The sequence below is a fragment of the Lactuca serriola genome, chromosome 2, assembly GCF_051521515.1.
Source record: "Lactuca serriola cultivar US96UC23 chromosome 2, Lser_US96UC23_V15, whole genome shotgun sequence".
NCBI classification, from domain to species: domain Eukaryota; kingdom Viridiplantae; phylum Streptophyta; class Magnoliopsida; order Asterales; family Asteraceae; genus Lactuca; species Lactuca serriola.
This window is the reverse complement of record NC_136409.1, coordinates 205,928,248-206,000,336: the sequence shown is the minus strand read 5'-3', so window position 1 is coordinate 206,000,336 and position 72,089 is coordinate 205,928,248. Positions and strand designations below refer to the sequence as shown.

The window sequence follows — 72,089 nt, the reverse complement described above, 5'->3', positions numbered from 1 at the left end:
TCCTTGTCTCGACCTTGCTTTTTCAAGAGATCAACAATCGTCTCTTTGTCGTCATCACTATCTTCAGCAATTTGTTTCCCTTTGTCTTTTACACCCGAACCTGAGGCTTGGCCTGTTGGAGGAGGTTCGGTTGTTTTGGTTGCTGTAGAAGTGGGAGGCGGTTGAGATACATTCTCTCCCCCTTGTTTCGGAATGGACACGAAGTCAAGGAGCCCTTCAATCTTGCTTAGGAGAGAAAGGGCAGAAGCAAGCTTTTCTGCAAGATCACGCCTCACAGAGTAGTTTAGTATCGGGTCATGTGCTTCCAGGATGTTTGAAATGGTTGCGTGGACATCCGAAACACACGAAGACACAATCTCTCGTTCAGATCGAAGAGATTCAATCTCCTTTTGAGAACTGGAGAGTTTAAGACTCTTGACCTTAAGAGCAGTGGTCTTTCTAGCAAGAGCGTCCATGAGGGAGTTCTTAGTAGCTAGATCTTCTTGAAGCTTGGTGAGGCGCTCCTCAATGGTCGCCTTAAAAGCGAAGTTGTCGTCGGTGAGAGTTTGACGAAGAGTGGCAAAGGAGTAAATAGTTTTTCGACTTAAAAGAGGCAACTGAGGTAGCCAGCTTGTTGATGATGGGGTCAAGCTTCGTTTTAGTGGCTTCAGCAGTTTCCTGTAAAGACTACAAAAGAGAGGAAGCATCAGTAAATAGTTTTTCGACTTTTTCGGTCGCAGCCGCACAGGCTTTGGTGGATGCATCAATGGCGGCAGTAGCTGAGCTAACGGAGGCTTCATGAGCCTTAGTAAAAGCGTCAACTATCCTCTGAATAGCAGCTTCAGAAATGGTGGACTGTGATGAAGAAGAGGAGGCAATGAGCGAATCGATCTTCTCATGAAGCTCCTTTAGATGCTTTTTGGTGATGGGAGCATCATCATCGTCGTCACTCTGCACCTGATACGGACTGTAGTAGACCGAATCAAATGTCATGTCCTCCCCACCAAGAAATGGTTCTTCATCCTCTGCTGTCTGAGCAGGAGATGAGGGGGGAGGTGAGGGTGGAGGCTCAGTAGTGGAAGTAGTTTCAGGTTGTGAAGTAGGTTCGGTAGTGGGAGTGGGTTCGGGTGCTTTAGTAGGAGCCCCCATATCAGATACGTTGGTTCTTACTTCAGCTGTTGTTATGGTAGATTCTGTAAAAATGGGAGGGGGTACTGGGATGGAAGTTGGTGGTATGTGAGTGATGGAGGTTATGGGGGGAATGGAAATAGGAATGGTAACCGGTGGAGAAGAGATAGGTGAACTGGAAAAATGAACTTCTGGGGTAAGCGATCGTGGAGGAGTGTTACCACGAGGGGACTCATCGGAGTCTGAATTGTCTTCCTCAGATTCGCTTGAGGAGGAAGCGAGTATCAGCTTTCGCCTGGGTTGGGTTTTTCTCTTCTTCAGCAGAGGAGATTGAACAGCCTTGGTAGTTTTACGTTTCTTGGGAGAAGGGCCTTTCGCTCCCTTGCCAACCTGCTTGTCTTTGCCTTTTTCATTCTTCTTTCCCCTTGGAGCAGGCTTGTCAGCTTCGTGTATGGATTTGATCATCTCAGGAGTTAGCTCTCTAGGACCAGAGCGACGAAACTCCTTGTAGGTTCGGATGATACGACTGTCAGCAAGAACGTCTCCAAACATTGACTCAGGGATGGAGCCAATAAACTGAAATTTTGAGGCATCGAAGACGATGATCTTTGTGGTATGAAAAGTACCTATCGAAGAGAGTGGAGAATCAGCAACAATGGGGACGTGATACTTGTCCATCACCCATTTTGTGATCAATGTCCAGAATCGAGCGTAGGAGATCTCTAAATGTCGAGATGTGGATTCAAGGCTCTGGATCAGTTGCTGCCATAACACCGACCCATAATCGAGGTTGATTCTGTTGTATACCCCATATAGAATTGTGATGAATAGACGACTCGCTCCGTCTGACCCAGCACTGCATTCAGATAACCCCTTGAACAGCACAGTAAATAACCTGTTCCACTGAGGAGGCAGGCACGATTTCTTGAACTTAGTGACCGTTGTCAACACCTCAGTATATCCCATATTGTAGAACATAGAAAACATGTGACCCACTGGAATGGATTCAGGGTTAACCCTAGATGAATCGGGTTCAAACCCTAAAAGTGAGCAGAACCGCTGCTTGGAAATTGACGCCTTGTGATCAAGAATGTCGAAGAAGATCCTATCGACAGACTTGTTGTAATGAGCAGTGGCAAAGATTTGGGATAAAAATTCCATTGGAACAGCTTCAACTTTGGTGAGAGCGGGGGCAAGCGGCGAGTATTTGAGGCATTCGATGACCGGGAACATGAAGGCATCATAAACCTGGGGAGTAAGATCGATGATTAAACTCTGTTGGGGACGAATCGGCAGGATGTGGGAAGTGGCATGAACAGATGATGAATCCGCCATTGAAGTGAAGAAGTTGGGAGAGATGATGAACAGTAGAATACTTGAAGCTTTTCTTGCTCTCTGAATTTTGGGTGCAGTAAAGAGGTAAATAATGGTGAAAATTACCTTTTATACTGTGGCTAAAGGAGAGAGAAGAATTTGTTCCCAAATCTTCGAGGGAAATACGAAGGGTTTTTCAGAGGTGATTGATAAGTGACAGTTGGTATCCCCGATGATTACGCAGGAGAGAGAAAACCGTCCCAATTCACACGCCTTCCCATCAGGCGCCATTTTTTAAACGAAACGGTTCCACTTCGCACGCCTGTCTTTCAAGCGCCGTTTGAAAATCATATCGATTGGACTCCCACCTGAGTCAGCATCTTATCCTTTTAGAATGAACGTCATCTTAAAGCAAAATTACCACTTGGATCAATATGAGCCACAACTCTTTTATAACTTCAAATCCCAAAAAAAAACTTGTAACTAATGAAACCAGAATTTTGGAAAATCAAAAAGATTTTCGTGCTTAGTGTGTAAAAGAAAAGGAAATAAAGCAACACATATGAGGGAATTTGTGATGTCAGTAAAGACACGAAACAATGGATCCCGGGCACGAATCTCTTCCTTCGAAGTCAAGAGAGACTTTAAAGTGTTTGTATGGTTTCCCGTTGAATAATGATCAGATACTTATTGAGAAGTGTTGAAAGGCTTCTTTTAATTAGGTTGATTTGGGTGGCTTTCGCTTCAGTTCAGAATTCCTGATCTTGATATAAGACAGAAATCGAACGAAGTACTTGTGAGACCAATGTAGTCTGTTGAACAAGTAGGTTTGAAATAATTTAAGTGGCAATGTAAAATCCAAAAAAAAAAAAAAAAAAAAGAAAAAAAAAAGAAAAAAGAAAAAAAATTGGATTCCAAGGGAAGAAATGCTATGGGATTTAACAATTTCATAGGAATCACACAAAAGGAAATTAGAGATTTTGCTTTCCATCCCTATGGATAAGTCCATCAATTCGTTAGTGAAAGCTAGAGCAAAGTTGATTGTTCACTGTCAATGCATAGTAGGTATTGAATTGTGGGTTTCACATAGTACGTAGTGGCACGAAGCTAAGATCATGAACACAGAAATTGTGTAACCATAAACCTCAGTGGTAATTTTTGAGAGTCTCAAGGGTTACGTTTATGAAGCAAATGAGATGGAGAAAAGTAGTGTAGATGGTGTAAAGAAACCAAAGTACCTCTGCTGTTAAAATAAGGACCAAGCAGAAAAATCTTATCTCATGTGAGAAGAGAGTTAGATAGCTCATGATTAGAATAAATATGAAGCCAAATTGGGAAGACAAGGTTTGTATGTACCAAGTCAGTAAGGCTATTATTCAGAATTAGGTGAGGCTTTGGACACATACAACAGCATGCTTCTAGGGACACTTAACTAATGAAAGAATTTCCCCACAAATATCCACACAAAAATATGAGACACAAAACAAAAAAAAATTATCGAACAAATAAAAAAAAATAAAAAATGTTTTTGGAGTTTTTGATTTCATAAAAAAATAAGAAAAAGATTTTGGAATTTTAGATTCAAAGAAAAATTAAAAAAAAAAGACACAAACAAAATTTGGAACCGAACCCGAGCGTTCGGTCTATTTCGGTTAAAATAATTTGGAACCGAACCCGAGCGGTCGGTCTATTTCGGCTGCAAAAAAATAAGTTTGAAAAAGAAAAGAACTTTGAAAATAAGAGAGATGAATTTGAGAAAATGATACAAAAGGTTTACAACCAAAGAAACTACCTTTGAGTGATAAGCAAAGATTAGATAATAGGACCGAACCCGAGCGTTCGGTTCATTTCGGCACACATGTGAACCGAACCCGAACGTTCGGTCTATTTCGCTTCCGACTTTTAATTTTGAGAAGTAGGTTTTGGTACTGACTCCGATTCCATCATTCCTAGCCCTTGTAGAATTTTATTGAAAGATGCTTCAGGAAGAGCTTTGGTGAAGATGTCAGCCAGTTGATCAGTGGTTCGAACAAAGTGAATTTCGACGTTCCCATCTTCCACATGATCCTTAATAAAGTGATACCTCAGTGCTATATGCTTGGTCTTGGAATGTTGCACTGGGTTTTGATAGATCCTAATTGCACTTTTTGAATCGCAATATAGTGGGATCTTTTTTCATATTGAGTCCATAGTCCCGGAGCTGGCTTTGGATCCAAATCACTTGAGATGTACAGGAGGCAGCTGCGATGTACTCTGCTTCGGCTGTAGACAGAGAAACACATGTCTGTTTCTTTGATTGCCAGCTAACCAACTTCCCGTCTAGGAATTGGCAGCCTCCAGTGGTGCTTTTCCTGTCTAGACCACAACCTCCAAGGTGTGCATCTGAGTAGGCTTGAACGAAGAAACCTGAGTTTGATGGATACCATAAACCGAGGGAGGTTGTTCGTTTCAGATACCGGAGTATGTTTTTCACTGCAAGCATATGTGGTTCACGAGGATTCGCCTGAAACCTAGCACAATAACACACATAAAACATTATATCAGGCCTGCTAGCAGTGAGATACATTAAAGAACCAATCATCTGGCGATATAACGTAATATCGACTGCTGGTTTTTCCAAGGATGGTGTGAGCTTGGTGCCGAACGCCATTGGAACTTTAACCTTTGAGTCTCCCATCATGCCAAATTTAGCAAGAAGAGTCTTGGTGTATGCTTCCTGGTTGATAAAGATGCCTTCGGGTCCCTGTCTAATATTTAAACCAAGGAAAAAGTTAATCGGACATTGAGCTCATTTCAAATTTAGTCTCCATCAACTTTCTGAATTCAACTATTAAGCTAGGATTCATTGAGCCAAAGATGATATCATCGACATAGATTTGAACTATCATAAGGTGGTTACCTTCCTTCTTACGAAAGAAGGTTGGGTCAACCGAACCTTGTTTGAATTTTGACATCTTTAAGAACTTAGTTAGCATTTCATACCATGCCCAATGTGCTTGTTTCAGACCATAAACTGCCTTGTCCAGAATATAACAGTGATTGGGGTACTTTTCATTAACAAAACTCAGAGGTTGCTCCACATAAACCGTTTCTTCAAGTTCTCCCTTCAGAAAGGCGCATTTCACGTCCATTTGGTAGACCTCGAAGTTGTTGTGTGCAGCATAGGCCAGAAATATTCGAACAGATTCTAGCCTCGCTACCGGAGCAAACGTTTCCTCATAATCGATTCCTTCTTCCTGGCAGTATCCTTTCACCACGAGACGAGCTTTGTTTCGAATCACATTGCCTTCCTTGTCCATTTTGTTTCTGAATACCCATTTGAGACCAACAACTGAGGCATCTTTAGGAGTTGGAATGAGGCGCCAAACCTTGTTTCTTTCGAACTCGTTGAGTTCATCTTGCATAACTTGAACCCGGTCAGAATGATCAAGAGCAGTATTTACTGTCTTCGGTTCAACTTTTGATACGAAAGAATTATACATGCAAAACTCTACTTTGGATAATAGAGATGTTTGCTTTGCCTTCAGTTGAGATCGGGTCAGGACCTTTTCATAGACATTACCCACTATCTGAGATACAGGATGATCTCTGGTCCATTTAACAAGAGGAGGGTAATTTGGATCATAGGATGGATCCAATTCCGCATTGACCATTTCTTCCAATTCAGATTGACTATCGTCATCGTAGAACATATCAGAGTTCTCCCCCTCGATTGATGAGCTTTCAGGTGTAGCTGGACTTTCTGGTGCTACAAGACTTTCAGGTGTTGTCGAGCTTTCGGGTGCTATAGGTCTTTCGGGTGCTGTCGAGCTTTCAGGTGGAACTGGAATAGAATTCTCCCCCTCAAATTATGAGCTCAGTTGTTTTGAAGAAGGTGGATTCTCCCCCCTCAACTGAAGCGCCTTGCTGAGGAAGTTCATTTGGAACTTGTTCTCCTTCACTCATTCGTTTGGCAGCTTCTTCGATAATTTGCTTCAGATGATCGACTTTGTTGTCTGGTACCTTGGCTTCCGAGAGAGTGGCTTTCTCAGGTTCATCGAATAATGCCACAAACTGATCGAACAGATTAGCACTCGAGGCCATGACTTGACCTGTTTGAGAGAAAATCTCTCCAATTGCTTCTTCAGTAAGCTTTATCTTCTTGACGTAGCTGTCATCAAAAGTCACATAATATGTTTCTTCAATTTTTCTGGAACGCTTATTTAAAACCCGGTATGCTTTTGAAGTAAGAGAGTATCCCAGAAAAATTCCTTCATCAGCTTTAACGTCAAACTTGTTACGATGTTCTTTGGAGTTGAAGATGAAGCATCGTGAACCGAATACATGGAAGAATTTTACGTTCGGCTTCCTGTTATTGATGATCTCATAAGGAGTAAGAGAGAAGTGTTTGTTGAGATACGACCTATTTTGTGTAAAACGTGTTGCAGCAATAGCATCAGCCCAGAAATATAAAGGAAGAGAAGCGAAACTTAGCATCGTTCGGGCCGCCTCAAACAAGGATCGGTTTCATTTTTCGACAATTCTGTTTTGTTGAGGCGTGTAGGGGGCTGAGAAGTTGTGACTGGTTCCTTTTTCTGCCAAAAATTCTTCAAATTCTTTTTTCTTGAACTCCAGTCCATTATCGCTCCTGATGTTGCGAACGACTTTTCTCAGTTGCACTTCAACTTGCTTAATAAACATCTTTAGCTTAAGATTAGCCTCAGATTTGTGCTTCAGAAAGAACACCCATGTAAAACGTGAGAAATCATCAACAATAACAAGAATATACTTGCTACCGCCAATGCTTTCGATTGATGATGGACCACACAATTCAATGTGAAGCAACTCAAGTGGTTCAACAACTTTTGTGTTTATAATGGATGGGTGACTTTGACGACTTTGCTTCCCCATTTTACACGCAGCACACAAATGTTCTCGATCAAACTTGAGCAATGGGAGACCCCTAACATGACCTCCTGTGACAAGCTTGTTGATGTCTTTGAAGTTGAGATGTGAGAGCCTTCGGTGCCACAACCAGCTTTCGTCAGAATGAGCTTTGGATAAAAGGCATATAGCTGGATTTCCTTTGATTGGTTTGAGATTGAGAGGAAACATTTTGCCTTTTCGGTCTGATTTAAGAATGACCTTGTTTGATTTCTTCTCTATAATCTCTGAACCTTCATCGTCGAATGAAACCTTGAGACCGGTACCGCCCACCAGTTGAGATACACTGATGAGATTGTGTTGTATCCCTTCAACGTACGCCACCTTTCTTATTGTGAAGTCTCCATTGGTTATCATCCCATAACCCTTTATCGTTCCATAGGAGTTGTTGCCGAACTTGACATTCCCACCATTCTGAAGAGATCGAAATTCCCTTAGCTCTTCCTTCCTTCCTGTCATGTGACGCGAGCAGCCACTGTCAATGTACCATTCTTCGTCGAACTGCTCGTCACTAATAACCTACACAAATTAAGCAGATTTAGGAACCCAAAGTTTCTTGGGTCCACGTGAGCCTTTCACAGGAACAGGAATAGTAAGAGAAACATCAACAAGATATGTTCTTTTTATTAATGTTGTTTCATCTTTCCTCTTAATAGTGAAAACTTTGATTTTGTTAGGGTTAGCTACAGTCGTTTTGGTTTCAGGTTTTGGCGTTTGGGCCTTAGTCTACTTTCGGTCATTCTTGACAGAGGAAATCTTCGATTTTCCTTTCAAATTCGTTGAAGATTTTGAGTTTCGTGTAGGAACAGAATAGGATTTAGAAAAGGATCGAGAATGAGAGGAATCAGAATGAGAGAATTTGGACTGGGAGTCTTTCCTGACTTGAGGTTCTAAGTGACCCTTTTGTTTATGGTCATCAAAGGGACCAAACCTGGATCTTCGGTAGCTGTTGCTTTCGGGACCGAACTTGTCCTTTCAGTTGTTGTTGCTCTCTGAACCGAACCTATCCTTTCGGTTGTTGTTGCTCTCTGAGCCGAACCTGTCCTTTCGGTTGTTGTTGCTCTCTGAACCGAACCTGTCCTTTCGGTTGTGTTCCTCATGCGGCCTGAAAGTCTTTTTCTCTGGCTTTGAATTTTTATCATGATAGAAGAAATGGGCGTTTTGAGATCGCCAAAACTGCTTTCGCTCTGAGAGATTCTTTTTGTATCTCAGATTCCTCTGCTGCTTTTGATCTTTCACTTGTTTCGGCTGTCTGTGGATGTTAGCCTTTTGTTTCAGCTTCTTGTCAGCCGGTTCACTTTTCACAGATGATGTTTCGCTTGTGGAAGTGACTTCTTCTACAGGTATTTCTTTTGTGCCACTTGTGCTTGGCACGTCAAAGTTGTCAGGCTTATTTAGTGGCTCTGGTACATATCTTCCTTTAGTTTTCCATGACGTTCACTCTGACAGACCAACTGTTTCGTCGGCATTATCTATAGGAGCAGACTAGAAAAACTCATCACAACCATCTGCGTTGTCTTCGTTCACTATGGCAGTGAGTTCGGCTGTTTGATGCTCAGTTACTCCTGTGACCTTATACACTTGATTTGGTGTTGTTCTCACCTTTTGGTACACAACAGCCTTTTCTTCAAGAATTAGGGACTTATTTTAGGACAAACGAGCAAACTCCACAGAATTTTCAGAAATCAGATTTTTGTGGTTTTCGCGTTCACTCTTGACAAACTCAGAACAGTCGACTACATCCTCTACAGAAATTTCACTCATATCATCGTCCTCATTAAGTTCAGATGCGTTCAACATCAATTTTATTTTTTGAACTTAAATTGGCACTCAGTGAGTCGAATTTTGTATGGTTTCGGTCCTTAGTTTCAGCTTATCGTTTTCATCCAAAAGATTTTTCAGCATGTCCTTATGGTCTTTGGACTTTATGAAAGATTCTATTTTGTCCAGACCGTACATATAAGTAGGATTAATATCATCAGACGATACAACACTTTCACAGTTGTATGCTTCAACATTGATTTCATCCTCCTTAAAATCAAGGAAGGGTAAAATCATGCGATGTATTTTCTGCCCTATTTCACAATTCAGATGCAGTTGACTAATGTTAGCATAAAGTCTTTTAGCAATCAAACAAAAAACATTTCTTTGTTTTAAAAGTTTCAAATTCTCTCTTTTTAAATAAATGTTTTCATCCTTAGACTTAATCAGCTTCGACTCCTTCTGCTCAATCCACATCCTTCGCTCCTCACTCTTGGATGACACCCTGCTTATTTAGTCAGTTAGGTTAGAATTGGTGACCCGTGTTTGAGTTAAACAACTATCCAGATTTGAGATTCTTGAATTTAAGTTATTTAATTCCTTTTCATATGATTTCTATGGAACTTTGAACGAAATAAAAAGAGATTGTACTTTCTTGATCAATTCATCAAGTTCATTGATCTGCACACTGAGAGGTTTTGCTATGAAGCATAAGTCCTCCTCGCTCCTTGGTGTCCTCATTTCCACCATCAGTATTGTATCCTCTCATATGAGATATGTCAGTCACCATCAGACACTTTCCACTGCTTTCACCACCTCTTGCGACATACGCCATTCCATGCAAAGGCTTTCTCACCTCATCATCTTCTGAGTCGGTTGACCACACCTGCACGCCACCGAACTCGTCATCCTCTGCCGAACCCTGTACAATAAGAGCATTCATAGAAGGATTAGTAGCAGCTTTCTTTCTCTTAATCTTCTAGCTTTTTCATCAGGATTGCCTCTTCATCTTTCTCCTCATCTTTCTCTGCCATTTTCTTCATAACACAATCTTTGGCATAATGATTCTTTCCTCCACAGTAGTAGCAGCTGACACCAGAATCTCCTTCAACCTTCGCCTCTTTCTTTGGTTCCTCAGTCTTCGGCTCCTCCCTTACTTTTTCTGAACTGTAGCTTCCCTGCCAATTTCGGTTCTTATTGGTAGGAAACCTCTTCTTGATGAACCTCTTTGGATTGGACACCATCATAACATAATCTTCTGAAGTAAGATCGTAGTCCTCCAGGTTCAGATCTTCATCTTCTACTACATTCTTGCTTTTGGACAGGAGGGCCAAGGACCCCAAGTTTGAGACCACACTCTTCTCTTGCATCACAATCTTTTCTTGGGATTTCAAAATTCCCACCAGTTTTGCCAGTGAATATGACTTGAACTGCTCATGAGCTTTAACTGTAGACACAACAACTCTCCATTCGGATCTTAAGCCATTCAGAAAGGTGACCTTCTGTTCAATAAACTTCCTTTCGATATCATGTTTGATCATCTTGCTGAGAAGATGATTGAAGCGATCAAACGTCTGTGTAACAGACTCATCGGAGTTTTGCTTGAACTCACCAAACTCAGACAAAAGCAAGGTCTGAATAGAGTGCTCCAAATCTTCATCTGTGGAATACAGCTCTCGCAGCCGATCCCAGATTTCTTTAGCAGTACTACAGGAACTCACCAACCTAAACGTGTCAGATTGAAGAGCGAATCGGATCAGTCTTAATGCTTTGATGTTGCACTGAAACTTCTCCTTTTCGTCTTGAGCGACGTCTTTTACATCTTTTAACAGATCATTATACTCTTTCTGAGTTTTAATGATTCTGGATGTTCCTGAGTGAGCAAATGGTCCAGACACAATAGCTTCCCATATAAGATACCCATTATCTTCAGATCCGATGACATAGTCTTCAAAATGATGCGCCCAAAATTCGCAATCCTAGGTGTAAAGAATAGGAATCTTTGTTGGTGATCCAATACTGTTTGAGATGTTGATAGGATTAGATTGAGAATCGTCCATGCTTGATCGTTTAACTTGTTTGAAAGATCAGACTTGTAATATGCAATATTAGGGCAAAACGAATAAATACTGAGATACGTCAATTATGGAGTGACGGCTCAATAAATATCAGTTAATGCGGAATAAACCCTAATCACGTCTTTCACAGAAGATATATGTATGAATTACACAGCCTCCTGCTCTGATACCAATTGATGAGTTTATAAAAATCTTTGATCGATTAGATCTTTATAACAGGCAAATTAAGAAAGTAATAACAGTAAGACAAAAACACAAGAATGGATCTGAATTAGTCGAATGATTCTATTAACTCAATCCTCAACAGAGCTCGATGAAGAACTTCCGCTGTAGAGGATTCTAGGGTTACAAAAGATAAGAACTTGTACGCTATTGAAATCTCTATCAAATCTTACGTTAAATAATGCATGCAAGCATCTATATATAATAAACCCTACAAAGAACTCACGGATGGACAGGCCCATACCAGAGACAAAACTGGACTAGCTAACGAGCCCAAAGACGCAACACTAACTGGACCTAACACACTACAACCAGACCGGCCACCAGAAGGCCGAGTGTCCTTAGCTCACTTAGGGATCAGCCCAGGGTTCTGCTCCTGCTGCTTTATGCGCTACTAATATCCGGCCGGAGAAGGCCGAGACTTTGAGGGCTCGTGGGAGAGATTTCCAGCTGACAGCGGAGGAGGTCCACGCAACACCTGATATAGTTGTTGGTATGTATTTCATTATTCGTTATTTTGAGATTTGTTTATCCTTATGTCGTGTTATATATAGGTACTTTTCTTGTGAGTTATGTATTTGCATTGGTGTTATTTGACTCGGGTGTGAGTCGACCGCTGAGGGTTTCTATAGCCGATAAGCATGTGGTTTTTGCCACTGATGTATTCCGGGGATGTGTTTTGGAGATTTTTGGAGTTGAGTTTCCAATTGATCTAGTGTCGATCGCTATGGGAGATGTATGTGTCATCGTGGGCATGGATTGGTTGAGTCGGTTTGGGGATGTTATTGACTGTAAGCGTCAGATGGTGACTATACGAGATCCTAGTGGGGAGTAATAATAATTTATGGCGAGGGAACTCGATCGGGATCAGCTTTATGTTCTACCGTTAGGGCAAGGTAGAGTCTACAGCACGGATGCATGGGATTTTTAGCGTATGTGATGGATGCGCGGGTTGCCACTGAGAGACCGGTTTCTACTTCCGAGGATCCAGTAGTATGTGAGTTTCCGGATGTTTTACCCGGGGAATTTTCAGGTGTGTCTCCTGAGAGACAGGTGGAGTTCTGGATCGATCTGATTCCAGGTGCGGCACCTATTGCCAAGGCACCTTATCGTATTGCGCCACCTGAGATGTAGGAGTTATCCTCGCAGATCTAGGAGCTGCTAAGGAAGGGATTTATTAGATCAAGTGGAGCACCGATCATTTTTGTCAAGAAAAAGGATGGTTCACATCGTATGTGCATCGATTACCAGGAGTTGAACAACCTGACGGTCAAGAACCATTATCCATTACCGAGGATCGGCAATTTATTCGATAAGTTGTAGGGGGCGTCTTGGTTTACCAATATTGATTTGAGATCTGGGTATCATCAGATGAGATTTTGCGACGAGGATATCCAGAAGACGACTTTTAGAACTCGTTATGGGCACTACGGGTTTGTTGTGATACCTTTCAGAATCACCAACACACCGGCAACGTTCATGGACCTCATGAACCAGGTGTGCAGGCCTATGTTGGATCGGTTGGTGATCGTGTTCATCGATGATATTCTGGTGTACTCAAGGACCAAGGAACAACATGAGGAGCATCTTCGGGAGATTCTTGGAGTGTTGAGGATGGAGAGGCTTTATGCCAAATTCTCTAAGTGTGATTTCTGGTTACGAGAAGTACAGTTCCTAAGACACCTCGTTAACCAGAATGAGATTTTGGTCGCCCCGGCCAAGATTGAGGCAGTCATGCAATGGGAGGTATCGAGATCCCCATTCGAGATCGGGAGTTTTCTTGGTTTGGCAAGGTACTATCAGAGGTTTATCATAGATTTCTCCAAGATTGATGTTCCTCTAACCAAATTGACCAGGAAGGGTGTTACTTTTGTTTGGGGGCCCGACCAGTAGGCTTCATTTGAGACTCTTCGCCAGAGATTGTGCGAAGCTCCAGTGTTAGCCCTTCCTGAGGGAGTGGAGGACTTCATAGTCTACTGTGATGCATCTATATCAGGGATGGGTGATGTGTTGATGCAAAGGGGTCACGTGATAGCATATATGTCGAGGCAGCTGAAGCCTCACGAGACGAGATATCCCACTCATGATTTGGATTTAGGGGAGGTGGTGTTCGCCCTCAAGATTTGGCGCTACTATCTTTATGGTGTTCGGTGTACTATTTACACAGATCATAAAAGTCTGAAATACCTTATGGTTCAACCCAACTTGAATATGAGACAGATGAGGTGGTTGGATGTAGAGGGTGTTTGTTTTAACTTTTAAAATGACTTTTACTTTTATCTTTTAGAAAAATTCAAAAAGATGTTTGTTTAAGTGAAAAAGGACTTTTGGAAATGACTTTTCCAATAGAGTAAATTGAGCCGTTTTGAAAAGTCACGATTATGTGACTTTTCCCAAATTTTCAACAGTAAAATATTGAATTACCAATATACCCCCATCTATCCTAATCAATTCTTCATTCATAGCATATGATTCCCTACTCTCTCCTAAAATTTAACCCAAACACTTTAACTTTTGACTTTTCCCTTCAAAAGCTAATCCAAACACATTTTAAAAAACAACGTTTGTAAAAAGTCCTTTTACAAAAAGGAATTATGCCCTACAAAAGCTAAGCCAAACACCCTCGTAGTGAAAGACTACGACTGTGATATTTTGTATCATCCTGGCAAGGCTAATGTGGTAGCCGATGCCTTGAGTCATAAAGCAGAGAGTGCTTTCCTCCGAGACGTGTGTATGAGGATGACGACGATGAATCCAGTCTTAGACACGATCCGAGAGGCACATGTGGTGGCCATGAGACCAGAGAACCATAAGAGAGAGCGGGTGATTAGGCATATTTCTAAGTTTGTGACAGATGGTCGGGGGCTTATGACTTTCCGTGGATGGATATGGCTGCCATATATAGGTGTAGCTCGACGTATTTTGATAGAGGAGGCCCATTGGTCGAGGTTCTCGATCCATCTGGGCCCACCAATATGTATTTGGACTTGAAAAGGGATTACTGTTGGCCCTGCATGAAGAGAGATGTGGCTTGGGTAGTCGTGAGATGCTTGACCTGTCGTCAGGTCAAGGCAGAGCACCAGCGTCCTCATGGAAAGTTGCAGCCATTATAGGTTCCCCTATGGAAGTTGGAACAGATCTCCATGGATTTCATTACCAAGTTACCAAGGACTGCAAGGGGTGTTGATGCGATATGGGTGATTGTAGATCGGTTGACGAAGAGTGCTCATTTCCTGGCTATCAGTGAGAGTTATTCTGCTGAGAAATTGGTCGAGATCTATGTCCGAGATGTGGTGTCACGGCATGGGGTGCCAACATCGATAGTGTCAGATCAGGATGTTCGTTTTACTTCCAGGTTTTGGAAGAAATTTCACGAGGAGTTGGGTACCCGACTGCATTTCAGTACAACCTATCACCCACAGAAAGACGGGCATACTGAGCGGATGATTCAGACGCTCGAGGACATGTTGCATGCATGTGTTATGGACTTAGGTGGGAGTTGGGACACTTACTTTCCCTTTTCTGAGTTTTCATACAACAACAACCATCATTCCAATATCAGTATGCCTCCCTTTGATCTTTTATACGGGAGGAGGTGTCGGACTCCCATCTGTTGGGGAGAGGTAGGGCAGAGAGTGATGGGGAGCATTGAGATAGTGGTCAAGACGATAGAGCAGATCTAGCAGGTTAGACAAAGGTTACTGACGGCCCATAGTCATCAGAAGAGTTACGATGACCGACGTCGTTCAAAGTTAGAGTTTCAGGTTGGAGATTTCGTTCTCCTTAAGGTATCCCCATGGAAAGGGGTTATCCCATTCAGGAAGCGGGGCAAGTTGGGCCCTAGATACATCAGTCCTTTCAGAGTGACCACTTGAGTGGGTAAGGTAGCTTATCGGTTAGAGATGCCTGCAGAAGTGAGCCAGATTCATAACACCTTCCATGTGTCCCAGTTGAGGAAGTGTGTAGCCGATGAGACGACCATGGTCCCGTTGGAGGACATTCAGGTTGATGATTGCTTGAACTACATTGAGAATCTAATGGTTACTTAATCCTTTAATGAAGGTTTTTATACTTTTATCGACTACCTCGACCATCACCTTCTTCAATCTTCCAATTGAAGTTTCGTCGCTACATAGGACATGGTTCTCTGAACTAATCAACTCACTTCGCAGATTTATATTAATCGGAATCGATTCTTTATGACCACTAAGGTCTGAACGAAAATCATCTTCTTAGTCATCACTGAAACAAAGGTAATAACATACACGAACAAAAACGGAATCGATTACCAGCTTCTTGGTAACCTTGTGACTTTCCCTGATCCAAGTGTAAGTCCTATGCTTCCAGTAGTATAGGCCTCTACTACTATTCATATCTACTCATACTCGTCCCAAGTATTGTCTCGCAGTTCCTAAGTCACCATACATAAGTTTTCACAAGGCAACTTATCACACTTGAGTGTTTTCAAACAAGAACATAAAACAATTTCTCCTAGACTCAACTAGGGATTTCACATTTCTATCAAACGTATCTTGGATGTCTTATACTTGCCTTCTAGAATCCTTTTTACGCATATGTTTGATCTAGCATATCCTAATACTTTTCCTAGGCCAATAGGAATTTTACTTCCAAATTCGTCATATAAATTATTTCTCAGGTGGTGTCTACTTTACAAGACACACTATACCAGAATTTAGTTAGTAGTGTGGAGACAAACGGTCTCCAACTACAATCTTATAACTCATATATGCAAGTCACCATGCACATTTATTCATTTCATTATCATTTCATGACATCGTCATTCCTTTATACGAGAAAAATTTTCTTCTCATGGGTGTATCTTTTAAGTCTACTTCATAGGAATCTATCCCAGGAAGTCTGCATTTTAACTACATCTCAGCATGTTCTACTAGCTTCGACTTGGTTCTCTGTCATTCCTAACAACAACATCTCTTCTCATACAATACTATGAGTGTATATCTTCTTCAACTATATACTCTACCTTACTCTCACTAGTAATTCATTCAGCCTTTCACAATCATCCTAATCATGTATGTTAAAGTCGGCTTAACACATTATGGAACTTTTATAAGGATGTTATAGAAGTCAATTGTCACTCGGTATTATTAAATACTAAGTCTGAGCATCTTGTATAGGGTTACATATTAGCTCTTACCATACTACTCAAATTGCATACTATATCAAAATGTTAGGCAAGGTCTTGGCCTATTAAGTCTGAAAATTTTTGTTAACCTTTCCTTCGATCTTCATTGAATTCTTCTAAATCTTGCACAACATCAATTTCGATATCGTCAAAGTATTTATCACCATCTTCAGCTCTTTTAACTCTGTAAGCAATCACTACTTGAATCTGGTCAGCGGTGGAACAACTTCATGGATTACACGAAAACATTCATCTCGTCTGAATGTACTTTGAACACACAACATTCCTCCAAAGGTGTTACTATTTCATCAAACATAGTTTGAATGTACAACACCATTCTATAGGTATTAATACACTATTTACGGTATCACTTGATAGATTTTATTTTACGATATCCCTTGACTGTTTATTTATGAAGTTATCGATGTCAACTATCGTAAGTCAACTTATCACCTCGAAAAGTTTCATGTCGATGGAATAGAAGAAACATAAATAGTTCTACCAACACGTGGATGCTTCGGAATAGAAAGAGTAACACTACGTATCTCCCAGTCGTGCTTGCGATTTCGGGTATTTTATTTATCTTTTAGCACATATTAGCATATAAGGCATCTCCCTTAAATTATGCTAGTGCACACTATAGCAAGTGAGGTATTCAACCTAAAGTATACTACTCACACATCGTACCATCATTACTTAGCAATTCACGTTTAAGCCTAGAAATCCTTACAATTTCTAGTTGGCTTAAACTAATGCTCTAAAAAATTTGAAGTAGCTTAGTACTTTAAAATATTAAGATTTATAATTATCCAATATTATAGTTAATTCTTTCCTATGGTTTGTATCCATATACTCCTAATGAATTCGTTCAAATTTTGAACTTCCGACGGTTTAAGTCTAAATACCAATCCGTGGTATTTAGTTCACTTAAACTACTGCTCTGATACCATGACTTAAAGACCCCTTTTGAAACTTAACATTATTACTCCAAACATGCTACATGCATATTTATAAAATTATTTTACATATATGGTTTTGTTACAAAAGACTGGATACAAACCGACTAACAAGGTTTTTACAAAGTTTTATACACTAAATACAAAAGCTACAATATTATCTATTCTACATCTTCTAACATTACATAACTATTTTGGATGCTTATCACCTACAAAAAATAAACACTGAAAGGGATAAGCGAGTGATGCTTAGTGAGTTCAATAACAGCTACAATATAACGATATGCCATATATATATATATATATATATATATATATATATATATATATATATATATATATATATATATATATATATATAGGACTAGGTTATTTTGTTTCTTACATTTACTGTGTGCTAGAATGCACCAATAGGAATTTAGTAAATTAAATGATTATTTAATTAAATAAATATAGATATTAAATGATTTCCATTATTGTATGTATATTGAATGATATCCATAATTATAATTCTATTTTTATGGAAATTAATTAAACCCATCACTAATGTCAACAATAACATTCTTTCAGAATAAATTCGCATATAGGTTTTTATATATGAGTTCGTTTTTTATTTTAGGACTCACTCACTTAAAATATAATAAAATTGCATAGAAAATGAAGAACGAGAGTGTATTCAACTAGAATATACACTCTCATTATGTTGGAATACACTCTCATTGTTCTAGATACAAATTCATTCTGAAAGAATATTATTGATGACATTAATAACGAATTTAATTAGTTTCCATCAAAATGAGTTATAATTATGGATAACATTTAATATACATATAATTATTACTAAATTCCTATTAGTGCATTCTAGCACATAATAGATGTGAAAAATATTTGAACCTACCTCTATATATATATATATATATATATATATATATATATATATATATATATATATATATATATATACATATCAATATGACCGAAACAAAGAGGGACAAAGAACAACAAAGGCAAATGAGTATCATATGCCAGACTTTTCATATCAACGAATAATTTGATTCAAAGATTTGCAATCAATGAGATACAACAATTTCAAAATGATATAAGTCAATAAGACTTTAGCCCAAGTGGCATAGAAAATACAATTTCAAATTATCGTTGGCTAGCAATTTATAGGCTTTCAGCCCTGCCTAGCCTTCTGCTAAAGTGATGCTTAATCATTCACTTCATGGTCAAAGGCTACATACCAATACCCAAGTGATGCTTAGTCATTCACTTCGTGCTCAAAGGTATAGCTCATTATCATAATAACACGGGAAAGCACATTGCACATATAACACATAACATACAATTGCCATTCACTTCATGGTCAAAGGCTATATACCAATACCCAAGTGATGCTTAGTCATTCACTTCGTGGTCAAAGGTATACCTCATTATCATAGTAACACGGGAAAGCACATTGCACATATAACACATAACATACAATTGTCCCTGTATTGAACTCACCATGAAATAACCGATTGATAAAATGATAATTTGGGCAGCACTTCACCTCTAAAAATGACTTTCTTTGATGAAACCGGGGATTTTAGTTGAAATTTGGGATTTACGCGGGCAGAGTTTCGACGGATAAAATTCTTTTCTCAGGATCTTTGGGGCTTCGGGACTTGCTTCGGGTGTTAGGGATGTTTCCTAGGCTTCGGGGTGGTTTAGAGTGGCTAGAGAATAAGTAGAAAGTGAAAGAGAGTTCAAAAATGTAAAATAAACTCGGAAATCCCACACACCTTTTATAGGTGGCCAAAGCATCGAAGTACGTTAGGCGTACTTCGGTACGTTAGGCATACGAGGCGTGGCACCTGCTCGGTTCCTAGGTCTCGGACGTGTCATCAATAGTGATAGGTGTCTTCATGTGAAGGAAAGGGCGACGTGGCTGACTCTAGATCGGATAGGTGTGAAGTATGTTGGGCGTAGTAGTCTCGTGTACACTGGGCCTACGACTTCGGTCCAACCTCGAAGTTTGTGCCCAAAACTTCAAAAATTCATATCTTTCACATATGAGCTCCGTTTTTTACGTTCTTTATATGCACGCATAGTTGAAATTATGCTCTACAACTTTCATTTACACTCCGTCGGCTAATTTTAAATTCATTTTTAAAGTTATATTTTTAACAGGCCGGGACAGGAAAAGTCCGTTAAAAATTCATAACTTCTTCATCCAACGTCTATTTTCATCACAATTTATATCAAACTATGATGAGTCTTGTGCAAGTGGGAGATTGAAAGATCTAGTATGTCCAAAAGTCATTATAGAATGATATTGCTAATAATATATGATCTCATAGGGTCACACAATATAGCAAGTAACCATCAATTGATTATTTATTAGTATAATTTGATTATTAATAAATATATCAACATTTGTATTTAATTGGAAAATTATTATTTCATGGAAATAATATTTTACAAATTGAGAATTTATTATTTGTGGAAATAATACTTATTGGAGAAATAACAACTTATGAAATATATCATAAATTATGATTATTCGTAAGTTATATTTATATATCTTAATAAGCTAGTTACAATTTATATAAAAGATAATTTTAGATAAAATAAGATATTTATACATGACTTGTTATATAAGTATATATATGTTGGGTGTTCTTTATAAAAATGATTGATATATATATATATATATATATATATATATATATATATATATATATATATATATATATATATATATCAAATAGCTAAGGGACAAGCTTCTTTTATGTTTTGTTGTCTTGCCTATTTTTGAAAATATGAACAAACTAGCATGGTCTACTTTTCAATTGTTTATTATTTCCTACCATGCTTGTAAGAAACATATCCCATGTTTCTTTTGCTTTATGGTCTTCCATTACTTTTTGGTCATTATATAAGAGAGCGCATGAAAGGGTTTTTGATACACTTCATGCAAGCCTCATTCTCCTTCTTCTTTGGAGTAAAAGCCGTTAGCATGAAAGGCTCCAAAGTGCTGCCATATTTTTGAAGTTTAAGTCCTTACTTCTCCTCCATTCTCTTGCATTTTGATGTCAAATAATGTCCCTTATTTTCTTCACCTTTGAACATATATTTGGTATATATTTCAAAAGCTTATGAACAACAAATTACAAGTGAATACTAGCATGTTTTGATGGTTCTACTTGTAACGCCCGTTTTTCCAGGCTAGGCATTAGTGATGATGTAATAGTCAAGGTTAGACTTTGTAACTCATTTTTAAATAATAAGAATGTATTATTTGAGTATTATGTGTTTTATACTTAATTGTGTTGCTAAATTGAAATAAGAATAAAAATAAGCGATAAAATAAAATATTAGATAAGCCTGATATCTATGAACGATGTGGTAGTGGTCGTGGAAAGGTTCTAGAATATATAAAGAATGCCGAAATCCAAGTTATAACGAAGAAGTTATGAATTGTCGAAGTTTCACGACAGAACAGGCGTGACACTACGTGACGTAAATAGTGAATTTACAATAGAGTGATATTTAGCATTAGTGATCTAAACGGAAGTCGTAGAATAAGTTAAACCAAGAGCGTGCATAAGAAGAACGTCCAAATCTGACTTCGTATGAGGAAGTTATGATTTTTCGAAGTTTCGACTTAGCAGTATGCAGCCCAAATCTCGAAATAGAGATCGAGTAATATTTGGCCGAAACAATCTAAAAGAGAATCGAAGATCTCGTCGATAGTAGTCCAATAGTGAAAAGCCAAATGAAAAAGGACGTCGGATGAAGAAGTTATGAATTTCTAATGGAGTTTCCTGTCCCGGCCTACAAAAAATAATATAATTAAAATAAAGTCAAAATTAGCCGATGGAATCTAAACGAAAGTTGTAGAGCTTAGTCTCACATATGCATGGATATAAAGAACATCGAAAACGGAGCTCGTATGCGGAAGATATGATTATATGAAGTTTTTAAATAATTAAAATACATAACTTTTATTATATATTCGGATAATATCCGAATCCATGACTCACCCGATCTTATCCACCCGGTAAGCCCAGCATACCAGGAGTACACCCGACATACATGTTGACGAGGTGTTACGCCCTGCGTAACCTTTGAGTACGCCCAACGTAATCCGGTGCTCAGCACACTATAAATAAATGTCGTGGGCTGCCGAGTTTTAGTGCTCAAATTCTTCTCTCTCACTTGTTATTGCCTCATTTTGTGTGCAACTTATTCCCCAAAGCCCCGGTATCATTCTCGAGACCTGAAGCAAGTCCCGAAGCCCCTAGGATCCCGAGAAGTAAAGTTTCCGAGCCAAAACTCTGCCCGCGAGAAGCCGGGTTTTTGTGAAGATCTCCCGGTTTCACCAAAAAATACTACTCTTAGAGCTATAGTGTTGTCCGATCATCTTCTGATCAAGTAACTCAACAATAAATTTCCTAAGGCAACCATGAGGGGGATAGAATACAGTAAATGAACACCCAAGTTCACCAACACCTATAGGTTATGAGCCTACCAACATTCCACAGGACAGTCTAGAAAGATTTTGTGGTCGTCATCCATATTCTGCTGAATGACTAGATCATAATCACATCGAGACCTTTCATCAGTTTATCACACATCAACTATCTACCCAAGTTCTACCCAATATTTTGTAGATAACAACATACATATGCATTCATATGAAACTTAAAAACTGATAAGACACTCATTCAAAATAAACAGATAACATAGATATACACGTATATTTATACACACGTAGATCCAAGCATTAGGGTTTGTATGAGCACATAGGATGTTCTTATAGCTATAACCCATCAGTGGTATCAGAGCCTTGATTGGTTTCTATTGTATTGATGCATCATGTGTTTATTCAAGTTGCAAAAATCGTTTTTGGACATCCTGCCTGATGAACTCGGCGGGTACCACAGTGTACTCGGCAAGTAGGCCTCAACTCGGCGAGTCCAGTGTGGTACTCGGCGAGTTCAAGCGTCAGAAAGAGGGGATTTCGGGATTTCTTGTTGTTTTTCTCATGGATACTTGCCTTATCTGTTTTAGTTCATTATAATCTGATTTTATACATATGTATGAGTATATCCTTGATTAAACAAAAGATAATTACCAATTGATTAGATAATAACTTCCTTATATGATTAAAGTTGATTATTTGTATTAATTGGGTAACTTATTTTGCAAGAAATTGAAATTAGGTCAAATATAGATAATGATAAACTTAATTGTTTAATTTATATTATTTGTTATTTGATCCTTGTGTTTTGAAAAGTTTCAATTTTCCACTTTAGGTTTTATAGTTTAAATTTGAACTCAAAAGTTTTGTTTTGAAATTTAAATAGTTGAAACCCTAATGTTTTGAAAAAGGTTTCAAAACTTGCCCTCAAGTTTTGGAATTTAAATTTTGATTAAAATTTTAGTTTTGATGTATATTTAAATTCTAAACCCTAATGTTTTGAAATGGTTCAAAACTTTCCCTCAAGTTTTGGAATTTAAAAGTTGATTAAAAGTTTAATTTAGGAATGTTAAATTCTAAAACCCTAGTGATGTTTTGAAAAGTTCATATCACACCCTTATGGTTGTATTAATTAATTAAGGTGTATAATTAAAAGAGGTTTAATAAATCCATAAAGTTTTGGTTTACACTTTAATTGAATTAAAAGTATAATTGTTAAATTTGACCACCTAGTATTTTAAAAGTGTAAAATACACCCTATACTATATATAACATTAAAAGTCTAACATTATATATATATATATATATATATATATATATATATATATATATATATATATATGAGTAAAAGTCAGTCTTACCGTTAGTAGGCCTCATTCACGAAGCTAGTCTATAAGGGGTGTTTAAGGAAATTGCCTATAAAATGGTGATTGAATGGGTATCCACTCTTACCCACCGCACTCTTGACCAGTGGAGGGTCGTTAGCCGAACGGATAGGATAGGACGAAACCTTCCATTATAAGTATAATAAAGTATAAAAGTAACTTAATGTTTTCATAAAATTCCCAATCTTAGTTACTTAGGCAAAAGTGAATTGATGCAATTCCATGAAATTACACTTTGTGCCCTTGCGAAGACGTTAGTGGAGCGTGTGTGGTTTACCGGCACACTAAATGGTTCTAAGGAAAGGTAGAAAAGGGTGACTCAATGTTGGTCATAGTTCGGTGGAGCGTGTGTGGTTTACCGGCACATCGAATAGGTGACTGTAACATGTGAGGGCACCATGTAAGTTTGCATGGTTATTCACACCCGCTTTGTGATCCTCAGCATCCCAGTCACAAACAATAGGGGCATATCGAGATTTAAACATGCCATTGAAAGTTCAATGAATCTCAAAGGATCTAGGAGTTTTCATAGATTTAAAACTTGAATTCTTTTTCGTTTTTCGTGGTGGAAATTAGTGAATCGTCATTCACTTACCTTGAAATGTTCTGCAATTTGGGTTACGGCCTCCCTCTCCCGAGGTGTGGAATATTGTGTTGGGTCCTAGCCTTAGTATCTCATTTGGGTGATTTATTAAGGACTCGATCAATCAACTAACTTGAATTTGTTTTTTCTCGTTTTGTAGATGTCAATGTACGACAACTATGGTCTTCCCAAATCCCGTGGAACAAGCATTCCACATGAAGATGATATTCCACGATTTGATCGAGGAACAAGAAATCATGCTTCACTTCCTCCACCTCCTCCAATTATTCTCCCTAACCCACAAGATCGAAGAATTGAAAGGTTCAATGTCACTAAAGCCCTATTGGAAATGAAACATGAAGATGGTAAACCCGTGTGTGCCCACGTTTTAGGAATGAAATCACACATCGATAGGTTGATAATGTTGGGTGCGTCATTCCCTGATAAGTTGGTTGTGAACTGGGTTCTGCAGTCACTACCTGAATCATATAATGAGTTCAAAAGAAAGTATTATATGATGGATCATGACGAAAACCTCATTGACCTAACTTACATGCTCATTGCTGCTGAATCAGAAATGATTTGGAAAAGCGATGGAGCATATTTGTTGGGAAATTCGACCAACCATGCTTCCGAGGACGTTCTAGGAGAACCGACCTGCGTTTGTTGCCAAGTGAAAGGGCGTTAGATACAAGTCTGCCCTAAGAGCCTGAAGAGACCAAAGATGGGAGAGTCAAAGAGTATGGCTGCGCTTCAAGTAAAATCCACTATCTAACTCCGTTAAGTTCCTATTCGTTGATTCTTAATACATAATGTGATAAGATTGCATTCAATGTTTTGCAGGATCAGTGAAAAGAGAGGAAGCTTACTGGAAAAGCAAGATGAGTCTAATCACGAAGAAATGGATCTCGATCGCATGGATTTGAAGATTAGATTTTGAGCTTAGAAAGTTATGATAAAATTGTTAGGAATATTTGACTACATAGTTTTTCAGTTGATTTTGCATTGTAAGGACAAATGTTTTCCGCTGCTTTTATGACTAAAATAAAATTTTGATTTGACTCATTTATTTATTTATTTATTTCCTTGCAATGAAATCGTTATGAAAAATTGATGTTTGCATATTTCTACAACGAATGGATGTGATTCTTAATTATGTTAATAGTGGAAATGTCAAGAGTTTACCAAATAGGGAAAGTTCTCATCACCCAAGTTTCAATTGGACAGAAACTTTGAATCATGCAACTTGGTTGCACGATGAATGAGAAATTTCATATTTGGAAATTAGACTAATTCGTTGACAAAGTGTCAAGTGAAGGACTAGGAGATCGAGTACACAAAGTTGTGTGTTGCTCAAGTCCACCACAAGGGTAACAAAGATATTCATCATGATTTACTAAAGGATTAGTAAATATGATTATGCTTATAAGATTAAGTGTAATTATGAATTGATTGAAAAAGATTTAAATCAATAGTAGAACGAATAAAAGAATCAAGTAGGCAGAAAGATAAAAGTTTCTCTATTCTAAGAAGAAGGGAGAGTACCTTTTATACTTTATGATATGTCTTAATGATTAAGAACCATATCTCAATTGATCCTCTAAGTAAATCTTAGTACAATTGTATGTCTAAGAAGGGGAATTAAGAATTAAAGAAATGTTTAAATCAATCATACTTCATTCCAAAACAAGTCTTAAAGTTAAGATTGTGATATTGAGTGACAAGTCTTAAGAAGGTTTATAACATTCATCAAATGTAGAATTTGGAAAAAGGTTTTCTTATTCTTGCACATTTGAAATTGGAAAGTTGTGATGTCTTGGATAAGACAAAGACCAACTAGGACCAATTTTATGAAATGTTTTGTCTTGATAAAGGCTACACTAACTCTTGAATATTTGTTTGTCAAGAAATGTTTATTGACAAAAGAATATTATGTGTCAAGGAGTCAGTGGGAGTCTTAATGATCTCGAAAATTTTCAAGAACTAATCAAGAATAAACCTTATCAATCATCACTAGCACACGAGTTGAGGTTTACAACCTATCGTGTTGACATTAGCTTGTTTCTGTGTCGTTCGATTTGAGTTAATTATGCATGTGAGTCTATGAGTTCTCATTTGAATGCATAAAAGGCAAGGACCTTGATCAATAGAAAGTACACTGATAGGAAAGGGTGAGCTGCTTAACTACTTGGAAGACATGGTGGACAGTTGTGTTACCATAAAGCAAGAAATCAAGATTAAGAAAGTTCGGTCCATATGAGTTTGATTTTGTCGTAAACTTTGGTTTTGACAGATTCACATGGATAGGAACACATACACCATTAAATTTTAAGTGTCATGATATTCCCTCCTTCAAGAAAATGACTGTGAGGAAATGTTTTCACTAAGAGAGATTGTAAGAGGATAGTGATTGTGAAAATTGCATTCTTATATTCGATTATGGTTACAGTATCCCTTTCCATGATTCGAATTGTGAGATTTGGCAATTAGTCTTAATTGTCTAAGACACACATATGAGCTATCTAAGACAAAGGTGTATAAGTTCAGGAAGCATTGATAAAAGATTATCAAAGCATTGGGTATTAGAAATATGAACTTAAAGAAATTCAATAGGCATTGTTTTTCTGGAAGTTAAGCTGGTTTCTGAATACATGTTAAAGCTATTGGGAGCATAAGTGTTATGTTTGTAATAATCAACACGATAGTGGGAGCATAAATGTTATGATTGCATGATTATTAAGGCAAGTATTGCAAGTTAACAATATTAATTATAGAAAACAAGAGTCATACTTTGCAAAGTTGTAAGGGTTGAATAGTTGTTTTGCTATAATTAAGGTAGAGAATATTATGCTTCATTTCAAATCTAAAGGCTTAGGTTGTGGAATGTTAATAAACTTAGTCAAGGATACATACTGTGTTCTTAAATTTCGATTATGATTACGGCATTCCTCTTCATAGTTCGAATTATAAGAACGTAGTACATAAAATATTATGGCAGAAGATTGATAAAGTATGAAATCTTCCTGTAAGACATTATGCATCGTGTCCCATACGCTTCGGGTTTAGGATCGATTGCAAATGCTATGATATTTGACCATTCTAAAATTTTCCAAATGTTTAGCGCATTTAGAGGGAAAAAGAACAAGAATCAGTTTGACTAAGATAATTAAACAACTATCAAAGGACAATCCAAAGTTCGCCGAGGATTGGTCGCTTGTGAGTAGTTGGAAGTATAGTATTGGATGGACCATATCGACATTATTATGAATAGAAAAGATTCTATTAAGAATGATTTGTCATACGGAAAATATGGAAATGATTCCATATTGGGAGTTGGATATTGAGAGTCTATGTCTAGATTAGAAATTTTATGCAAAAGGATGTTCAAAGGAATGTACTTTGAGTGAGAGACATCATATCTATGGAATTGTCTTGTAACAATCTCCGATAGAGGACTTTGTAATTTCATTGGCAATAGTCATTGTGACTTTAGTGCAGTGACATTACGAAAGGATCATTGCATAAAATGTTAGAATCTAACATATTCTAGAAGTGGCAAGAATTTGATATTCTTTCACTTATGAAAAGGATTAGGAGTTGTGAAATGAGTATGATTGGAAATGTGTTCATTTGATCTATTTCACAAGGTAAGAACCGTAGGAAAACATTGTGTGCATGCTAAGAGCATGGGACAAATGTAGTAATAATTCAAGTAAGAAGTTGATTACCCGAAACAACAAATAATGAGTAATCGATATGGTGATAAATAAAAGGTGTTTTATTTATACTCAAAGGTTTGAGGCCATATGGGATTAGTATTATTCTTGTGTTTCACTTTGCATGTTTTGACTTCCTGAATAATTTAATTGGTTGAGAACAGTCAAATTATTCAAACGGGCCACAGTCATTCATATGTTGGAAGTAGATATGAATGAAGACTGTCGTGAATTGGTGTGTGGATTGTCTAAAGAGCATTAGACATAAGCAACTGTTTGATGCAACGTTCATGAGTGCTTATGAATATGATTTGAGCATTGGATTAAACCCACGCTCACTTGGATCACTTCATTGATTGTGTCTTGAGTGTTTGGTGAGACGATAATATCTTATATTCTTGAAACCGAGATATGTGAGTTGTATCTTGCGAATCGGTTACACATTGATAATATGTAAACGCACCAGTAACTTGGTGTTATAAAACATATTGTTGTGTGTGATTCGGTAAGTGAGTGAAAGCGAGCATTGAGTCGAAGTTTATCCGTTCCTTTTATCCAAAGTAGGATAAAAGCGATATATGTGGGCCCCTCGATGATTTAGTGATGGCACCTAAGTGCTTGGCCAAGCCGAGACTAAATTGATGTGTTCAATTGTAGTCTGTTGTCAGTCGTCATAAATCTGAATTCGGGAAACATCACATAGACAGAGAGAATGATTTAGATCCATGTCTCAGTCTATACGATATCTATAATGGAGGAATATATGATCCCTTATCTAAAGGACGCACGTATCTGATAAGTTCAGAGCTGACAGCGGCTTTGGAAAGCTACGATTGAAGATCAGGATCTGAAGTCATACCCAGAATAGTTATTAGACTTATCCAAGTGGGAGACTGTTCGATTAGTGTCTAAGTCCATAACTATTTTGGTATGTACTTGACCCAATGGTGTATGGTCCTTTTGGGTTGCCTTCACCAAAGCAACTTGATAGGATGAATTATGAAGAGAAAGTATTAAATATGATTTATTAATGTATTATGAGAATAATATATTAAAGGAGAAATCATATTGTTTAATTAATATTAGTCAAGAATTAATAAGAATTAAGTTTGTGGCTAAAAGACATTAATTAAACTTAAGGGACTAGAACTGTCAATTATATGATAGTTGAATATTGAGCTAATGGACTCCATATTAAAGGGGTGGACGAATTCTATGGGGAAACCCATTAGAAATCGTCCAAGCCCTTTAAGGAAGGAGCCCATGGGTTGCTTAGGGCTTAAGCATCCAAATTAGGGTTTCCTTGTTAGATAACCCTAATAGCCTCACTATTTAAAGAACCCTTAAGCCCCAAAAACGTGGCCAAGCTTCCTTCTAGGGTTTCCACACATTTTGGGCAGCCTCCTTCTCTTCTCCTCTTCATCCTCTTGCTCTTGGTGTTTGTGAACCATTAGAGGAGTGACATTTGTGACTCTAAGCTTTCTAAAGTCAATACAAGGAGGATTTGAGATTGTTATTGCTACATAACAATCAAGGTATGATCTAAACCCTAATTTATATGTTATATTGATTATCATATGCTAGATCTAGGGTTTATAGTCTTGGATGAACTGCATGTACAATAGAGAAACCTAGATCCAAGCATTAGGGTTTGTATGAGCACATAGGATGTTCTTATAGCTATAACCCATCAATAAGTCCCTTCCACGACGAGACTTTAAGCAAAACCAAATCTCCAACTTCAAAAGTCATCGGTCTTCGCTTGTTGTCAGCATAGATCTTTTGACGATCTTGAGCTGCTAACATTCTTTCCTTAATTATTTTCAACTTTTCAGCGGTTTGATGAACCATCTCGGGTCCCATAAACTGCTTTTCCCCTGCCTCAAGCCAACAAGATGGCGTACGACACTTCTGTCCATACAAAGCTTGATAAGGTGCCATTTTTATGCTTGAGTGAAAACTATTATTGTTGGAAAACTCTACTAATGGTAAATGTTCATCCCAGTTACCTAGGAATTCCAGGGAACACGCTCTCAGCATATCTTCGAGTGTTTGTATTGTTCTTTCACTCTGACCATCAGTCTGTGGATGGTAAGTTGTACTTAAACACAACTTGGTACCCATTTCCTCTTGTAGATGTTTCCAAAACCTTGATGTGAAACGACTGTCACGATCCGATATAATCGTTAACGGAACACCGTGAAGCCTCACAATTTCCTTCACATAAGAATTCGCGAGCTTATCCATAGACCATTTCTCATTGGCTGCTATGAAATGCGCACTCTTAGTGAAGCGATCAACGACCACGCATATCATGTCATGACCGTTTTTTGTTCTGCGCAGTTTAGTGACAAAATCCATGGCAATGTCTTCCCATTTATCCATAGGTACAGGTAAAGGTTCTAAACTCCCATATGGTTTCTGATGTTGTGTCTTGACTCTCGCACAAGTCACACACTTGGCCACATACTTTGCAGTATCAAGCTTCATCGTCAGCCACCAGTAGTAGGGTTTCAGGTCCCTATACATTTTAGTGTTACCGGGATGAATCGAGTACATGGTCTTGTGAGCTACTTCCATCAGAAGATCTATGACTCCTCTTGTCTTAGGTATCCAAATCCGATCTTGGAACACCTTCAGTCCATGACTGTTTATACCGAACACCAACGCTTTTCCCAAACGGTCTCCCTTTCGGTCATTCTTCTCAGAAGCTTCCTCTTGATCTTTATTTATACTTTCCACAATGGTTGAGACAACTTCAATTCTCAATGCTCTTGGCCTCTTCGTTTCAAGATTGACTTTCCGACTGAGAGCGTCAGCAACAACATTTGCTTTACAGGGGTGGTAAAGTATCTCACAGTCCTAGTCCTTGAGTAACTCTAGCCAGCGTCGTTGCCTCATATTCAATTCCTTCTGACCAAACAGGTATTGGAGACTCTTACAATCAGTGAAAAGTTTGCACTTTGTGCCATAGAGGTAATGCATCCATATCTTTAGAGCGAAAACTACCGCCGCCAACTCTAAATCATGAGTCGGGTAGTTCTTTTCATGCTCTTTCAACTGTCGAGACGCATATGCGATCACCTTATCTCTTTAGGTCAAAACACAACCCAATCCAACCCCAGACGCATCGCTATAAACAGCGAAGTCCTCAACTCCATCGGGAAGAGAAAGTATCAGTGCCTCGCATACTTTCTTCTTTAGCTTCTCGAATGCTTCTTTTTGCTTATCACTCCAAGCATAAGTAGCTCCTTTGTGGGTCAAAGTTGTCAATGGAGTAGTGATCGAAGAAAAGCCTTGGATAAACCTTCGGTAATATCCGGCTAATCCCAAAAAGCTTCAGATCTCCGTGGGACCTTTTGGTTGTTCCCACTTCATTACAGCTTTAATCTTTGCTGGATCAACCATTATCCCTTTTTTGGTTTACCATGTGACCCAAGAATTGGACTTCTCGAATCCAAAAATCACATTTCGAGAACTTAGCATTCAACTTCTCCTTTTTCAAGACTTCCAACACTTCTTGCAAGTGTCTGCCATGCTCCTCTTGGCTTTTCGAATAAATCAGAATGTCATCTATGAACACTCTCACAGATTTATCTAGGAACGGATTACAAACCCTGTTCATTAAATCCATGAATGCTATTGGAGTATTGGTTAGTCCAAACGACATAACCAAAAACTCGTAGTGCCCATATCGTGTTCTGAATGCAGTCTTCTCTATATCCTGCTCTCTTACTTTCAGCTGATGATATCTTGACCTATGATCGATCTTCGAGAATTAGCTCGAACCTTGAAGTTGATAGAATAGGTCATCAATCCTCGGTAATGGATATCTATTATTTATTGTTGCTTTATCCAGCTCTCTGTAATCAATGCACATCCTCATGCTCCCGTCTTTCTTCTTTACGAATAACACCGGAGCTCCCCAGGGTGATGAACTAGGTCTTATGAAACCTTTGTCCAATAACTCCTGAAGTTGCATCATCAGCTCCTTCATCTCCATCGGTGCTAATCGATAAGGTGCTTTTGCTATAGGCGTCGTCCCTGGCAACAAGTCTATTCTAAACTCCACTTGTCTATCAGGCGGTAATCCGGGAAGATCTTCGAGAAATACTTCCGGATACTCACATACGACAGGAATGCTCTGCATCGCCTTTTTCTCCTTCTTAGCATCTATCACAAATTCTAGATACGACGTACATCCTTTGGCCAAACACTTTCTTGCTTTCATCAATGAAATGATTCCAGAATTTACTCTGCATTTATCTCCATACACCATAAACAACTCTTTCCCAGGCGGGTTTACTTTGACTATCTTCTTCTTGCACAATATCTCGGCGTCATTGGCGCTAAGCCAATCCATTCCCAACACGATGTCGAAACCATTAAGTTCTATAGGCAATAATTCTTCGCGAAACTTATTCCCATTCAAGCCAATTAAGTTGTTTTTCATATGATGGCTAACAGGTACAAACTTGCCACTAGCAACTTCGACTAATAAATCATTATCTAGTCTATCGACAGGTAAAGCTAATTTTCTACCAAATTCATGCGAAATAAAGGAGTAGCTGGCTCCAGAATCAAATAAAATTTGGGCAGGCAATTTGTTAACGAGAAAGGTATCTAAAGCGACATCAGCTTCATCTTTAGCAGCTTCCAGTGTCACTGGAATGCTCTCGCCTTTGGCTTTGGCGGAATGTTGGGTCTTGCTGCCTCCTTCTTTTTTGGGCAGTCCCTCGACATGTGTCCCTCCTCACCACAACCATAGCAATATTTCTTAGTGAGGGTGCATTCACTGGCATAGTGCCCTCGATTTCCACATTTAAAACATGTGGCCACTACCTCACATTTTCCATGAGGCTTCTTCTTACATTTGTCGCACCATTTCGCTTCGCCTCCTCCTCCTCTCGAACTAGACTTCGAGAACTTGTTTTTCTTGTTGGACCCTGAAGGTCCATCGAACTCCCGTTTCTCACCAACATCTATCCTTTCCAGACCATTTTCCTTATGTTGGGCCTCCACATTCTTAGCCGCTCGAACAGCTGTTTTCAGAGTGGTTTTCATCTTGACTGTCGGCCCAAAGTCGGCAGACAGTCCATTAGCGAACCTCTCAATCTTGGAGAGTTCCGTTGGCACTAGGTATGCAAATAACTTCATTTTCTCAGTGAATGCAGTAGCGTAGTCATCTATGCTCATCCTCCCCTTCTGCAAGTTTTGGAACTCATTGTTCAGATCAATCAGATCTATCTCTGAACAATATTGCACCCTTAGTTGTTCCAAGAAGTCCTCCCATGACATTTTCAGGGCTTCTCCTCGTGGCATAGTATCTGCCAGCAACTTCCACCAACTCAAGACTCTAGTCTTTAGTTGTCTAACTGCAAAGAAAATCTTCTGTTTGTTGCTATAGTTGCAACTTTCAAATACCATCTCCATTTCGGAGATCCAATCCATAATCTCAACAGGCTTTGGGCTTCCAGAAAGACTTGGCGGCTTGGCGCCCAAGAAATTCTTGTACATTCGCCCATCCTTATTGTTTCTCCTTTCCGGATCGTTCCTTCTTTCTCCTTTAGTCCCAACTTGACTCACCATGCGACTATTGTTCCTTTCCTCCGATTGCTCGGGAATCAATTCGGGTTCCTCAATAGTTATGATAGGTTCGTCCCTATTATCATGCAACATCTATCACATTTCATCCCTTTGTTCAGCTAACATAGCCCGAATCATGGCTTATACCCCAGCCATCATTATTGGTTCTGGTGCTGCTGCTACAACAGGTGCTTGCTCAATCACTGGTGGTTGATTCCTGTTCTCATCCGCGTTTCCAACGTCACTTCTAATTCTTACCATTTTTGATCTACACACCGAATAAGGTAAAATTAGATCCTCATTCACGATAGATATTCAGATCATCCTTATTACTCCGAAACGTTTACATGCTATTTCTAATAACATAGACATACGCTTAGAATCCTACACACATAAGGTTTCTAGATCCGGTCGGCAACAGACCATAGATCCGAACAAATAATATCATATATGGAAACATATATCATTTAGCACATAAAAACATTTTAGGTAGCTTCCTAAAATATACTAGTGCTCGTGGCTATATTATAACAGACACACATCTCAGAATCTCCACTTAGCATTCTAAGTTTAAGTCTCGAAATCCTACAAATTCCTAGTTCGCTTAAACTAATGCTCTGATACCAACTATGACATCCCCAAAATCACGACCAGAAAAGACCAATTTCATTTATGCTTTTTTTTAAAATAATTTCAGAGTAAATCCTTTTGATTTAAAAGAGTTGCGGAATTTGTTCCCAAAACAAAATATGATAAAATAATATTTATCAAAGCTTTTCATCAAGAGATGCATTTTCTTTATATAATCAAAACTCGGGATGTCATGTTCCGATACAGACCATAAAGCATAAACGATAACATTACAAGTCATTCAACAAATATATATACATATACAGACTTGTAAACAAAACAACTCAATGATTCATCCATCTTATGCCCTTGCGCCACTTCTTGTAATAAAAATAAAACTGAGTGGGTCAGGCTTGGGAGCCTGGTGAGCATATAGGGTTTTCAACCCACAATAAATAATTATATTTAATTTCACCAACCAATAATAACCCTATTACTCATTCCCGTTATCCTCGGAAGTTCGTCACTGCTTACGTTACCGAAGACCTCGAGTGCGAGGCGCGTCATGCTTCGTTGTACGCTGGGCGTACAGTCTTATGTTGGGCGTTACCCGGATAAGTCCGGTGACTCCCCTTCGGATAATATCGGATTAATAATTAAATTTATATATTAATTATTTAATAAACTTCAAAAATTCATATATTCCTCATACAAACTCCGTTTTCGACGTTCTTTATATTCACGCTCATATCTTCCTCATACGAACTCCGTTTTCGACGTTCTTTATATCCACGCGTAAGTGAGACTATACTCTACAACTTTCGTTTTGACTCCGTCAGCTAATTTTGAATTTTATTTTTATTATTTATTTTTAGTAGACCGGGACAGGAAAACTCCGTTATAAATTAATAACTTCTTCATATGACGTCCGTTTTCGTCTGTCTTTTCACCAATGCACTACGATCAATGAGGTCTTCGATTCTTGTTTATATTGTTTAGAACAACAATCACTCGATCTCGATTCGAGTATTCGGGCTGCATACTGCTAAGCTGAAACTTCGGAAAATCATAACTTCCTCATACGAAGTCAGATTTGGGCATTCTTTTTATGCACGCTCTCGGTTTAACAAACTCTACGACTTTCGTTTAGATCTCTAGGGATAAATATCGATCTAACATAAATTTCACTTTTTACGTCATTCAGTGTTGCCGGTTCCGTCACGAAACTTCGACAGGTCATAACTTCTTCGTTATAACTCGAATTTCGGCATTCTTTATATATTTGGAAACCTCGTTTCAACTACTACAACATTATCTATATATATTGTCTGTATCTAATATTTCATTTTGACGCTTATTTTTATTCTTAATCACATTAAGACACACAATTAAGCGCAAAAAACATAATACTCAAATAATACACTTCTATTATTTCATAACGGGTTACAAAGGTTAACCCAGACTATTACATCAACATTAATGACAAGCCCAGAAACACAGGCGTTACATGTATCATAATAGATACACAATTCAATTTTATTGGAAGTTAAATATAAACAATTTACAATCAAATTTGTCTCAGTTTTCTAATTTAGTTATGCAGAATTGATGTTCTCACTTCTTTTCATAATTATCAATTGACAACCACCAAGAATCACAGCTCCTTCATACTATAATCGAATTGAAGGGTTAAAAGCATCCCCTCTCTCTATGTATGTGTATGTGTGTGTGTGTCTTAGTAACAAAAACAGAAATCACTTCGTTTCTATTCTTGGTTACAGTGCTAGTGCCAGATGCTTGAACATCTCCATTAACAATGACATATGTTACAAAACTAAACGAAATAAAGTTTTGAATGTTAAGCAAATTTCGATCTGAAGAATTGTACCGGTTAGAAAACCAATTTCTAGGTCAAGAAAATAATAAAAACGAACTTGAAGTGCCAATTGAAGAAACACAACAATACAAGCATCAATAACAGAAAAAAATGATTGTTGATTCTGATTAACCTCCAAAATCACAAATAGCAGAAAGAAAATTTGATTGCAATCGATTCTAAACAGATAAAATACTTTATGATTCTTATTTGGATTCCAAAATCGATGAGTAGATAAAATAATGGATCTTAATCGATGAATTTTACTAACCTTAACTAGATTTGTATGATCTGAATACCCTTCTGCTCGAGACCTTTATAATAAGGAAACGATTGAATTAAAATTTGAGGGATGCAACGGTGACGGAGACGAGGAAGACGACCGAAGACGGTGAAGACAACTAGAGACGGTGATTCGGTGAAGACGGACAGGCAATCGAGTATCGACGTACGACGAATGTCACGAAGCTGATGAGTGATGTGTTGATGTCGAGAAATCGGGATTTTGATCTTGGCTGAGAAGTCAATTGGAAAATGGAAACCCTAAAATTATCATCTATAAATATACATGATTAATATCAAATTACCATAATTATAGGATATTATTTGTGGAAACTAATTATCAAATTACGTATTTATCCTTATTTATTTATTTATTTTTATTTTAGATTTTGATTGGCCCACATTTATGCATACAATAATAGAATAATTACTTTAAACACCTGAACCTAGCTCTCTCTCTCTCTCTCTCTCTCTCTCTCTCTCTCTATATATATATATATATATATATATATATATATATATATATTTCATTGGGTAGTCTATTTTGGAGCTAAAATGTATGACTTACGGACATTGAAATTTGGAGTGTAGTATGTTCACGGAAAACTCTCGTTACAAAAAACATAATGAAAAAAAACATTAACTCAAACGAAGTTTATATAAAAGAATTGTGAATGTTTAAAGTTGGTAAAAAAACTTGAGATTTTCAAAGGTCACAACTTGCGAAAATCATGACTATTTTGGTCATTTTATAAACTTTTGGATATTTTGTAGAAAATCTTAGAAATTTTTGCTATTATAATTATTTTCTCTAAATAAAATTATCGTTCTATTATATTATTCTAATATGATATTTCTCATAAAGTTCTATTATATTATTCTAATATGATATTTCTCATTAAAATATAGTATGTATAACCATAATATTATAATATGAATAGTTTAAAAATATTCTATTAATATATTACACATAACGGTGTTTTTTTGTATTCTTTTAAATGTACATTTACGTTGCAATTTCTTCGTCTTATGGATAATCACCCTACTCACTACTACTAACCTAACCACCAGTTTTCACTTACTCACTCACTCTCTCTCTCTCTCTCTCTCTCTCTCTCTCCCAGAAACCACCACCAGATTCCACCACTACCAGTAGTCACCACCACTGCTAGGGATGAAACTGGGTCCAAACCCAACCCGGATGGACCCAGACCCGGAAAACCTAGAACTGGTTAATGGGATTTTGTAGGACCGAAAACCAAACCGGTATATAGGAATCGGTTATAGTACGGTTCCGAGTACAGTATTGGATAAAGTGGGTCTAGAACCAAAAAGGCAGAAAAATCAAAGTAGGTAGGGTGGAACCGGGTAAAGTGAATTTAGAATCGGAAAAACCAGAAATTTTGGTAACTACTTGCAAGTTAGTGGATTGAACTTTGAAAATTTTCATATTTATATCACGACTTTGGGAGAATGTAAGTCATTAAATGTGAACCCAAAATCAACAAAATTATAGTTTGATGTCATGTAGAAACTATAAATACAATCTGGAAAAAATTGCATGTCAATCCGACTTTAGACGAATGAGATACGCATGTTTTAACATTTTCATAGAATACAAAGTATAAAAACAAATAGCTAAAAAATTGAGATTATTTAGCTTTGATATCCCGACTTCGAGGGACTATGATTCACTAAATATTAAACCAAAAATGACAACATTATAGATATGCATGTTTTAAAATTTTCATAGAATACAAAAAAGTTGAAAACCTAAAAACTTCTAGATATGCATGTTTTAAAATTTTCATAGAATACAAAAAAGTTGAAAACCTAAAAACTTCTAGCTTTGATATCTCAACTTTGGGGAGCTGTAAGTCATTGAATATAAACTCAAAACTATAGTCTAAAATCATGTAAAAAACTCTGAACTATACTCTGGAAAAACTGTATGTCTATCCGACATTAAATGATTGAGATATGCATGTTTTAACATTTTCACATAATACAAAGTACAAAAACAAATAGCTGAAAACTTGAAAATTTTCAGCTTTGATATCCCGGCTTCGGGGAACTGTAATTTACTGAATGTTAAACCAAAAATGAAAAGATTATAGTCTAATCTCATATATAAATTGTAGGCTACAAGTTGGAAAAAACCTCATGTCAATCCGACTTCAAACAAATTACATATGCATGTTTTAAAATTTTCACATAATGCAAAAAGCTGAAAAACTAAAAACTTTCAGCTTTGATATCTCGATTTTGGCGGACTGTAAGTCAATGAATATAAACCTAAAAAATGACAAATTTATATTCTAAATTTATGTACAAACTGTAAACTACATATTAGAAAAAACTTCACGTCAATCCGACTTGAAACGAATAAGATATGCATATAAATGTTTTTGACTAACGGTTTTTGTTATCTATCTACCTTTTTTAGAGAATGACCACCATATTGTCTACAACTTGCCAATTTTGGTCCCTTCTCTAACATTAATTAGAGTAAGCGACAATACTTTCTATAACTTGGCATAACCATTATAAATAATTTGTTTTCCCTTTGAAATTTGAATTAACAAAACAAAAAAAAAATCAAAAACATGCATTGTATAGTAATACTTTTTTTTAAATGGTAAATTTTGAAGACACGAAATTTGATTATGAACTTGTCGTCATTGAACTTGCAACCCAAGATATGTGTAGAGGTCTTTTTGAAATTTAAATGTTGATTTTTAATTGTCCGAAAAAGAAAAATATTTTGGTTATATCTTCATTATTTAGCTAAAATATGAAGAAAATAAATCTACTTTTTATTTCTATGTGATCTTAATAACTCAATGTTCATTGATGACTAGGAGTATTATGACTGGAATGTCCAATTCCCTTGAAGAGATCCACAAAAACCATCTCTCAAAGAAAATTGACATAATATAATGGCATCTCCATGGTTTACTTAATCAAAATTTAATTAATTAATTAATTAAGAAAATTTAGAGCATAAAAAAATAGTAAATAATTAAGTTAAGTTTATAGACTTTGAACTAACTTTGCCCAACAAGATTCAATCGTCACTTGAGGGTTTACATCACAAGGAATCTCAATCCTTGCATTTGAACCCAACAATTGTCACAACCTAAAAAACAAATTGTATTTATTTGTGTATTTTGGCAATAAATATGAAAATCGAATCTGTGCAGGATTTAAGTTACCCAATGGTTGTTGCAAAGTAGCAAGCTTCCATAAAATCACACCAAAACTGTAAACATCTAATTTCTCATTTGAAGGTTTATCACGAAGAACTTCAAGTTCCGTCTAGTCACGCTATATATTTTAATACACAAACCATGTTCAATTATTTATAATTATATATGTTTTTTTTTTGCATTTATTTTATATTGCATTTATTTTATAAATAGGATCTGAGTTGAATAAATAAGAAGGAACTCATTGTTCCTGCTACAGTGTTGGGACAAGTCAGGTCTCATTCTTTTTTTATTTATTATATTATATTCTCATTTTGATTTTGGTCATGTACTTCATTAAAACTATTAGTATTTGTTTCATTTTGACTTCATGGACTTAATGAATCCATAAAAATCCTCTTACAGTCTAGAAAACGAACAAGCTTTATCCAGATAGACATCCTTATTTACCTATGCTAAAGGGAAAAAGGAGCAGGGGCTTACTTTGTTATTAGGTTTGACCTTGTTTTTTTAATAAATTACAGGTGGTTGCTAGAAATAGGGCACGACATGCACTTGTTGTACAAGGTCTTAGGTTAGTAATCATGTCATGTGTAAAGCATTAACCTTCTAAGCTCTAAAAAAAATGAAAAAAAAACAAACACAAAAGAAACTTTCCTTTTCTAGATAAAGACATCATTTTGGTTTTTTTGTTAATAGAATGTTCTTTCCATATGTCTTATTGAATTTGCTTCATGTATTTGGATGCAGATTGTCTGATCTTGTTGGGTTTGGTATTTCATACAGGATGATGTGATGGTGCTTCTTGATTTACTGAAAGTTAATTCATGTATCTTAATCCTTTCTAATGTTCCATTAGTTATCGAGTAAACTTTTTAGGTCAAATTTATAGAGATTTTTTCTATACATTATATTGTATAATGAGATAATTGATTGCGATTCAGCTTAAATGTTAATACATTTAGCGTATGAAATGAATTGTTTTCTTATTATTCGTAAATGTGTGTCGTAAATACGTATTGTAAATGGTTATTGAAGTTTATAACACGCAAATGCGTGTCATCTTCATTTATGATAGGGTCTTTAATGATACGCAATGCGAGTCGTAAATAAGCGTCGTAAGGTAACGACATGCAAATGTGTGTCGTCTTTCTTTATGATAGGGCCTTCCTTGACACGCATTGTGGGTCATAAACGTGCGTCGTAAATGCATGTCGTAAATTTACGACGCGCAAAAGTGTGTCATCTTTCTTTATAAAAAGGCCTTCCTTGACACGCATTTGCGTGTCATATGTGCGTTTTGTCATAAACCTTGTCTTATGATTGTAGGTTGGAAATGATAGATTCACATGGATAGGAACATATACACCATAAAAGTCAAGGTTGAAAAAGGTTTCGCTCTAATTCATGATAATGATTATGTGGAAACACTTTCGCTAGTGTATTTTAAAGATCTGGTAAATATCATTATGATTAGTAGATGTGACAATTGCTTCTCAAATTCATAATATGATTACAACATCCCTTTTCATAGTTCGAATTGTGAGAAATGGCAAAGAAATGTTTTAACTTTCAAGACATATGGCTATAAGTTCTGAAAGGGTTTAAACACACATATATGCTATCTAATGAAGGCGTAAAAGCTTGAGACGTCTAGTTAGAGACTTATCAAAGCATCACGTATCAGAAATCTGCACTTAAGTAAGAAAGTTAAGAGTAATGATTTCTAGAATTTTAGTTGATTTTTTGGGTACATTTCAAAACTAATGGGAGCATAAATTTTATGCCAGCAGGAGCATAATTGTTATGCTAAGTGTTGCAAGTTGGCAATATTATTTGTCGGAAATAAAGTCTACAAATTTGCAAGTTTCAAAGTTTGGAAATTGTTTCCCTATAGTAAAGGCTCAAGAGAGAGGGCACTCATACTTTGTTTCAAGTCTAAAAGGTTGAGATTGCATAGTTTAAAAGAACTTAGTCTTAGACATATATGCATATCGTGTGGAAATGGTTCAACATAGGAAATTCGATATATGGAAATATTATAGCAAGAAACTAATCAGATATCATGTCTTTATGTAAGACATTATGAATCAAGTCACATATGTTTCACATATAGGATTGATTAAATATGTTATAATATTCACTTGTTCTAATTTTTCCAAATGCCTTGGACATTGAGAAGGAAAAGGACTAGAACTTTGTGTGACTAAAGTTGAACAAATGTCAAGAAAATTTGAGGTTATATCAAAGGATTGGTTGCTTGTGGACAGTTAGAAGTATAGTATTGGTTGGAAGGACCATTATAACATCCCAAAATTCAAGACCAAAAATTTCATTTTTAATTAAGTAATAATAAAACCAATAGTCTGAAAACATCCTTAGTGTCATCCCATATCAAAACCAATATGTTAATAATCAAAGCATGTCATAATAAAACATCATCAGCGTATAACTCTCAAAGATCTCATGTGCGGAAATCATGGTGTGATGCGTTGCAATCATACCAACTCCTTTCCTTTCGAAGAAGAAGTACCTGAAACCAAAACTGAAAACTGTAAGCACGAAGCTTAGTGAGTTCCCCCATCATACCACATACCATATAATAAACATACTTCCTAGCATATTTGGGTGCTGGCTTACCCCTTTGGCCTCTTTCAATCAGTTGCCGTTTATCATATCAAGGTGCTGGCCTACCCCTTCGTGGGTCAAAGCTGTCAATGGAGTAGCGATCGAAGAAAATCCTTGGATAAACCTTCGGTAATATCCGGCTAATCCCAAAAAGCTTCGGATCTCCGTGGGAATTTTTGGTTGTTCCCACTTCATCACAGCTTCAATCTTTGCTGGATCAACCATTATCCCTTCTTGGTTGACCACGTGACCCAAGAATTGGGCTTCTCGAATCCAAAAATCACATTTGGAGAACTTAGCATACAACTTCTCCTTCTTCAAGACTTCCAACACCTCTTGCAAGTGTCTTCTATGCTCCTCTTGGCTTTTCGAATAAATCAGAATATCATCTACGAACACTATCACATATTTATCTAGGAACGGATTACAAACCCTGTTCATTAAATCCATGAATGATGCTCGGGCATTGGTTAGTCCAAATGACATAACCAAAAACTCGTAGTGCCCATATCGTGTTCTGAATGCAGTCTTCTCTATATCCTGCTCTCTTACTTTCAGCTGATGATATCATGACCTAAGATCGATCTTCAAGAATTAGCTCGAACCTTGAAGTCGATCGAACAGGTCATCAATCATCGGCAATGGATATCTATTATTTATTGTTGCTTTATCCAGCTCTCTGTAATCAATTCACATCCTCACGCTCCCGTCTTTCTTCTTTACGAATAACATTGGAGCTCCCCAGGGTGATGAACTAGGTCTTATGAAACCTTTGTCCAATAACTCCTGAAGTTGCATCATCAGCTCCTTCATCTCCTTCGGTGCTAATCGATAAGGTGCTTTTGCTATAAGCGTCGTCCCTGGCAACAAGTCTATTCTAAACTCCACTTATCTATCAGGCGGTAATCCGGGAAGATCTTCAGGAAATACTTCCGGATACTCACATACGACAGGAATGCTCTGCATCGCCTTTTTCTCCTTCTTAGCATCTATCACAAATGCTAGATACGATGTACATCCTTTGGCCAAACACTTTCTTGCTTTCATCAATGAAATGATTCCAGAATTTACTTTGCATTTATCTCCATACACCATAAACGACTCTTTCCCAGGCGGGTTTACTTTGACTATCTTCTTCTTGCACAATATCTCGGCGTCAATGGTGCTAAGCCAATCCATTCCCAACACGATGTCGAAACCATTAAGTTCTATAGGCAATAATTCCTCGCGGAACTTATTCCCATTCAATTCAATTAAGATGTTTTTCATATGATGGCTAACAGGTACAAACTTGCTACTAGCAACTTCGACTAATAAAGCATTATCTAGTCTATCGACAGGCAAAGCTAATTTTCTACCAAATTCATGTGAAATAAAGGAGTAGTTGGCTCCAGAATCAAATAAAATTTGGGCAGGCAATTTGTTAACGAGAAAGGTACCTAAAGCGACATCAGCTTCATCTTTAGCAGCTTCCAGTTTCATCTGGAATGCTCTCGCCTTCGGCTTTGGCGGAATGTTGGGTCTTGCTGTGTCCTTCTTTTTCGGGCAGTCCCTCGACATGTGTCCCTCCTCACCACAACCATAGCAAACTTTCTTAGTGAGGGTGCATTCATTGGCATAGTACCTTGGCTTTCCACATTTAAAACATGTGGTCGCTACCTCACATTTTCCATGATGCTTCTTCTTACATTTGTTTCACCATTTCGCTTCGCCTCCTCCTCCTCTCGAACTAGAATTCGAGAACTTGTTTTTCTTTTTGGACCCTGAAGGTCCATCGAACTTTCGTTTCTCACCAACATAAATCCTTGCCAGACCCTTTTCCTTATGATGGGCCTCTATATTCTTAGCCGCTCGAACAACTGTTTTTAGAGTGGTTGCCAAATCCTTGCCAGACCCTTTTCCTTATGATGGGCCTCTATATTCTTAGCCGCTCGAACAACTGTTTTTAGAGTGGTTGCCATCTTGACTGTCGGGCTAAAGTTGGCAGGCAGTCCAATAGGGAACCTCTCAATCTTGGAGAGTTCCGTTGGCACTACGTACGGAAATAACTTCATTTTCTCAGTGAATGTAGTAGCATAGTCATCTATGCTCATCCTCCCCTTCTTCAAGTTTTGGAACTCATTGTTCAGATCAATCAGTTCTATCTCTGAACAATATTACACCCTTAGTTGTTCCAAGAACTCCTCCCATGACATTTTCAGGGCTTCTCCTCGTGGCATAGTATCTGCCAGCAACTTCCATCAACTCAAGACTCCAGTCTTCAGTTGTCTAACTGCAAAGACAATCTTCTGTTTGTTGCTACAGTCGCAACTTTCAAATACCATCTCCATTTCAGAGATCCAATCCATAAACTCAATAGGCTTTGGGCTTCCAAAAAGACTTGGCGGCTTGGCGCCCAAGAAATTCTTGTACATTCGCCCATCCTTGTTGTTTATCCTTTCCGGATCATTCCTTTGTTCTCCTTGAGTCCCAACTTGACTCACCATGTGACTATTGTTCCCTTACTCCGATTGCTCGGGAATCATTTCGGGTTCCTCAATAGGTATGATAGGTTCGTCCCTATTATCATGCAACATTTGTCGCATTTCATACCTTTGTTCGGCTAACATAGCCCGAATCATGGCTTGCACCCCAACCATCATTATTCGTTCTCGTGCTGCTACTACAACAGGTGTTTGCTCAATCACTGGTGGTTGATTCCTTTTTTCATCCGCGTTTCCAACACCACTTCTGGTTCTTACAATTTTTGATCTACACAACGAATAAGGTGAAATTAGATCCTCATTCACGATAGATATTCAAATCATCCTTATTACTCTGAAACGTTTACATGCTAGTTCTAATAACGCAGACATACGCTTAGAATCCTACACACATAAGGTTTCTAGATCCGTCGGCAACAGACCATAGATCCGAACAAATAATATCATATATGGCAACACATAACATTTAGCACCTAAAAGCATTTTAGGCAGCTTCCTAAAATATACTAGTGCTCGTGTCTATATTATAACAGACACACATCTCAGAATCTCCACTTAGCATTCTAAGTTTAAGTCTAGAAATCCTACAAATTCCTAGTTCGCTTAAACTAATGCTCTGATACCAACTGTGACATCCCCAAAATCACGGCCAGAAAGACCGATTTCATTTATGCTTTTTTTAAAATAATTTCAGAGTAAATCCTTTTGATTTAAAAGAGTTGCGGAATTTGTTCCCAAAACAAGATATGATAAAATAATATTTATCAAAGCATTTCATCAAGAGATGCATTTTTATGATATAATCAAAACTCGGGATGTCATGTTCCGATACAGACCATAAAGCATAAACGATAACATTACAAGTCATTCAACAAATATAAACATATATAGACTTGTAAACAAAACAACTCGATGATTCATCCATCTTATGCCATTGCGCCACTTCCTGTAATACAAATAAAACTGAGTGGGTCAGGCTTGGGAGCCTGGTGAGCATATAGGGTTTTCAACCCACAATAAATAATTATATTTAATTTCACCATCCAACAATAACCTGATTACCCATTCCCGTTATCCTCACTTTACGTCCCTAAAACAACATCTATCTCAAGGGACCTAATCTAGGATTTTCATCGGGACGGACATTACTGCTAAGGGGTTTCCTCAACAATAGATATCCTAAATGCAACCATGAGGGGGATAGAGTATACCGGTAAACACATCGTTCATAACACCTACAGGTTATGAACCTACTAGCGTTCCATAGGACTGTCTAGAAAGAGTCTGTGGTCGTAATCCATACTCCGCTGAATAACTAGATCAACAACAACAACAACATCGAGGCCTCTCATTTGTTTATTACACACCAACTATCTACCCATGTTCTACCCAACATATTAGTAGATAAAAATATATATTTTCATACATAGTTTAAAACCTGTATAGTATTTTCATTCAATACATATTCCACATAACAGATGAGGCACACCCGCATAACACGTATTTCATAGAAAATAAATCAGATATATGAGATAGAAGAGAATAAATATACATTCACACATATAACAACAAAATTATACACATAACACGTATATCGTATAAAATACTTCATAATTATGCGTTAGAAGAAAGTAACTACACACTCACTTGATCAGAAGATGATCGGACTGCACTACGGCTTGTAGAAGTAGTATTCTTCGGCAGATCTGGAAGATCTTCACAAAAAATTGGCTTCTCGCGAGCAGAGCTTCTGCTCGGGAATTGCACTTCTCGGGATCTTCAGGGCTTCGGAACTTGCTTCGGGGCTCGGGAATGATACCGGGGCTTCGGGATATCTCTGGCACGTAAAATGATGCAAAACGGGAGAAAGAGAAGAGAATTTGGCAAATGGAGTCGGCTGCCTCCGCAAGCCTTTTATAGAAAATTGAGGCCTCGCATTACGCGGGGCGTACGCCTCGAAAGTTTGTCACTGCTTACATAACCGAAGAACTCGAGTGCAAGGCGCATCATGCTTCGCTATACGCTGGGCGTAACACGGATAAGTCCGGTGACTCCCCTTCGGATAATATCGGATTAATAATTAAATTTATATATTAGTTATCTAATAAACTTCAAAAATTCATATCTTCCTCACACGAACTCCGTTTTCGACGTTCTTTATATCCATGTGTAGGTGAGACTATACTCTAGAACTTTTGTTTAGACTCCGTCGGCTAATTTTGAATTTTATTTTTATTATTTATTTTTAGTAGGCCGGGACAAGAAAACTTCGTTATAAATTCATAACTTCTTCATCTGACGTCCGTTTTCGTCTGTCTTTTCACCAATGCACTACTATCAACGAGGTCTTAGATTCTCGTTTAGATTGTTTAGAACAACAATCACTCGATCTCAAATCGAGTATTCGGGCTGCATACTGCTAAGCTGAAACTTTGGAAAATCATAACTTCCTCATACGAAGTCAGATTTGGGCATTCTTTTTATGCACGCTCTCGGTTTAAGAAACTCTATGACTTTCGTTTAAATCACTAGGGCTAAATATCGCTCTAACGTAAATTTCACTTTTTACGTCATTCAGAAGGAGGTAACTTCACTGGAACTGTTGGTCAAGCCAACCCACCGTTAGTTAGACAAAACCACCAGGAGGGAGGAAATGATGGACTTGGATGCAAGTACAAGGAATTTTTGACTTGAAAACCATTGACCTTCACTGGAAAGGAGGATCGGACCGAAGTTATGGATTGGATCTCGGAAATGGAGCTAGCCTTCATGACGTGTGGCTGCAGAGGCAAGTTGCAGACCACTTTCACAGTACGTCAGTTCAGGGGTGGAGCTGTTCGTTGGTGGAACACTTTGGGGAAGACCCTAAGCCTAATGAGCCACTTCAATTTACTTGGGCATAGTTCTTGGTGCAATTCAAGCACAAGTTCTGCTCGGCCCAAAATCTACTGGAGTTGGAGAAGAAGTTTCTGACATTGAAAAAAGGCAGCATGTCAGTCGACGATTACACTAAGGCCTTCACCGACAACGGGATTTTGATTTGTGCATAGTTCTAGATGAGGTAACGAAATTTGATCGATATGCAAAGGGACTCCCATGGGAGTACCATGTGCCAGTACGTCAGGCACCTACTCTGGAGGCAGCTATTTAGGCTGCAAAGTCTGTTGAGGACATGATTAAGGGAAGGACCGCCAGCAAAGTTGAAGTTGGTGAAAAGAGAAACTTTGAAGGAACTTCAGGTTCCAATAAGAAAAGAAAATTTTCGAAGTCTGATTTGGAAAAGTTTGGAGGAGGAAAAGGAGGCGAATCGAAATGGCGTGAGAAGTGCAAGAAAAAGCACTTTAGGAAATGTAGCGAGGATGTGACCTGCTACAAGTGTGGAAATACGGGGCATTATGCCAATGAGTTTCTGTACAACAAAAGAGTGTGCTTTGGGTATAATGAAGAGGGGCACATTTTGAAAGACTGTCCTAAAAAGAAGGAGGCAGCAAAGCCCAATATTCCGCCAAAGCCGAAAGCAAGAGCCTTCCAAATGACACTAGAAGCTATGAAAGATGAATTTTATGTTGCTTCAGGTACCTTTCTCGTAAACGAATTGTCTGCCCAAATTTTATTTGATTATGGAGCCAACTACTCCTTTATTTCGCATGAATTTGGTAGAAAACTAGCTTTGCCTGTTGATAGACTAGATAATTCTTTATTAGTCGAAGTTGCTAGTTGCAAGTTTATATCTGTTAGCCATCTCATGAAAAACATTTTCATTCACTTGAATGGGAATAAGTTCCACGAGTAATTATTTCCTATCGAACTAACAGTTTTGACATCGTGCTGGGACTGGATTGGCTTAGCGCCAATGATGCCGAGATATTACGCAAGAAGAAGATAGTAAAAGTAAACCCGCCATGGAAGGAGTCATTTATGGTGTATGGGGACAAACGCAGAGTAAATTCTAGAATCATTTCTCTAATGAAAGCTAGAAAGTGTTTGACTAAAGGATGTACATCATATTTGGAATTCATGATCGATGCTAAGAAAGAGAAAAAGGAGATACAGAGCATTCCTGTCATCTATGATTATATGGAAATATTTCCCAAAGATCTTCCTGGATTACCGCCTGATCGACAAGTAGAATTCCATATCGACTTGTTACCAGGTATGACGCTAATAGCAAAAGCACCTTACCGACTAGCACTGACGGAGATGAAGGAGCTGATGATGCAACTTCAGGAGTTGTTCGACAACGGTTTCATTAGTCTTAGTTCATCACCCTGGGGAGCTCCGGTGTTATTCGTAAAGAAGAAAGATGGAAGTATGAGAATGTGCATCGATTATACAGAGCTGAACAAGGTAACAATAAAGAATAGATATCCGTTGCCGAGGTTTGATGACCTGTTCGATCAACTACAAGGTTCAAGTTATTTTTCAAAGATAGACCTAAGGTCAGGATATCATCAGCTGAAAGTGGGAGAGCATGATATAGAGAAGACAGCATTCAGAACACGATATGGACACTAAGAGTTTTTGGTTATGTCGTTTGGACTAACCAATGCTCCAGCAACATTCATGGATTTAATGAACAGGGTTTGTAAACCGTTTCTTGATAAATCTGTGATAGTGTTCATAGATGACATTCTGATTTACTCGAAAAGCCAAGAGGAGCATGGCCAACACTTGCGAGAAGTGTTGTAAGTATCGAAGAAGGAGAAGTTGTATGCTAAGTTCTCCAAATGTGATTTTTGGATTCGTGAAGTCCAATTCTTAGGTCACATGGTCAAGCAAGAAGGGATAATGGTTGATCCAGCAAAGATTGAATCTATGATGAAGTGGGAACAACCGAAAAGTCCCACGAAGATCCGAAGCTTTTTAGGATTAGCCGGATATTACCGAAGGTTTATCCAAGGTTTTTCTTCAATCGCTACTCCATTAACAGCTTTGACTCATAAAGGAGCTACCTATGCTTGGAGTGATAAACACAAAGAAGCATTCAAGTTGTTAAAGAAGACGCTATGTGAAGCACCGATTCTTTCTCTACTCGATGGAGTTGAAGACTTTGTTGTTTATAGCGATGTGTTTGGTGTTGGGTTGGATTCTATTTTGAACCAAAGAGAAAAGGTGATAGCTTATGCGTCTCGACAGCTGAAAGAGCAAGAAAAGAACTACCCTACTCATGATTTGGAGCTGGCAGCGGTAGTTTTCGCTCTAATGATATGGAGGCATTACCTTTGTGGCTCAAAGTGCAAACTTTTCACTGATCATAAGAGTCCCCATTATCTCTTTAGTCAGAAATAATTGAATATGAGGCAGCGACGATGGCTAGAACTACTTAAGAACTACGAATGTGAGATACTTTACCATTTCGGTAAAGCAAATGTTGTCGCTGATGCTCTTAGTCGGAAAGTCAATCTTGAGAGAAAAAGGCCAAGAGCGTTGAGAATATAAGTTGTCTCGACCACTGTGGAAAGTATAAAGAAAGCTCAAGAGGAAGCTTCTGAAAAGAATGACCGGAAGGAGGAACGTTTGGGAAAAACGTTGGTGTTTGGTACAAACGGTCATGGACTGAAGGTATTCCAAGATCGTATTTGGGTACCTAAGTTAGGAGGAATAAGAGATATTTTGATGGAAGAAGCTCACAAAACCATGTGCTCAATTCATCCTGGCAACACTAAAATGTATAGGGACTTGAAACCCTATTACTGGTGGCCGACGATGAAGCTTGATATTGCAAAGTACGTGGCGGAGTGTGTGACATGAGCGCGGGTCAAGGCACAACATCAGAAACCATACAGGAGATTAGAACCTTTACCTGTGCCTACGGGTAAATTGGAAGACATTGCTATGGATTTTGTCACTAAACTGCCCAGAACAAAGAATGGTCACGACATGATTTGGGTGGTCGTTGATCGCTTCACTAAGAGTGCACATTTCATAGCAACCAATGAGAAATGGTCTATGGATAAGCTTGCAAATTCTTATGTGAAGGAAATTGTGAGGCTTCACAATGTTCCGTTAACGATTGTGTCAGATCGTGACAACCGTTTCACCTCGTGATTTTGGAGAAGTCTACAAAAGGAATTTGGTACCAAGTTGTGTTTAAGTACAGCTTACCATCCACAGACTGATAGTCAGAGCGAACAAACGATACAAACACTTGAAGATATGCTGAGAGCATGTACCATGAAATTCCAAGGTAACTTGGATGAACATTTACTTTTGGTAGAATTCTCCTACAATAATAGTTTCCACTCGAGCATAACGATGGCACCTTATCAAGCTATGTACAGAAAAAAATGTCGTACGCCGTCTTCTTGGCTTGAGGCTAGGGAAAAGCAGTTTATGGGACCTGAGATAGTCCATCAAACTGCTGAAAAGTTGAAAATAATTAGGGAGAGAATGTTACCAGCCCAGGATCGTCAAAAGAGTGTCGGATTAGTGTCTAAGTCCATAACTATTTTGGTATGTACTTGACCCAATGGTGCATGGTCCTTTTGGGTTGCCTTCACCAAAGCAACTTGATAGGATGAATTCTGGAGAGAAAGTATTAAATATGATTTATTAATATATTATGAGAATAATATATTAAAGGAGAAATCATATTGTTTAATTAATATTAGTCAAGAATTAATAAGAATTAAATTTGTGACTAAAAGAGATTAATGAAACTTAAGGGACTAGAATTGTAATTATAAGATAATTGCATTTGGGCCATGGATTTCCTTATATTATAAGGTTGGACGAATTCTATGGGGAAACCCATTAGAAATCGTCCAAGGCCTTTAAGGAAAGGAGTCCATGGGTTGCTTAGGGCTTAAGCATCCAAATTAGGGTTTCCTTGTTAGATAACCCTAATATCCTCACTATATATAGAACCCTTATGCCCCAAAAACGTGGACAAGCTTCCTTCTAGGGTTTCCACAAGTTTTGGGCAGCCTCCTTCTCTTCTCTTATTCATCCTCTTGCTCTTGGTGTTTGGGAACCGTTAGAGGAGTGACATTTGTGACTCTAAGATTTCTAAAGTCATTACAAGGAGGAATTGTGATTGTTATTGCTACATAACAATCAAGGTAATATCTTAAACCCATTCTTATGTTAATATGATTACTTGTATGCTAGAATTAGGGTTTATAGTCTTGGATAACTTGCATGTACAATAGAGAAACCTAGATCCAAGCATTAATGTTTGTATGAGCACATAGGATGTTCTTATGTATAAAACCCATTAGTGGTATCAGAGACTTGATTGGTTTCTAGTGTATTTATGCCATGTTTGTTTGTTCAAGCTGTAAAATCAATTTTTTGGCCCCCTGTCTGATGAACTCGACGAGTTCCAATGTGGACTCGGCGAGTCCATAGAGGAAGTCGGCGAGTTCGAGCGTCAGAAGGAGGTTGTTTCGGGATTTTTGCCTATTTTGACTTAGGATAATTGCCATAATTGTTTAAAATTAATAAAATTAGAATTTTATTGATTCCTTAAGATTATCCTTGTCAAAATAAAAGATTTTGGTCATCTAATTAGATAATTGTTACCTTATTTGATAAATGTTAAGTTATGGAAATTATTTGATCATTATCTTGCAAGAATTTGAACTAGATCTAATGAGATAACCACCAATTATAGTTAATTGCCTTATTTGAATTATGTGATCTAGAATATTCTTTACAAAGTTTGGAAAACTTTCAAATTAATCCCTTTAGGTTTTATAGTTTAAATTAGAACTTGAAAGTTTAGAATTTAAATAGTTGAAACCCTAATGTTTTGAAAAAGGTTTCAAAACTTTCCCTCAAGTTTTGGAATTTAAATTTTGATTGAAAAGTTTGATTTTGAAATATTTAAATTCTAAACCCTAATGTTTTGAAATGTTTCAAAACTTGCCCTCAAGTTTTGGAATTTAAAAGTTGATTAAAAGTTTAATTTAGGAATGTTAAATTCTAAAACCCTAGTATTGTTTTGAAAAGTTCAAATCACACCCTTATGGTGTTATTAATTAATTAAGGTGTGTAATTAAGAGAGGTTTAATAAATCCATAAAAGTTTAGGTTTACAATTTAATTGAATTAAAAGTATAATTGTTAAATATGACCTCTTAGTATTTTAAAAATGTAAAATACACCCTATACTATATATAACATTAAAAGTCTAACATTATATATATATATATATATATATATATATATATATATATATATATATATATATATATATATATATATATATATATATATATATATATGTATGAGTAAAAGTCAGTCTTACCGTTATTGGGCCTCATTCACGAAGCTGGTCTATAAGGGGTGTTTAAGGAAATTGCCTATAAAATGGCGATTGAATGGGTATCCACTCTTACCCACCGCACTCTTGACTAGTGGAGGGTCGTTAGCCGAACGGGGAGGATAGGACAAAACCTTCCATTATAAGTATAATGAAGTACAAAAGTAACTAAATGTTTTACAAATTCCCAACCTTAGTTATTCAGGCAAAAGTGAATTTATGCAATTCCATGAAATTACACTTTGTGCCCTTGCGAAGACGTTAGTAGAGCGTGTATGGTTAACCGGCACACTAAATCGTTCTAAGCAAAGGTAGCAAAGGGTGACTCAATGTTTGTCATAGTTCGGTGGAGCGTGTATGGTTTACCGGCACATCGAATAGGTGACTGTAACATGTGAGGGTACCATGTAAGTTTGCATGGTTATTTACACCCGCTTTGTGATCCTCGGCATCCCAGTCACAAACAAGAGGGGCATATCGAGATTTAAACATGCCATTGAAATGTTCAATGAATCTCAAAGGATCTAGGAGTTTTCATAGATTTAAAACTTAAATTTCTTTTTCGTTTTTTATGATGGAAATTAGTGAATCGTCATTCACTTACCTTCAAATATTCTGCAACTACATTACGACATCCCTTTTCTAGGTTGTAGCATATTGTGTTGGGTCCTAGCCTTAGTATCTCATTTGGGTGATTTACTAAGGACCCAATCAATCAACTAACTTGAATTCGTTTTCTCCCGTTTTATAGATGTCAAAGTACGACAACTATGGTCTTCCCAAATCCCATGGAACAAGCATTCCGCATGAAGATGATATTCCACGATTCGATCGAGGAACAACAGATCATGCTTCACTTCCTCCACCTCCTCCAATTATTCTCCCTAAACCATAAGTTCGAAGACTTGAAAAGTTCAAGCTCACTCAAGCCCTTTTGGCAAGTAAATATAAAGAAGGAAAGTCGGTGTGTGCACACGTCCTAGGGATTGGGCTTTTCAGTCACTTCCTAACTCATATAGTGAGTTCATAAGAGAGTACTATATGATGAACTGCGACGTGACCCTTATAGATCTCACCTATATGCTTATTGCCGTTGAATCAGCGATGGTTTGGTGCAATAGAAAAGCAAAGTTGATTGGTGAATCTACCTTCAAGACCTCTATGGATATAGACAATGGCAACGAAAGACATGCTATGATCGAAAAGTTTGATCATAAAAGAAAGGCAATATCTAAAGTAGTTCCATGTCCTGTTCCAAAAGAGTCAATTTTCTTTTATTGCCAAGACAAGGGGCATTGGAGACAAAGCTGCCCTATTTACCTAGGAGATCTAAGAGATGGGAGAGTCAAAACGTATGGCTCTACTTTAGGTAAAATCCATTGACTAACTCTTTTAAGATTCTATTCTAGATTCTTAATACATAATGTGATAAGATTACAATTGATGTTTTGTAGGATCGAAGAAAAGAAAGGAAGCTTAAGGGAAGAAGTGAGCAGAATCTAACCGTGAAGGAATGGATTTCGATCGCATTACTTGAAGATTAGATTCTTAAGCTACTACTTAGAGTTAGAATAAGATTGCTAAGAAATATGTATTAGCGTAGTTTTTCAATGAATTGCATTGTAAGGACAAATTTTTCCGCAATAAAATAAATTTTGATTTTATATTATTTATTTATCCTTGCAATGGCGTGTATGAAAAATTGATTTTAGAATGTTTCTATTATTAGCAATAATGGATTAGATTCTTAATTATGTCGTTTGTGAAAATGTCGGAAATTTACCGAATAGGGAAAGTTTCTCATCGCCCAAGTTTCAATTGGACAGAAACTTGGAATCATGCAACTTGGTTGCACGATGGATGAAAAATTTCATATTTGGAAATTAGACTAATTCATTGACAAAGTGTCAAGTGAAGAACTAGGAAATCAAGTACACAAAGTTGTATGTTGATCAAGTCCACCACAAGAATAATAAAGATATTTGTTATGATTTACTAAAGGTTTAGTAAATGTGATTATACTTACAAGATTAAGTGTAATTCTGAATTGACTAAAGGGTTTAGATCAATAGCAGAACGAATAAGAAGAATCAAGTAGGCAGAAAGATAAAAGTTTCTCCATTCTAAGAAGAAGGGAGAGTACCTTTTATTCTTTATGATAGGTCTTAATGATTAAGAACCATATCTCAATTGATCCTCTAAGTGAGTCTTAGTGCAATTGTATGTCTAAGAAGAGGAATCAAGAATTGAAAAAATGGTTAAATCAAGAAGTCAATCATATTTCGTTCCAAAACAAGTTTTAGAGTTAAGATTGTGACATTGAGTGAAAAGTATTAGAAAGGTTTATAACATTCATCAAATGTGGAAAGTTGTTATGTCTTGGATAAGACAAAGATCAACTAGGACCAATTTATGAAGTGTTTTGATAAAAACTACACTAACTCTTGAATATTTGTTTGTCAAGAAATGTTTATTGACAAGAGAATCTTATATGTCAAGGAGTCAGTGAGAGTCTTATTGGTCTTGAAAGGTTTCAAGAACAAATCAAAATAGACCTTATTGATCATCACTAGCACATGAGTTGAGGTTTTAACCTATCGTGTTGACATTATTTTCTTTCTATGCCGTTTCAATTGAGTTAATTATGCATGTGAGTTCTATGAGTTCTCATTTGAACGCATAAAAGGCACGCACCTTGATCAATGGAAAGTACATTGATAGGAAAGGGTGAGCTGCTAAACTACTTGGAAGACATGGTGGGCAACTGTGTTACCATAAGGCAAGAAGTCAAGATTAAGAAATTTCGGTCCATATGAGTTTGAATTTGTCGTAAACTTTGGTTTTGACAAATTCACATGGATAGTAACACATACACCATTAAAATCTAAGTGTCATAAGATTCCCTCCTTCATGAAAATGATTGTGAGGAAATGCTTTCACTAAGAGAGATTTTAAAAGGATAGTGAATGTGAAAATTGGATTCTCGAATTCGATTATGGTTACGGTATCCGTTTCCATGATTTGAATTGTGAGTTTTGGCAATTAGTCTAAATTGTTTAGACACATATATGAGCTATCTAAGGGAAAGGTGTATAAGCTTAGATAAAGGATTATCAAAGCATTAAGTATTAGAAACATGAACTTAAGAAATTCAATAAGTATTGTTTTTTCTGGAAGTTAATCTGGTTTCTGAATACATGTCAAAGCTAGTGGGAGCATGAGTGTTATGTTTATAATAATCATCTTGATAATGGGAGCATAAATGTTATGATTGTATGATTATTAAGGAAAGTATTGCAAGTTAGAAATATTAATTATAGAAAACAAGAGGCATACCTTGCAAAGTTGTAAGGGTTGAATAGTTGTTTTGCTATAATTAAGGGAGAGAATATTATGCTTCATTTCAAATCTAAAGGCTTAGGTTGTGGAATGTTAATAAATTTAGTCAAGGATACATAGTGTGGTCTCAAATTTCGATTCTGATTATGGCATTCCTCTTCATAGTTCGAATTGTGAGAACATAGCACATAAAATATTATGGTAGAAGATTGATAAAGTATCAGATCTTTATGTAAGACATTATGCATCGTGTCCCATACGCTTCGGGTATAGGATTGATTGCAAATGCTATAATATTTGACCATTCTAAAATTTCCCAAATGTCTATCGCATTTAGAGGGAAAAAGGACAAGAATCGCTTTTGACTAAGATAATTAAACAACTATCAAAGGACAATCCAAAGTTCGCCGAGGATTGGTCGCTTGTGAGTAGTTGGAAGTATAGTATTGGATGGACCATATCGACATTATTATGATTAGATAAGATTCTATTGAGAATGAGTTGTCATATGGTAAATATGGAAAGTTTTCCATATTGGGAGTTGGATATTGAGAATCAATGTCTACATTAGAAATTTTATGCAAAAGGATGTTCGAAGGAGTGTACTTTGAGTGAGAGACATCACATCTAAGGAATTGTCTTGTAACAATCTTCAATAGAGGACTTTGTAGTATCATTGGCAATAGTCATTGTGACTTTTGTGCTATGACATTCTGAAAGGATCATTGCATAAAATGTTAGAATCTAGCATATTCCACATGTGGCAAGAATTTGATATTCTTTCACTTGTGAAAAGGATTGGGAGTTGTGAAATGAGTATGATTGGAAATGTGTTCATTTGATCTATTTCACAAAGTAAGAACCATAGGTAAACATTGTGTGCATGCTAAGAGCATGGGACAAGTGTAATAATTCAGGTAAGAAGTTGATTACCCGAAACAACAAATAATGAGTAATCGATATGGTGATAAATAAAAGGTGTTTTATTTATACTCAAAGGTTTGAGGCCATATGGGATTAGTATTATCCTTGTGTTTCACTTCGCATGTTTTGACTTCCTGAATAATTTAATTGGTTTAGAACAGTCAAATTATTCGAACGGGCCACAGTCGTTCATATGTTGGAAGTAGGTATGAATGAAGACTATCATGAATTGGTGTGTGGATTGTCTAAAGAGTATTAGACATATGCAAATGTTTGCTGCAACGTTCAGGAGTGCTTATGAATATGATTTGAGCATTGGATTAAACCCACGCTCACTTGGATCACTCCATGAATTATATCACGAGTGATTGGTGAGACGATAACATCTTATATTCTTGAAACCAAGATGTGTGAGTTGTATCTTGCAAATCGGTTGTACATTGATAATATGTAAACGCACCAGTAACTTGGTGTCATAAAACATATTGTTGTGTGTGATTCGGTGAGTGAGTGCAAGCAAGCATTGGATCAAAGTTTATCCGTTCCTTTTATCCAAAGTAGGATAAAAGCGATATCTGTGGGCCCCTCGATGATTTAGTGATGACAAACGTAAATGCTCGGCCGGGCTAGGGCTAATTTGATTTCTTCAATTATTCAGTCGTCATAAATCAGAAGTCGAGAAATAGTACAGAGAGAATGATTTGAAATCATGTCTCATACGATATCTAGAATGGAGGAATATATGATCCCTTATCTAAAGGACACGCGTATCTGATAGGATCAGAGTTGACAGCGGCTTTAGAAAGCTACGATTGCAGATCAGGATCTGAAGTCATACGCATAATAGTTATTAGACTTATCCAAGTGGGAGACTGTTGGATTAGTGTCTAAGTCCATAACTATTTTGGTATGTACTTGACCCGATGGTGCATGGTCCTTTTGGGTTGCCTTCACCAAAGCAACTTGATAGGATGAATTATGGAGAGAAAGGATTAAATATGATTTATTAATATATTATGAGAATAATATATTAAAGGAGAAATCATATTGTTTAGTTAATATTAGTCAAGAATTAATAAGAATTAAGTTTGTGACTAAAAGAGATTACTTAAACTTAAGGGACTAGAATTGTAATTATAAGATAATTGCATTTGGGCCATGGATTGCCTTGTATTATAAGGTTGGACGAATTATATGGGGAAACCCATTAGAAATCCTCCAAGGCCTTTAAGGAAAGGAGTCCATGGGTTGCTTAGGGCTTAAGCATCCAAATTAGGGTTTCCTTGTTAGATAACCCTAATAGCCTCACTATATATAGAACCCTTATGCCCCAAAAACGTGGACAAGCTTCCTTCTAGGGTTTCCACAAGTTTTGGGCAGCCTCCTTCTCTTCTCTTATTCATCCTCTTGCTCTTGGTGTTTGTGAACCATTAGAGGAGTGACATTTATGACTCTAAGCTTTCTAAAGTCATTACAAGGAGGAATTGTGATTGTTATTGCTACATAACAATCACGGTAATATCTTAAACCCATTCTTATGTTAATATGATTACTTGTATGCTAGAATTAGGGTTTATATTCTTGGATAACTTGCATGTACAATAGAGAAACCTAGATCCAAGCATTAAGGTTTGTATGAGCACATAGGATGTTCTTATGTATAAAACCCATCAAAGAGTTATGCTGACAACAAGCTAAGACCGATGTGTAACGCCCGTAGATCCGGGCTAGTCAATTTAGAGATAATAGGGGTCGAAAATGACTTTTCGAAAAATGATTATTTAGAATAAATAATCTTAACCAAGGGTTCCGTACATATAAAGAACGCCGAAATCCGTGTTATAACGAAGAAGTTATGGCCCGTCGAAGTTTTACGACAAAACCGGCACGGCACCGGGAGACGTAAATAGTGAATTTACAATGGAGGACTTTTTAGCCTTAGTGATCTAAACCAAAGTTGTAGTATATGTTAAACCGAGAACATACAAAAAAAGAAGGCCCAAATCTGACTTCGTATGAGGAAGTTATGATTTTTCTAAGATTTGGCATAGCAATGCACGACCCGAAACTCGAATTTTAGTTCGAGCGGTTTTTGGCTTATGCAACCTTAATGAGAGTTTAAGATCTCATTAATAGGAACTCAATGGTAAAAAGACAGACGAAAACGGAGTCTGTGTGAAGGAGTTACGAATTCTTTGCGGTCATTTAACAGTCTAATCTCCTCCTACTGTTAAATTTAAAATCGGTTGAGAATTCGCCAATGGAGTCAAAAGGAAAGTTGTAGATCTTGTTTTTACCTACATGTGGGTATAAAGAACGTCAAAAACGGAGTTCGTATGTGAAAGTTATGAATTTTTAAAGATTGGCTTTTTACCTGCGTCCGACACCACTTGTCAGCAACAGACTTCGCCTTGGAGCCTACGCAAAACTCATGACGTGAAAACCCTTTTTCACGATGTCAATTGGCCCAGACAGCCTATAAATAGAGGCATAAATCACCCCCAAAACTCACACCTTTCATACTCTTTCTCTCCCATTACCCCCAAACCATCTTCCCCTTTCCCTAGCACCTCCTAGGTGCTAGAGGCGAGTCCCGGAGCGCCAGACAGCTCCAAGAAGAAGAGCCTTTCGGCTCAGGAACGCTGCTCCAACAGAGCCCAATTTTCTTTAAAACCCGCTGTAAGTGAGCTACGCCTACACTATTTTTAATATAGCTTTCAAATAATTATAGTAATGTTATTAGGTCCTTAAAATAATTATTTGTGCTATTATTATGAGTTATATAGAGTGTCGTTTAATGCTTATATAATAATAATAATAATAGCTAGACTATTAATTATTCGCGGTTAACGTTAGACTAAACCCTAGTGGTAATGATACTAGGTTTTGTCGGAGGAAATTGTTTTGATATAACGAAGTGCTGTCCGAGTGCCAAGTCACCACCTTATCGGGTGAGTGCGTAGTCCCTTTCATCTTACATATGGATATGAAGCATTTTAATATAAATTACATGCTATGTGTGCATATTGTCTGAATACTTGTTGTCTATGTTGGGTGAAATATTTTTATACATGTTTTAAATAATTTAAACTGTATATGTATTTTATATCTACAAAATGTGTTGGGTAAAACATGGGTAGATGAAATAGGTGTGATAACAGGATGAAAGACATCAATGTTGATAGTGATCCAGTCATCTAGTGGAGTGTAGATGACGACCACAGACGATACTAGACAGTCCAGTGGAACGCTAGCAGGCTCGTAATCTTTAGGTATCTTTGAACTGAGTGTGTTCACTAGGTATTTTGAACTGAGTGTGTTCACTAGGTATTTTTGAACTGAGTGTGTTCACTAGGTATCTTGAACTGAGTGTGTTCACTAGGTATTTTGAACTGAGTGTGTTCACTAGGTATTTTGAACTAAGTGTGTTCACTAGTTACTTTTGAACTAAGTGTTTACTAGATGTTTTGGACTACGTGTTCACTAGTTATAATCTATAAGTCTTGGTAACGATGGACTTCGTGCCGATTCCTTAGGATGATCCTTAGGAATAAATAAACGAGGAATAGCTGATTCTTAGGGTAGACCCTTAAGAGTAAAGAAGATAATGGGGATGGGTAATTGGGTTGATTGTTTGATTGTTTAAACATAATAATTATATTATTGTGGGTTGAAAACCCTATGTACTCACCAGGTTTCCCAACCTGACCCACTCAGTTTATTTATATCACAAGTGTTGATATGAAGTCACATTACACTGAGAGATTAAAGAGATATAGATCACTAGTGTAAATAAATGTAAGTTCCGTTTATGCTTATGTTTCAGTATTGACGATGACATCCCAAATGTTTTAAAATGCATAAAATATGTTTCTTCGAAAATGTTTTGATATCGTATTTATCGTGTTTTTTTGGGAACAAATTCCGCAACATTTTTATGAAAAAAAAGTACTATGATTTTACAAAGCATAAACAAAAATCGGTGTTTTCTTGCCGTGAAAAATGGGGATGTCACACGATGACTTTTGAAGTTGGAGATTCGGTTTTGCTTAAAGTATCGTCGTGGATGGGACTTATAAGGTTTGGCAAAAGGGGAAAGTTAAGTCCAAGGTTTATTGGACCATTTAAAGTTCTTCAGAGGGTTCGGAACCAAGCTTACAAGCTCAAATTACCTGATGAACTGAATGGAATTCATAACACTTTCCATGTGTGTTATTTGAGGAAATTCACGAGAGAAGTTCCCGACATGATTCCACTTTCGGAGTTGAGAATTGATGAGAACAAGAGGTTAATTGAAGAACCAAAGGCAATCGTTGACCGAAAGACTAAGAAGTTGCGATGCAAGATGGTCGTGTTAATGCTTGTCCGTTGGAAACATACGAATGGGCCAAATCTCACCTGGGAGATGGAGAGTAACATGATGAGTCACTATCCGCATTTGTTTGTTGATGTGTAATTCCGGGGACGGAATCATCCTAAGGTGGAGAGAATTGTAACGTCTGTGTTTCCAGGATAGGCATTAGTGATGATGTAATAGTCTATGTTAGCCTTTGTAACTCATTTTGAAATAATAAGAATGTATTATTTGAGTATTATGTGTTTTATGCTTAATTGTGTTGATAAATTGAATTAAGAATAAAAATAAGCGATAAAATAAAATACTAGATAAGCCCGGTATCTATGAAGGATGTGGTAGTGGTCATGACAAGGTTTCTAAATATATAAAGAATGCCGAAATCCGAGTTATAACGAAGAAGTTATGACCTGTTGAAGTTTCGCAACAGAACCAACGCGACACTACGTGATGTAAATAGTGAATTTACGATAGACTGATATTTAGCCTTAGTGATCTAAACGGAAGTCGTAGAATAAGTTAAAACGAGAGCGTGCATCAGAAGAATGTCTAAATCTGACTTCGTATGAGGAAGTAATGATTTTTCGAAGTTTCGACTTAGTAGTATGCAACCCAAATCTCGAAATAGAGATCGAGTGATATTTGGCCGAAACAATCTAAACAAGAATCGAAGATCTCGTCGAGAGTAGTCCAACAGTGAAAAGACAGACGAAAACGGACGTCAGATGAAGAAGTTATGAATTTCTAACGGAGTTTTCCTATCCCGGCCTACAAAAAATAACATAATAAAAACAAAATCAAAATTAGCCGATGGAGTCTAAACGAAAGTTGTAGAGCTTAGTCTCACCTACGCGTGGATATAAAGAACGTCGAAAACAGATCTTGTATGAGGAAGATATGATTTTCTGAAGTTTTTAAATAATTAAAATATATAAATTTTATTATATATTCGGATAATATCCGAATCCGTTACTCACCCGATCTGATCCACCCAGTACGCCCAGCGTACCAGGAGTGCGCCCAGCGTACATGTCGACGAGGTGTTACGCCCCGCATAACCTTTGAGTACGCCCAACGTAATCCGGTGCTCAACACCCTATAAATAGATGTCGTGGGCTGCCGAGTTTTAGTGCTCAAACTCTTCTCTCTCACTCGTTATTGTCTCGTTTTGCGTGCAACTTATACCCTGAAGCCCCAATATCATTCCCGAGACCCAAAGAAAGTCCCGAAGCCCCGAGGATCCCGAGAAGTAAAGTTTCTGAGCCGAAACTCTGCCCGCGAGAAGCCCGATTTTTGTGAAGATCTCCCGGTTTCACCAAAAAATACTACTCTTAGAGACGTAGTGTTGTCCACTCATCTTCTGATCAAGTGAGTGTATATTCCTTTTCTTCTAACACATAGATATAAAGTATCTACTTTAGAATACGCGTTACGTGTGTATAAATATACATGTATATATATATATATATATATATATATATATATATATATATATATATATATATATATATATATATATATATGTTATCTGTTTATTTGGAATGAGTATCTTATCAATTTTTAAATTGCATATGAATGCATATGTATGTTGTTATCTACAAAATATTGGGTAAAACTTGGGTATATAGTTGATGTGTGATAAACTAATGAGAGACCTCGATGTGATTTTTATATAGTCATTCAGCAGAATATGGGTGACGAAAAAGGACCCTTTCTAGACTGTCCTGTGGAATGTTGGCAGGCTCATAACCTGTAGGTGTTGGTGAACTTGGGTATTCATTTGTTGTATTCTATCCCCCTCATGGTTACCTTAGGACATTTATTGCTGAGGAAACCCCTTTGTAGTATTGTCCGTCCCGATGAAAATTGTAACATCCTGAAACATCAAGAGTAGAGTTGAAGGGCTAAAAGAGTAAGTTGTGAAAGAGTGACTCGGCGAGTCCATGGATGGACTCGGCGAGTACAGTCGCGACTGGGTCGCGTGCTAAGTAGCCGACTCGGCGAGTCAGTGAGGAGGACTCGGCGAGTAGGCGCTAATTGGAGAAAACCCTAATTCTCGGGGTTGAGCCCTATATAAAGAACATTATGTTTTCCTCCCAGCCTCTTTATCACCCCTAAAGCCCCAGAAAACCCTAAATCGCGGTGAAGCACCATTGTTGAGTGGATTGGAGCTTGGAGAAGTAATTGTTGAAGGAATTTTGGGAGATTGAAGGCTTGGAGCTTGGTGAAGCACCACTCGTTCTTGGGCTGTTGTTATGTTGTTTCTTCATTTTGGGGTTTGTGGGAACTTGTCTATGGATGAAATGGGAAGTCTAGAGGTTAGATCTGAGGTTGCTACCTCAGATCTGGAAGGGAGAAGAATCAGAGAGCATGAAAGTCCCTGTGTTGGAGTGTTTAGTGAAGCTTTCATGTCCCAAACCATAGCCCAATGTGCAAATGGCCTAGATCTCTTTGGATTCACGTAAAGTTTGCCACTTTATGTGATGGATGAGTGGTAGGAGGCTAGATCTATGTTTTGGAGCAATTGCATGGCCTGGAATGCTTCTGAATGGATTCAGACCGGTGGTACTCGGCGAGTCACATGGGTGTACTCGACGAGTTGGATGAAGATGGCCTGGAACTCGGCGAGTTGTATGAACAACTCGGCGAGTAGGTTGATGATAGTCTTGGACTCGGCGAGTCTGTTCTTGGACTCGGCGAGTCTTGTCGAAGAGTCCCGATATTCCCTGGTTGAGTCGAGAATCGGTAAGTCAAGGGATGACTCGGTGAGTTGTGTGCGAGTGGACTCAGAGTTGTTGGACTCAGCGAGTCTCGGAGTGACTCGGCGAGTTAGGTCGCGGATTGAGTGAAGTTCTGATTATAGAAACTCGGCGAGTCATAGAGTTGACTCGGCGAGTAGGGTCAGTCAGGGGTTGACTTTGACTGAGGACTTTGATTTTGACCAAGGGTTGACCGTTGACTTTTAGGGTTTGGTCAGCGATGTGGCCTTTGGGCCAAGAGAGGGGTAAATTAGTCTTTTACCCTTAAGAGGGTGCATTAAGAGGATTGATTCTAGTCTCGAGAGTTATAGTCATGAGAGTTTTGCCTTACGTGTTAGGCGGTGGCGAGTTCGAGATCCAAGTATGGAGATATCTGCTTTTTGCTTGCCAGGTGAGTCTTCTCACTATACTTTACCTTGAGTAGGTAACCAGAGTTATGTGACAGAGTATTTGTATGCTATGTATGTTATGTGTTGTACTGCATTATTTCTATGTGATTTATGCTGTGCATGTTTGCAGAGTTGGAACCGAAGGGTTCCTAGAGTTAGAACCGGAAGGTTCACAGAGTTAGAACCTGAGGGTTCATAGAGTTTGGGTGCACGGACCCATAGAGTTATAGCCTCGAGTGGCTTATATGTGTTATGTGTGCGGTATTTTGGGGAACTCACTAAGCTTCGTGCTTACAGTGTTTTGTGTTATGTTGTTTTCAGGTTTCTTTCAGTATCACGGGACGGCACCGGCTTGATTGTACACACCGGAGAAAGAGTCATATTTTGGAGGATCCTGGTTTTTTTTTTCTATGCAAGTGAAAATGGAGCTATGTTTTGTAATTCGATTATGAATGAGGTTTTAAACAAGTGTTCTAAGAATAAAATGATTATTTTAAATGAAAATTTTGTCTTGAAATTTACGGTGTTACAAGTTGGTATCAAAGCCTTGGTTTGAGGGATTCGGATGCGCCTTCGGGTAATTCTGGACTGAAACTGAGGAAGTAAGAAAAGTTTTCAAAGAAAGAATTTTCTAAAGCGAATAAGAGTTCAAAGAGAAAACGAGAAAGAGTAGTGTGTACAATCAGCCAGAGCCCGAACGGTGATTTTCCAAAATACCCTTACTTTTGTGTTATGAGATATTTATGATGCACTTTATGAGATATTATTGCATGCTAGAGACAGGCTAGGTATTCCATATATTAGGACTAGAGTGGCCTGATTTGTGATGGCTTAGCCTAGGAATTTATGTGATATGAGATGTGCTTTTGAGTATGTGATGAGAGAGAATATTTGATTGGAATCCTTTAAGGGATTTGAGTAGAGGAGTAATCTAGGGGAGATACCTAGATGAGTACTGTGGTACTTGGAGAAGGAATAGTTAGAGCCCGCGAGGGGAAGAGTTGCAGAGTTCGGTGGTACTTCCGAGGAGGAGCAGAGCAAGCGGAGTTATCACCCAGAGGGAGTCATATATATTCTTCGATGCTCGAATGCTGCTTGCTTCGTGCTTTGTGGAACTCTCGATGATGGGAGTCAGCTACCAAGCGAATATGACGATATTCAGGAGGTAGATGGCTGGCATCATTAGGAGCTCTTCAGCAGCTGATGGCAGAGAAGTGTGGGAATCTGGGAAGAGCCTAGGGAGTAACCTTAGCCAGATGAGTGCACTGGCAGGGTAGAGAATTTCGTTGGGGAGCGAGCGCGACGGAATTAGTGAACTAGAAGGTCGAGCAGCTACTTAGGAGCTCCGGGATAATCCGTGTGGAAGGTATGGGTAGATGTGGCAGGTAGTATGGGCCCGTACTACTGGAAGCAGAGGACCCATACTTGATACAGGGAGTATTCTGAAGATTCTAATGAGCGTATTGAGGAGTGATGTTATGGTTCGAGTACCATACATCGGAGCAGATTGAGGAGTGATGTTATGGTTCGAGTACCATACATCGGAGCAGATTGAGGAGTGATGTTATGGTTCGAGTACCATACATTGGAGCGGATTGAGGAGTGATGTTATGGTTGAGTACCATACATCAGAGCAGATTGAGGAGTGATGTTATGGTTCGAGTATCATACATCGGAGCAGATGGAGGAGTCATGCTATGGTTCGGGTACCATACACCGGAGCATATTGAGAAGAGATGTCATGGGATGAGTACCATGGTTCGTAGTGAATGATGCTTGTGGTTCTCTGGTTATCCGGTCACGATTGATGAGGTAGAGATTGGAAGCTATAGGTTTTAGGCCTGTAGGCCATGATTGAGTTTGGAGAGGCGTCCCTCGAGAGGGAAGTCGAGAGCCTATCCGAGTATTTTGGTAAGGAGTTAGAGAGAGAGGAGAATTTCGGTCTGAGTTGAGCAATCAGTTGATAGAGGAGAGGTCACCTTCTATGTGAGTGGTGCTATTTATGTTCGTGTGCGAAACATGAGAGGCCTGATGTTTTAGTTTTGGGTTTGGGGGTAAACCCTGCAGGTCGTTATTGGTGATGATTTCTCCCAGAGTATCAGGTAGCATGTGTGCCGCGAGGCAGTGATTTATCATGAGCAGATAGTCAGTTGGGACTGAGATAGTCAAGGACCACGCTATACCTATTTGAGTATAGTAGGATGTATTGTAGTTGTATCAGTGGGGAGTTCAGTCGAGTTTAGCAGTGCAAAGAGTTTTCTATCTATGTTAGGTGTTGAATATGGGAGTGGGTCCCTGTTCTTGGGATGATCCTGGTGTTGGAGCGATGTTTGATGAGTTGAGGTGAGGGGTACGATGATTTTGTGGTTCGGTCTATGAGCTAGGGATGTTATTGAGCAGTTGAGTTGTTTGGTGCTAGATTGGTACGAGATTTGGAACGGCTAGAGACAGTCGTGGCGAGAAGTTCTTGAAGAGTTCATCTGAGGATCAGAGTTATGAGATCGAATAATTTCCTTAAAGGGGAGTATCGGGTGTTGCGTAGCACTTTCCAGGGGTAGGTGCGTTATTGCTGGTGGAAATAGTTCGTGAGGTTGTTGATGTGTCAGATAGTGAAGGTTCGAACCCTAAGTGGGGGAGAATCGGGTGGTTTATTGAGAGAACCAAAGATTTGTGCAAGAGCGGTTAAGGGTTGGATGCAGAACCTGCGGCTTGAATTCATGAGATCAGGGTCATTGGTGATTAAGGAAAGGTGCAGGGCGAGATAATGCATGTGATATATGCCTAAGAGAAGGATGGGTGTCTCCACGGCGGGTGGTCAATGATCAGGAATCTGATGGTGGTCAGAGTCGTCTCGAGTGGAAGGCTCGTAATGATGGTATGGGCAGTTGAGAACTTCTGGGTTGAGATATGGGTAGCCGATTATCGAGTAGCCAATTCCCGGGCTAGGATGTGTATTCTTGCTTGAATTTTGGAGCAGTAGTGGAAAGGGTTTCGGAGGATCATCAGTGTGTTCTGAAAGGTTAGCGCCTTCCCTGTATTCCAATTGAGTGTTTGGATGCACTGAACTTCTTAAGCTTTGTTTCAAGTATTCTGTATCTAGATTGAGTTGAGTTTGTGTTTTTAGATTTTGATTTGGATTTCACTTGTGTATAATTATCAGGTTGGTAAAGCTGGTGGGGCAAAATGGAAGTCAATGTCCGACTCTGTAAGTAGCACTTACATTACATTACTATGTTTGATTTTTGAGGCAAAATCATAATGCTCATCAACTTCTTAAGAATTTATAAAAAAATGATGTAGTATTTAGTTATTTACCTCTGTTTTTTGGATGATGTGAATGTAGGAAAAGGCACCTTTTCAAGCCAAAGCTGACAAAAGAAAGAAGGAATATGAGAAGAACTTGGACACCTACAACAAAAAACTTGTAAAATCTTTGTTTAAACTTAGAATTCATATGCTTATCATTTTAATATTGTTGTTTTGATTCATTGACTTTGAGTTTGCTGCCATGTAAATAGGCTGGAGGTGGTAACGATGATGATGATGAGGATTCTGACAAATCTAAGTCTGAAGTCAATGATGAAGCAGATGAGGATGAAAGTGATGATGTATGTTTTTTTATAAAACATAATAATATTGATACTTATTTTTTTCAGTATATGATTAATCTTTTTTAACAAATGAAACTAAATGTGGTTTTAATTTGTGTTTTGTAGGAGAAAGATGATGACTGAATCAAGAAAGTGGAAGTTGATTCGGTGTTGATGGTTTGATAAGTTACCTGCTTTGTAGTTTCATGTTACTGATTAGAATAGATTTGGCTTTTATGGTGCACAGGAAAAAGGAAATGTAACTTTGGTTTGATAAGATGTTCTAGTTTTTCCAAATTAAATTTTGTAATATCATTTTTTTAGTTTTATTTTATTTATTTTTATTTATTTATTTATTATTTAGGAGTTGTTTGATCATCAGAGTCAAAATTATTTTCAATTTTGTAGAATTGTTACTTGTGACTTTTGTTCTTTTCTGTGTTCATGTTTATGTTTACGGAACTGTTAGCTAGGCTAGACACATATCAAGATCCTACCATTTATACATAAGAGTCTTTTATTTTAATTCTATTTTTCCTTTTTAGTTTTTCTTGCTCGACTTGTGTTGTCTATTTTATGATGATTCCAGACCTCTGATCCGAATTATAGGCGATCGATTCCCATGGCAAGTGAAAAGTGCTATTTTGTCAACTTTGACCATCATAATAGCAAAAGGTGGGATGGCACTTAAACCTTTTCTCCTACAGCCACAAACCACCTTTGTCAAATTCTTGCAGGACAACCCAAGGTAAGACTTGTTTTATACTACTGTCTTTTGTTGATTATTCGACTTACAAGGGCATTCTCGTCAATTTGCAGGAGTGTTCGTTCAAGTGCTGCTCTTGCACTTGGTAAGCTTAGTGCACTAAGCACAAGAGTTGATCCCCTAGTTAGGGGTCTTCTATCTAACATATTTGCATCAGATGGTGGGGTTCGTGAGGCAATATTGGTCGCCCTAAAAGGTGTTGTCAAGCATGCCGGAAAGAGTGTTAGTGGTCCCGTTAAGACACGTATTTTTGATCTCTCAAACGAGTTGATCTAGAACGATGATGACCAAATACAAAGCTCTTCAGCAAGAATTCTAGGCATCATATTAGAGGTTCAGTTCAGTACATTCACTTGCATTTATAGCATCTGTTCCACCTCTGGGATTTACCACCTATGTAATTTCACAACAGCACCTGTCAACATTTGGTTGTGAGTGCAGGTGAAAAAGAAACGAGTTGGTCGGGATGGAAAAATAGATGGGCTGGTCCCTCCCCAAAGTAACCACATATGGTAACTCATGTCGTGTCACTGGACCATCTGGTTGTGTATAAAAGCTCAATTGCACAGCTTCCTGCCACAATAATAAGATATAAAGATGCTGTGAACAAGGGGATCTTGCTCCAACCAGTGCTATTATACCTTTCTCGGTACAACTGGAATCTAAAAGTGTTGATGCTTTTTATTTTTATTTTCAAATCATAAGTATATATTTATTTGCTGATTTTTCAAACATAATGTATCATGAAAAACAGGGCATTAAACTTTATTTCCTCCTTAACAACCAAGTTGCCTGATGTGAAAGCTTCTATGGACATATTCATCAGCAGAATATTGATAGATTATCAGTCACTTTCCGATCCCAAAGCATACAAGAATAATCACCCACAACTTATTCAAATATGCACAAGTACCTTCAGGTAAGAATATTTATGTGTGTTTGGCCTTATATGTTGGATTTGGGGAACAGAGAGTCTTCCAAATATGAAGAAAGCTCCTACTTAAGGATACTTTTGGACAACAGAGATGCTTGGTTAGGTCCTTGGATTCCTGGAAGGTATACACTTGTTACATATCAACTTTAGGGGGCGTTTGGTTTGTAGGATTTATCAAGAATTCGAATTCAATTGGTTGTATATAAGTACGGATTTGAATTCAATTGTATATAAGTAAGGATTTGGATGATTATGTGTTAGTTTTATAGGAATGTATAATCCATGTTAGCAATGTACATTACATTTTATGCAATGGATTGTATTTTTTGTATATGATATTTTATTTTTGTTATGAGACATTAAATGCAAATGTAATTTAAAAATTAATAAATATATAAATATTTTTTTAGAACATTTAAAATTATGATACGCAAAAATGTGTCTCATCTTCATTTATGACATGGCCTTTCTTGACTGGGGCTTCCTTGATACGCATTGCGTGTCATAAACACGCGCGTCGTAAGGTTACGACAGGCGAATGCGTGTCATCTTCTTTTATGACAGAGCCTTCCTTGATACGCATTGCGTGTCATAACCGCGCGTCGTAAATGTGCGTCATAAATGCACGTCGTAAATGCGCGTCGTCTCTCGTTATGACAGGGCCTTCCTTGACGCGCATTTGCGCGTCGTCTGAGCGTTTTACGACACGCAATGAGCGTCGTAAAAGGCCTTTTTTCTAGTAGTGGTGGGTATAATAGTTTTAGTTTTATTCAATAATTTTAAAGCTTCTAGTGTCAATTTTACCGGTTGTGAAACCGGATTTTTGAATAAAAACCCAACAATATATATATATATATATATATATATATATATATATATATATATATATATATATATTCATAAACAAGGATCATATATTGAAAACCTTTACAAAAGAATATTTTCAATAAATGATAAAACATGTGAACTCACCAACATCATGTTGACCGTTTTGAAAGGTACATGTGTTCCTAGGAATCCGTAGAATGAAGATTATCCCAAGGGAGTACAAGACGGAAAGAAGTAGATCTCTTATGATACGTAAAATTATACAATATAATTATCGTTTCAATAAATATTATGTTGGCTTTATTTCTTATGGTTTTGATATATAACAAATGTTGCACAACTCGGTGTTTTCGTCGGCGATCAAGGCTGTGACATAATTCTTTAAGAGAAAGATAATCCCTTGGTGTCTATTCCCTCTTCAAGCTCCATAAGTGATCAAGTCTCAAGCTTTATTGATATTTATTGCTAGATCTAGTATTTTAGATGTTTTAGTTCCTTTTGTGGTGATTCAATGGATTTTGGACAACTCTAGTGTAACACCGTGAATTTCAAAATAATTTTTCGCATAAGATAAAAACATTTTCATTTAAATTTTCATAAAACATCACGTTTAAAACTCCAATCCATATCATACAAAATCCCAAGATCACATATTATAAAAATCCCATGCGTGTGTACAGATCAAGTCGGCGCCTTCCCACGGTCATCACTAGTACCTGAAACAAACAACACTAACACTGTAAGCACAAAGCTTAGTGAGTTCCTCAAAATACCACACATAACACATATTAGCCACTCGAGGCCATAACTCTGTGGGTCCGTAGACCCTGCTCTATGAACCCACTGGTTCTAACTCTGGGAACCTTCCGGTTCCAACTCTATAAACATGCACATCATAAATCACATAGAAATAATGCAGTACAACACATAACAGACATATAGCATACAAATACTCTATCACATAACTCTGATTTCCTACTCAAGGTAAAGTATAGTGAGAAGACTCACCTCGTATATCTCGACAACTCACGAATCCAGGAAATCACTCGTGCTCGATCCTCCGAGCTATAATCCTCCTATAACATCATATATCTCTAATTAACACTTTTACCACTAAGGTTGACTACCCCTATCAAGTCAACACTGGTCAACTCTGGTCAACAGTCAACGGTCAACTTTGACCAGACTCGGCGAGTGCACTATGGCGACTCGGCGAGTCTATACGTGTTCACTGACTCTCTAGGATCCCCTCCTAACACGTCGAGTACACCCCCAACTCGACGAGTCCCACCTGGCATGAATCGCGGGGCCACCACGACTCAACTCGCCGAGTCTCAAGAACAACTCGGCGAGTTCCAGCTCGACTCAGTCCACCTGTCAACCCTCTCTAACTCTCCCTGACTCACTGAGTCAACCCTTAACTCGGCAAGACCACTCACTGAGTGGTTAAGGACAATCTTCATGCTACTCGCCGAGTCTGTTCTTCGGACTCGGCGAGTCCATGCCATGCATCAACTCAATCTCGCTTTTGAGGTCAAATCCGCTCTATCAACTCATAGATATGGCCCTCCTAAGCTCATTCATCACGTAAAGTCACAGTCTTCGCTACCATGCAACACCTACAAGGCTC

General features: G+C 37.7%; 1 protein-coding gene across 1 annotated transcript; it reads left to right on the top strand.

Moving 5' to 3' along the window:
* Nucleotides 1–15,385: 15,385 nt before the first annotated feature.
* On the top strand, nt 15,386–68,196 carry LOC145089998 (high mobility group B protein 3-like). Its single transcript, XM_079028358.1, has 5 exons — nt 15,386–15,445; nt 67,466–67,546; nt 67,685–67,765; nt 67,860–67,949; nt 68,058–68,196. The coding sequence occupies exons 1-5, from the start codon at nt 15,386–15,388 to the stop codon at nt 68,073–68,075; spliced, it is 330 nt and encodes a 109-aa protein (XP_078884484.1). The 3' UTR covers nt 68,076–68,196.
* Nucleotides 68,197–72,089: the final 3,893 nt, after the last annotated feature.

Excerpts from the sequence above, each read along its gene's own strand:
- LOC145089998 (XM_079028358.1), top strand. The coding sequence starts at position 15,386 with ATGGTCCCGTTGGAGGACATTCAGGTTGATGATTGCTTGAACTACATT. Across the intron at positions 15,446-67,465 it reads ACTACATTGAGAATCTAATG|ATTTTGATTTGGATTTCACT; the intron begins GTTACTTAATCC and ends TTGTGTTTTTAG. Across the intron at positions 67,766-67,859 it reads ACACCTACAACAAAAAACTT|GCTGGAGGTGGTAACGATGA; the intron begins GTAAAATCTTTG and ends CCATGTAAATAG.